Raw genomic sequence first — 61,273 nt, forward strand, 5'->3', positions numbered from 1 at the left:
TCTGTCTGGACACAGGATCAATAGAACCAGTTTAAAAGCTAAAATGAATGGTTATATGTCAGACATGGAAAACTGGGATGCCCTTCATGCCATGATGTTCAGGATTTAGGTCTCATGGCATCTCAAGGTGTCAACATTGCAGCCAGTGGAATGAGAGAAATACAGCTTTATTTTGTAGCAATTCGAGAGCTACCCAGCTTTTATCGCTTCGTAAAAAAATTAGTCAGCACAGAAACTTTTTGTCATAGTACCCCCAAGAATTTAAAACTACTTTCACCCCTGGATCTGAACAATATCCCTCAGTGCTGAGGCATCTTCTGCTGTTTTGGTTGAGCAAAGTAGGAGGGAGTACCGCTCCAAGATGGCCGCCGTATTTCCTGCGCCAGAGCAGCCAATGTGGGGTCTACTCTTATAGTATGTTTATGTCCACAACATGGAAGATTTCTTCTTCACCAACACATTGCACACCTGTTTGTGCACTGCTGCCTCTCACTGGTCGAGATGGGGTATTGCACTACTTAAAACAGCCTTAAATAATGTTTCAAATGCTAAGTTCATAAGTGCTTTGTAGACATCTTGCTGTAAAACTTTAGGATCAATTAAATTAATTGATCTTAGCCAAACCTGAATTTTAAGACGGGTCATGTGAAGAAATAGCTTTTATTTCTGAACTTTACATTACATTTTTAGACCCTTAGAGCTGCAGTGTGTAACTTGTATTAAGAAAATGTTTTTTGCATATTTATTTAAACTGTAAATCACGGTACTGATAATGTGTAATATTACCACATAAAGCTAATTTTTAAAGTTTAATCGGTAACACTTTTATAACAAATTTATGTCAGATCATGATTTCTTGAATTGTCAACTTTGTATTAAAAGTGTCATCATTTACCGAATGACACTTTATGACAACAGTCATAAATATTCATGAAGACTTACTGATGTTCATGACAGCTGTTATGTCATGTTTATGAGTGTCATGTCAGTCTTATTTACATCCCTTCAAATAAAGTGTTACCCATTTTGTTTTAGATGCAATTTAGAAATGTTAACTATAAACTGAGTCTGCTTTGATGGATTTGTAGTAAGTCTAGCTTGTTTTTTATCCAAATGTAATGTAATGAAACCAGGAGGCAGGATATGACTTAAAAGATTCAAGTCTGATGAGAGCTGGAGAAGGTGGACCCTCTCCTGTTGAGTATGGTGCATGTAGATTATAAAATAGGGTCCCCCAGTAGATTATATAGTAGCCTGCCCCAGTCATTGTTGACTCATGGTTGCTAAAAACTTTACAAGCCCGGCTGATTTTAGTGACATAGTGAATAATCCATCCATCCATCCATCCATTTTCTTACACCCTTGTCCCTCAGTGGGGTCAGGAGGGTTGCTGGTGCCTCTCCAGCTAACGTTTCGGGTGAGAGGCGGGGTCACCCTGGACAGGTCACCAGTCTGTCGCAGGGCAACACAGAGACACACAGGACAAACAACCATGCACACACACACACACACACACACACACTCACACACTCTCACATCTAGGGGCAATTTGCAGAGGCCAATTAACCTGACAGTCATGTTTTTGGACTGTGGGAGGAAACCGGAGTACCCGGAGAAAACCCACCATGCACAGGGAGAACCATGCAAACATAGTGAATAATATTGATAATAATATTATTATCAATAATATTTAATAAAATGTTGTGCGGCATGACTGGCTTTATTTTCATTCTTACATTTAACTTTATGACACAAATTTACAAGTTGATCGCTGATATTGTCTCCAAGTGTATTCTGGGTAAAACGCGTCAACCATCCACATCAATCAGATGATTAGGAACGGATTGTAAACTAGGTAGATTGGAGTATTTTTACTACAAATATGAGTGACTTTTATTAGTACTTTATAAAATTATGTTTTTATGAGCTTTGTTGTTTTGGGTATAAAGGGCCCGGTCATTAGCCCCGCCCCCCGGCCCGACGCCAACTTGTTCTGCCACTGCTCCCAGATCAAAAAACACACATCCATATTTGCCCTGAGTCCCCCTATCTGCGTTAAATAGTTCGTTCTTGCTTGGAGCGCTTCAGAGTGACGCTGTTCAGCAGCAGTCAGTGGAAGACACGAACGATTGTAGCAGTTATTATGCTGCTAAGATAAGTTATAAAATCAGGTTTTCAAAAAAAGAAAGCGAGACAGAGAAAAAGGCAAGAGTGTTAATTTATAACCCAGTTTTTCTCCAAGAGAGGTGAGTAGACTGTGTGAGATTATCAACTATTTTAGCATAATTAGCTTAGCTACAGACTACTGTTTGCCTCCATTTCACTAGCATTTAATGAATTAAGGAAAAAAATTACCAACATATTCATATATTTAACTTGTTCCCTGTACCTTTTACCACACTTAACAATAGATGAATCAGTCAGCAGCATCTCTGACTGACCCACGTCCCTCCTGACCCATCCTCTCCTGAGTGAAATTATAGCTGCAGTATGTAACTTTTATATAAATATTTTTTTCACATATTTTTTAAAAATGGAGTCTTGACAAAAGTTCAGTCTGGAAGACTCTAGTCGCACCTGCCTCATCAATCAGCGCCTCCCTCTCTGCAACCTGGACCTATCAGCGCCAGTGCAAGCCTCGCTCCAGCCAATCATCATTCAGGCTCCAGTTCAAAAGGACCTTCACCCATGGCCTCCTCTGCTCACCAGCTGATATTGACCCACCTCCGCCCCATCTCCACCTTCTGCTCCCGGCTCTCAGGCCTCATCTTCCTCTGACCGCCGCCACCAGTACAGGCCCACAGGGGTCTACATTCCTATGCTGCATCAGGAATGTTCATCGAGCTTATCAAAGTCCAGCTCAACGTCGCCGGCCGGGACCTGAACGGCAAATGACTGTTTACTTTTATGTTCATTTTGTCATTAAACTCTTTAATCGCTTTCTTTCTCCGTCTGAGTCTCTCCAGATTGAACTGTCTCCCAGTGCTAGAAACAACCAATCAGAGGCAGGAGAGTTTTAGTGCTGTCAATCACAATCTCATGTGGTGCTGCTTATCCTTCCTCCCCTTGATTTGTGCCATGCTGCAGCTAGCATAGAACAGAGCTGTGCAGATTCAAACTGTGAATGCTCAGTTTAGTTAGCATAGCTACCAATGATGGCAGATAAACGGTTTCCTGTAATGATAAGTTGTTTCTCCACCATTAGCACATTATGCAGTGAGTGAATGAGGATAATTGACAGCGCTAAGACCCTCCTACTGGTTCTGATTGGTTGTTCTGGTCAGAACGGTGCATTACTTTAACCAGTAATAGTAATTCAGGAAGGAGATGGAGGAGATTGATTGTTTTCACAGATTATCTGTCTGACATCGTGACAGCTTTAACAAATATAGAGAAAATATATTTTTTATTAAAGTTATATACTGCAGCTTGAATAAAATGCAACTACATAGCATGTTTGAGAAGTCTGGATTGCTTTATGTCTATGTTGCATGTTGCTTTTGACTGTTGCTCATGAGGAGAGACCCTGCATACTGTATGTGGACTGTTGGATGTAAAATTCATGATCTGTAAATATTGTGTTAGTACAGTGTTTCTCCACCCTGGTCCTCACCGCCCCCCTGCTCTGCATGTTTTAGATGTGCCTCTATTCCAGAACAGCTGATTCAAATGACTGCATGACCATCAAGTAATGCAGAAACCTGTTAATCACACAAAGATACAATTCAGGTGTGTGGCAGAAGCGAAACACCTAAAACATGCAGGACAGGGGGGCTTGAGGACCAGAGTGGAGAAACACTGTGTTAGCATCAATATTGGACCAATGAAAGCAAGGCAGTTGCTAGCCTTTAAAATTGTGACTCTTTTTAAGGGTCAAATCAACTAAAAAAATTGTAACAGCAGCTGCGCAGGGAGGCCCAAACAAATTTTCTGTCAGGGGACCCAAGATTCCTGGGTAACCTAACGATAAAAGGATGTAGATATAAAAAAATTAAAAAATTTAGCATTAACATACTGTACAGAACGGGAAAATTTACAATATATGCAATTATCAAAAGTATCATACAACAATCCAAAGGAATGTGCAATTGAGTGGCATTATTTTAAAAAATATAACATTTTCTTTTTTACTGTTTTGTGCGGCTGAAAACCTTTTGTTATTATAAAAATTTCACAAGTTCTAGTTTTGCCAACTGTCTGCAAATAAAAATGTATTTTTTAGGATAAATCTTACAAAGAGAAGACATGATTAACCACAGAAAATCTTGCCATGTCTCGCAACATTTTAAGTAATTTGGATCCTTGCTTAAGGCTGTATTGTCAGTGTTGTAAAAGATGGGAATTTGACGCCATCTAGTGGACACTCCGCATCTATTGATATTGACTAGATCAGTGTTTCTCAACCTTTTTTGACCCAGCTCCCCCCCCCTAAGCCTTTATCCAGGCCCCTCACCGCCCCCCACCAAAAAATTTGCAGGCTACTTTCCACTGACCATTATTTTATCATTAATATAACTATCACTGTTTTAGATGTTTTGATTTTTATGCTTGTTTCTGTATTTATCATCAAAAATAATTTCCCAGAGAACAAAAAAGTCATGGGAATAGAAATTATTTTCACAGGCGTCTAAGAAAAATGCAATGAACATTCAAGTTAAAATCTGTAGGTCTAACAGCAGCCAGTCAGAGAGGAAACAATATTCTTGTTAATTTCCATTTTCTAGTTGTTAAATATTCCACAAAATGACCAGATAAAAGATGTTCAACATGCCAGTTTAAACTTTGATCTATTTGCAAAACGACTGAGCTGCAACATTAAAACATGGATAGAACTGTAACTATATTAATCATAACTCTTCATCTCTTCAGTGTTTGTCAGTTTCTGGTGGTGCAGCTCTGTGCTGCCTTCAGGAGAATGGGACATCAGAGCATCATCCATAAAACTTCACCCACATGGCATTTATTGTGCAAACCAGAGCTTTCAGTGGAAAAACTAAAGTTCCAGATCCTTTTAATGCCATAGAAATATGAGACAGAAACATGGATTATATCTTTATATAGACCTGTCTATTGATTTATAGATTAATAGTTTTACTGGACAGAAATTACAAAGAACAAATCTGGTTCTTAATCAAATCCTAATGAGTCAAATTGAAAGTGTCATGGAGTCATCAGCCTCATGACATTAACACTGACATGAAAAATAATATTGAAGAAATAAATATATCAAATCTAATTAAAAACATAAATAAGTGATCAGTTCTTTACTGTTATGGTCTGTAAGATATATTTATTCTCAGTACTAGATGTGGTCTAAACAAACCCATGACACTTCAACAATATTATTTTACCTTTTATCTGGAAATAGTGTCTGTTTATTCTTGCCATACAGTCTCTGTATTAATTATTGCTCTAAAGGTCTTGCCATACAGGCTTATTCCTCTGTATTTACTTTAGTTTCTTAGTTTATTCTTGCATTTTGTTCTTCATTCATTTCCATTTAGTTTCCTTTGATTAGTTTTATCCTCTCTTGGTTTATTGCTATGTCCACTTTAGTTTCTGTCCTGTTGCTACATTTATTTGATCATTTATTGACCATCAGTAATCTTCACTCATCACCTGCTGCGCCGCCTAATCATCATGTTTCACATCATGTGTTGATTTTTCACTGTTCAGCGTCGGATTCTGTTTTTATGCCATAATTCACATCTAGTTCGTCGCTCCGTTTTATGTCCCGCTTCTCCTGTTTCAGAGTTTTGCGCAATGTGAGCATCTTTTTTTTTAAGCCCCTAAGGTGCAGGGCGGTCAGGAAGCGTATCGATGGGGAAAAGGCAGACTGACATAAACCTTTTAAAACAACGGAAACAATTTCTGCATTCTGATTATTGAAATTTAAAAGTGCTGTGTTGTTCTATCACACCCGTTTCATACCGGACCACTTACAGCACCGTGTTAACGCTATAAAATGAACGCTCTCTATCGTGGTATCACTCATGGAGGGATTTCTTGATTTTTTATTTATATGGGTTCAGTTTTCAGAGGGATACTCAGTGAGGGTGACGTGATTTTAGCTACCAGTAGCAGGAGAACGGAGCTGCGCCAAGAAGCTACCAGAAGCTACAAACACTGAATAGAAGAAGAGCTGCCATCGATACAGTTGCAGCCAAGCATGATTTAATGTTACACAATACAGTTTTACCAAGTTGCTCAAAGTCTAAACTGGTATTGTTGTGCATTTAAAGTGTAAAGTTTACCTTTGACCAAATGCCCCCCAAAGGCATCCCAGCGCCCCCTGAGGTCCTCTGAACGCCCCCTGGGGGGCGGTACCGCCCACGTTGAGAACCGCTAGTCTAGATCGTGCTGAGACATCAGTCCTCTAATCCTGGAGATGTTCTTCAGGTGATAGAAGGCCGACTTTGTGACTGTCTTAATGTGGCTCTGAAGGTTCAGGTCAGAGTCCATCACTACTCCCAGGTTTCAGGCTGATCGCTGGTTTTTAGTTGTAATAATTGAAGCTGTGCATTGACTCTAGATCTTTAGGTCCAAAGATAATAACTTCAGTTTTGTTTCTGTTCAGCTGGATAAAGTTTTGGCACATCCACACATTGATCTGTTCTAAGCATCTATTCAGTGATTGGATGGGTTCAGAGTCACCTGGTGACATCGTGATGTAGAGCTGTGTATCATCCGTGTAGTTATGGTAGCTGATCTTATTTTTGAACCTTGGGGTACCCCACATGTGACCTTTGACCTCTCTGATGAGAAGTTTCCGATTGAAACAAAGAAATCCCTGTTCTTTATGTAGGATTCAAACCAGTTGAGCACTGGACCGGAGAGTCCGACCCAACTCTCCAGCCGGTTCAGTAAAATGTCGTGGTCAACAGTGTCAAAAGCTGCACTGAGGTCCAACAGAACCAGCACTGTGTTTCTCCCACAGTCCGTATTTATATGGATGTCATTGAACACTTTTACAAGGACCGTCTCCGTGCTGTGGTGAGCACGAAAACCAGACTGGAAGGAGTCAAAGCAGTTTGTTATTGTTAGGAAGTTATTTAATTGTTTAAAAACTGCTTTTTCAATAATTTTGCTGATGAATGGGAGGTTGGAGATCGGCCTGTAATTCTGCAGTAGGGATTTGTCCAGATTGTTCTTTTTTATCAGTGGTTTGATAACTGCTGTTTTCAAAGCCTGGGGGAAAAAAACACCTGAAGAGAGCGATGAGTTACTATTTGAATCAGATCATTAGCAACGACAGGCAGGACTTTCTTAAAGAAATGTGTGGGTAGGACATCCAGACAGCAGGAACTGGAGCTTAATTGACTTATAATTTCTTCTAGGGTTTTATAATTAAGTAGTTGAAAACTTAGTCAGGGTCATGACAGATGTTATGTTGTGTTTATGACACTGTTATGTCAGTTTTATGCACATCCCATCAAATAAAGTGTTACTAAGAAAGGTTAATAACTTGCATTAGAGTTGTCACCTTTCAGAAATGAAAATAAGGAACGTCCACCTCAACGGTGAGCCACAGAAGTGGTACATTTTATTTAAAAACAAAAAAGTCAACAGTGCAATCGTTCATACACATGGGTGGGTTAGAGGACCCAAAAAATTGTATTCCAGTGTAACGTCAACATGTCAATTAAAAGTAGATTAAGTTTATTTTTAATGTCGTGATCAACAGTGTCGATCACGACATTAAATTAAGTGCAATGTTTTCTTACACTTAATTTAGTAAGTGTAAGAAGTATTTGTTAAAAAGTCTACTTAAGTACTGAGTAGCTTATCATAACACATGATTTAATATTTTAAATGTATGTCATCAGACAGCCAAAAGTAAGTTCTGTAAAAATCGTGGGTATTTTTTTAAAGATTAATACCATAGTACTTATACACATAATAGTTTCAGAGGCTGGTTCTAGACCAAATTTACCATGGGGGGCCTGAAGTGTTGTTGGGATCTGGGGTTGTCAGTTTTATCCACCAGAGGGCGCCAGAGGCTGTTTCCCACCTGAGGGCGTGTGTCTGCGGCCCTGCGCACCAGGAAGTCATTCCGTCATCATGTATAACTGGAGGAGGCTGCTGACAGTGTTAGCCAGTTATGGTGTTTTTCCTGTGACGCCCTGGTGAATTCTGATTTTGCCAAAAGTTTGGCTACCTGACCCACTCCTCGAGACGTCGAGGGTGTTACCCATCTGATGCCCGAGTTACCCTACCTCATCTGTTGCAAGACCCTCCTGGACCTTCTAGTTGGCAGCTCACCTTCAAGTAAGAACAACTCAAGCGCCCAGACCTACCTGTCCGCCCTCCAACACCGCCGCAGCCCTCAGTCCACATCTCCACTGACAAACCCCGGATCCCGCAAGATTTCCCCCCCCAGTCCAGTTCCTTCCCAACCGGAGGTAAGCTCACCTCCATCTCAAATTCCAAAACTCCCAACGACCCTGAACTCACCGTCTCTGTCTTCCATAGCTGACCTGAGTTCCAGCCAGACGCACCCAGACCGTTATTATGCATATTCTGTGTTTGTTGTAAATAAACCTCTTAAATCATTTCCTGTCTCTGGAGTTGTTCTGCATGCAGGTTAGAAAGTTAGACACCAACATGACAAATGCAGTCAGTATTTTTTTCATGGGGGTAACTTAAAAAAGGATGAAACAAAAACAGGGCAATATTTCATCATTTACTCTGTAAGTGAGCCAAAGAGACATTTCTGTCAGCTCCTGTCTAGAACCACCCATGGACTGCAGGTCAGTGTCAGGTGCTTAATCTACATATTTTTTAAAGACCAATGTTTTCCAATGTGTAAGGGAAAATACTAATGACACAATGTCATGGTCTCATGACTGTCACAGTTACGACTAACAACAAATTAACCATAGGGTAATGTAATAAAACACAAAGATTCATAACTAACTTTGTTAATTAATGCTTGTAATAACCTATTTGATGATTATTAACTTTTTTTACTTGTGAAGTTGTTGAACATTTGACCTCTCAGTTGAGAAGTAAGAAATGTTAGTCAGAATAGAGTAACAAAAATACCCAAAACTCTATTTCTAGCATTGTGAAAGAAAGAGTTTGTTTCTAAAGGTTGTCAGCTGACCATTTCCCCAAAACTGGAGTTTGCAGCATTGTAGTACTAATATTTGTGTTGTGTGAAAGAGACAATTAAACATGGACATAAAACACATTAATTTGAACTAGAGTTTAAGAAAAAAACTAATAAGGCCAAAATAACTTCACACAAATGATTCATGTTTCCCCATTTTCAGTCAGTCTTTGATCAGATCATCCATGTTTGGCTTTTCTGATATCTTGAGTCATATTTCTACTGTTTACCGTCAGATATTTTTCCTGATGGTTTTTTCACAAACCTTGAAAGAAAACTGCAAAGGAAACTCAACTGCAAGTGAAACCGTCTATTTTTGATCTAGTGACGCCACTTAATTTTACAGTACAGGGGCTTTTTCACATCCAGCTATCTAGAGTACAATTCAGGGTGTAGCAGCATCTATTTTCTTTGAGGTCTTGATCTCTATTGATATATATATATGTGTGTGTGTGTGTGTGTGTGTGTGTGTGTGTGTGTGTGTGTGTGTGTGTGTGTGTGTGTGTGTGTGTGTGTGTGTGTGTGTGTGTGTGTATTATGTATAATCTTACATGTGTATTATGGTGCAGAAAAACAAGATTGAACATGTGGGTTTGTTTTTGTTTTTGCAATGTTTTGTTCCTCTTTCTGTTGCAGAAATTGTGGAAAACACAAGTTTAGTTTAGAGCCCACACAAGTGGCACCGACAACCAGAGGATGCTGTGAAAGAAATGTGTTAAAGGGTTCATGACAAATGACAACTTTTATTGTAAAATGCCCCACTTGCAGCATTCTTTGCATTATTGCTTAAAAAAAAGGTTCAGGTCAAGTCATCATAACACTAGCATTTTTATCAGCTTTTTTTTTTTTTACTTGGAAAAAGCAAAATGAACTTGGTTACATTGTTGCCTTACAGGAAGGTCCTACATTTAAATCCCAGCCTGGAGTCTTTCTATTGGGTTTGGATATGAACAGATTGTTTTCTTTTTTTTTGTACATTCTCTGGCTGCCTTTTATAATCCAAAACGACTATTAAATTGAGTTTAATTTCTCCTAGGAATGAGTGTGTGCATGCCTGGGCGCTCGCTCTCTAACTAGCCAGTAGTTCGTTTTTTTTCTGAGGAATATTAAGTTATACCACGTCCAAACACAGACAAAGAGGAAATGATATTTTGTGGTGTGACGACACACAGACTATTTAAGCAAAGTTCCTGCAACTCTTTTGACTTCCGTTTTCAGCCCTTCAGCATGGAGGAGATCTACGTCAGGCATGTGGAGCTGCTCGGCTTTGAGAAACGCTTCTTTCCAAGTCAGCACTACGTGAGTCAATCTAAAACACAAAATGTGCCTAAAAAGTCTTTTTTTATATCTTGAAGTCAGGGTTTAAGAAAAAAAATGTTTGTTGATCTTTAACAAACATTCTTCTAAGGCATTCAGTGTCCATGTGTTTAAAATGTCGTGCAGGTTTACAGGCTGATGGTGAAATGGAGCGATGAGTCAGAGAAGCTGATCTACAGGACGTATCCTGAGATCCACACTTTTCATGTTAGTTCCCCTGTAGTTTGTTGCTAAAGTTCTGCCAAATTTAAAACATGCACAGCTTCTCAAATGTTCCCTTTGGTTTTTCCTTGCAGAAATCTCTGAAGGAAATGTTTCCCATTGAAGCTGGACAAATAGACAAGAGGGACAGAATGATCCCATCGCTTCCAGGTAAAAAACAAACAAAACATAGTTTAAGCATTTAAAGTAGTAAATTATAACCTTATTATAAATTATACATCTTCTGGTGTAGCCACTATTAGAGAATATCAAAAAAATTCACTGTATGTAAAACCCCTTCATATTCTGCAATCCTCCTCCAGGAAGCACCTGCGATTAACAAACGTGGCTGAATTCACTTCCCTTTTTCTTTCATGTAAAGCTGAGATGAACCAGATGAGCTGCAACTAATGTTTAAATTCACCCAGAGATGATTCAAAATTATTCAGAATTTAGCTCATGGGAGTTTTAATGTCTACATGAGTTGTTCATGTATAAAGCTGAACTTTTCTGAGGTCAGGGTGTTACAATAAACTGAATACTTCATATATCTTCAATATGTTTCAGTCTTGATTTTGTTTTAGGGGCCAGTAGGTGTGAACTTTTTCTTCTGAAGGAATGTGAGATTCTAGTTTCACCATCTGCAGCGGACTATAACAACATCACCATACAAATAAAAAATAATATTTAGTATCATTTAAAGGGCCCGTTTATCTTAGAAATGAGCAGCAGGTGATTTTTATTTGTTTTATTCAGAGAACTGAAATTTTACTGTTTTCCTTCCCATTTTTTGTTTTTGCAACTGTAACTGTCCTACAGATCAGGCCTTCATGAGTTCCTCTGTCTCTAATCGTTCTGTTTAACATGACTCACAGAGACTCATATAATCTTCTCATAAGGCCATTTGTGTCGACAAATGTCTACTTTGATTAATGACTAATTTAGAATAGAATAGAATAAACCTTTATATCATCTGTGGGAAAATTCTTGCATACCAGCAACAAAGTGACATAACCGAGATGAAGCATGTAAATTTACACAAAACTAACAATATAAAAATCAAAGCAGAACATAATCTATAAAGATGGCAAATGGACAGCATAGGAAAATACTGTTTCGATATTAAAATATATCTGACAATATTGTTCGTTTTGGGTTTTTCAAACATGAATTGGAATTTACCATTGCTAGAAATACGACATTTTTCACAATAATGATACATATTATGATAAATGCCCATCCCTCTGCTTTGCTGCAGTTATCCTCATTAATAATCCTCACCTTTGATGAAAATGCTGAACTAAATGAGTTTCAAATGTGTTGTTCAAAATTTATTCGGCATTAGAACTAAACTAGACCATCACTCAGCAAGTCTTGTGAAACCAGACCTCCTTTTTATGAATTACAAAAAGGATACAAGCTCAATGAACATCTGGGTGTGTTTTTTTAGTAATATTTCCTGTATTTGATTCAGACTAAACATTGATGCCTCTGATGTTTGGTGAATTGATCTATTTCATACTGGAAGCTCTTCATAGCTGCAGGCAACTATAATGGCATAAGCTCAGGACTTCTGCTTTCCATTCGTATCTGAACTGTCCTTAAAAATCATTTGGGACATAGTGAAACCAGATTTATGTCATTATCTACTCAGAAATGCATATCTTTGGCTCCTTTCTTCCTCCATCTTGTGTTACTTTATAAAAAGAGATCAAAGCTGCCAATTTCCTTAAAATATCAAACTTGCTGTTTGTGTATTCCATAATTATCAAGAGCATTGACCATATTTGCAGTTATGTTAAAATGTATAACTGCTGCATCTAATCTTAAACGACAAGAAAAGCAAATAGGTTATTCAGTTATATAAACCATTAAGATTTAGGTCAAAATGTCTCGTCAACATGTTTAAATCCCACTTTTAATGCATTTTACTGAAGCAGTTTAATGTCATTCTGAGTCTATTGCAAAGGCTCAGAACCGGTCAGAATTAGATTGACAATGAATATTAAAGGCAACATTTGTATATATTAGAAAGAAAATTAGAAGTTAAATGTTACATGTACAAAATATATTGCTCTGCTAAAATAGGGTAAAATCAGAGTATAGTGAGTCTTGACAACCATGTGGAGAAAACTGCTCCTGTACTGCTGCTCTCTTTTGAAATCACATTTCTTCTTTTGATACATTTTAATTTAAAGACATGAAAGAAAGGAGAAAGAATTAAATGCAGGGATGATACTAGATTTGATAGGACAGAGATCTCATGCTGTGGAAGTTAAATTGTAATTTTTCCCCATCTGTCTTTTTTACAGCAGACAGAAATGAACTGCTGAGCACTAAGAAAATATGCAGACTGTATTTGAGGGCATTTCCCATGTTTCAGGTGTTGTAGTTTCAGTTTTTGGCCACTTTAGGAACGTGCAGGTTATCACTGTTGTCTTGGTTTTGAGTTCCTGTTTAAACATTCAGCTTTAGTTCTGATTTAAAAAACAGAACTAAAGCTTTACACATTCCCCTTGTGAAATGTTACCAAACTTGTGGTTGCAGAGTGGAAAAGAAGAAGCAGAAAGAAAACTCAGTCCTGGTGCAAACTGCAGCTTGCTGCTAAGTATTCATCACTCAGAGCCTAAAGCAGCTGGAGAGCAATGTTTCAAATGGCTCTTTGTTTCTTTTGTTGCAACAGCCCATTTTTTTAGATTTAAATATGATTTTTTTTTTTGCTAATAGAAAACGCTGCTCAGGCTTTTGCAAGGTTCTGGTCATAAAAAGCATAGTTTTAGGTATTATTTTGTCTCATTTTTCCAGCAAACGTGTGTTCACTTAAAGTAATCTCTAAAGTTTTCTCATTAAAGCAGTCATCACAGAAGTGTAATGGTGCTATGTTACTGAAAAAGCTTCATACCCTCCTATCCCAATCCAAATTGCTTTGGGACTCTTTGCTTCAAATTATTCAAGAAATATCTGCAACATTGATTTGTCTGAACTCATACCAGATTTGAACTGTGTGGCTGTCTAACTCGGATGTCCCTGAGCTTCTTGCAAAGCTTATAATAAGAAGGCAAATATGACAAATCTTAATTTAGGTCTGTCTTATGAAGATAGCTTGCCCAAAATTTCTCAAGATTCCTTGTCTGGCTTAAAGTGCAACTCATTCCAGTATTTTTTTGAGGAATATTGTTAAATATGTTCAATTACAATTGGACAACTCTGATCATCTTTAAACCTCACCAAACAGTGGTCTGTTTGTCTCCTCAGCCCCACGGTGGGTGGAAAGCCAGAAGTCCAGAGAAATCAGGAAGATCACCCTGGCTGAGTATTGTGAGTCTCTCATCAGTTTGCCGGCTCACATCTCCCGCTGCAAACATCTGTCCTCCTTCTTCAAGGTCCGACCTGAGGACGAAAACCCACCTGCACCAAACACGTCAGTATATATCACTCACAGACACACCATAAAATGTTGATTTTTTTGTTGTTTTTTAATTTTGGGAAAAAACATGAAAATGGAGTATTCTTCCTACAGAATGAAAAGAAATGACATGTTTGTGGAGTCCAGGGAACTCGGCAGAGCCACTGCTTCAGGTAGGTTTGGATTCAGCTGATTTAACAGAAAATCTTTATGTTTCTTAACTACAACTTTTATTCACTTTTATTACTGACAAAGGAATCTGTTATTTTTAAAGGGTGAATCTGACCATTTTTGCACGTATGAAGTCAAATCACATGAAAACAAGCTTAACAGTATTTATGACCAATATCTTGATGACAACAGTTTTTTGGTTTAATGATATAGGCTTATCATTAAAGCCTATATCATTTTTATTGTCTTTTAGTTTGAAAGACAATAAAAAAAACACATGGGACTAAATGTTTTTTGGTCTCTCAAGTCAATCAGATTTTGCAAGTGTTAGCTAAGTAATAAGGGGAGCCATATATTTTCACCCTGCAGAAATTTCTGGACCCATCATCCTGGACACCTACAGAGTCATTGCAGACTTTGAAAAGACGTCCAAACATGAGCTCAACCTTTACACCGGAGACTTTGTGGAAATCGTGGAGAAAAATCAGAATGGTGAGAGAAGCATCAAAGTGTTGGAATAGGAATATAGGAATATGCCTAAAAGTCACAGAACATTGGAGGACTGGAGTATGACATTCCTGACATAGAAAATGTGAAAAAAAATAAAAATAAAGAAATATATATATATATATATATATATATATATATATATATATATATATATATATATATATATATATAAAACAGGGAAATGCATTTTAATGCTCAATATTACCCATCAGATTCCGTTGCCCTTGTTTTACAGTGGGGGAACGGAATCTGATGGGCGAAATATGGCCATATATATATATACATTTATAATAATTATAATATATGTGACATATATGTATTTATCATTACTATTATTTTTTTTATTATTATTGTTATTAGTATTATTACTATTGGTTTCCCGCAAAAACGTGAAGAAAGTGACAACTTTGCCGAAACATGTTGTTTGAGCTTTCACGGTGTCCGTAGTTCCCTACGCGCTGCTTTCTCGGTGCTCATCACGAGCACGCGCGTATTTTGCCGCGTGGGCGGAGCGGCTAGAAGAAGACACAAGGGGAACCGTATCTGATGGGGAAACGCGGATTGACGTAACACCGGCAGTAAGTTGGGCTCGTTTCCGGTGAGAGTTGGACTCCGCCAAGGCTGCCCTTTGTCACCGATTCTGTTCATTACTTTTATGGACAGAATTTCTAGGCGCAGCCGAGGTGTTGAGGGGATCCGTTTTGGTGGCCTTAGGATCTCATCTCTGCTTTTTGTGGATGATGTGGTCCTGTTGGCTTCATCGGAACGTGATCTGCAGCTCTCACTGGAGCGGTTCGCAGCCGAGTGTGAAGCGGCCGGGTTGAGGCTCAGTGCCTCCAAATCCGAGGCCATGGTCTTGAGCCGGAAAACGGTAGAGTGCCTTCTCCGGGTCAGGGGGGTCGTCCTGCCTCAAGTGGAGGAGTTTAAGTATCTGGGGATCTTGTTCACGAATGAGGGAAGAAGGGAGCAGGAGATCGACAGGCAGATTGGGGCAGCGTCTGCCGTGAAGCGGGCGCTGTACCGGTCCGTCGTGGTGAAGAGAGAGCTGAGCCAAAAAGCGAAGCTCTCGATTTACCGGTTGATCTACGTTCCCACCCTCATCTATGGTCATGAGCTTTGGGTCATGACCGAAAGAACGAGATCACGGGTACAAGCGGCCGAAATGGGTTTCCTCCGCAGGGTGGCTGGGCTCTCCCTTAGAGATAGGGTGAGAAGCTCGGTCATCCGGGAGGGACTCAGAGTAGAGCCGCTGCTCCTCCACGTCGAGAGGAGCCAGTTGAGGCTCGGGCATCTGGTCAGGATGCCTCCTGGACGCCTCCCTGGTGAGGTGTTCTGATCACGTCCCACCGGGAGGAGGCCTCGGGGAAGACCCAGGACATGCTGGAGGGATTACGTCTCTCGGCTGGCCTGGGAACGCCTTGGGATTCCCCTGGAGGAGCTGGAAGAAGTGGCTGGGGAGAGGGAAGTCTGGGCCTCCCTTCTGAAGCTGCTGCCCTGCGACCCGACCCCGGATAAGAGGAAGAAAATGGATGGATGGATTTTTATGTGATAAACACGTGTATATTTACGAAGCTTTGCCATGACAACCAAGTCAATTTGCTTTTTTCAGCCAAAACAAAAACACCAAGTTATTTTGGTAATGCACGGCCAAAATAACTTACTTAATTTACTCAAATATTAAATTGACATGTTATGTTCTTTTACCACATTTTACAAGTTACAAAGAATATATTTGCAACTTCATTTCAATGAGGTGTTACTTAAGGTAGTTTCAATGTGTTTTTGAGTTGTTATGAAGTTGCTGCTGGTGGTTTCAGGTTGGTGGTTCTGTCAGTGTGAATCCAAACGAGGCTGGGTCCCTGCTTCCTACCTGGAACCCCTCGATGGACCGGAGGAGGCGGAGGAACCTGAACCGGACTACGAAGGTGCAGAGATGTGTTATTTACTGCCACGAATAGCATGGAGGACATTCAGAGTGCCTGTTTGCTGAGAGAGATGTTCGTCTGTACAGGAGAACTGCATGTCGTCATCCAGGCATACCAGGTGGAGCAGGAGGATGAGATTTCTCTGGAGGTGGGAGACACCGTGGAGGTCATTCACAAACTGCTGGATGGGTGGTGGGTCGTCAGGTAAAATCTGAGCAAGCATTTTTTGTAAACTGTTCAAGTTGTCTCGTTTAGTTTTTTCGTTCAGTTTTAGCCCAGACCTCACCATCTTCTCTCTACTGTTGTGCTAAGAAACTTTTTGATATAGTTCTGAAGTTTTCCTTTCAACATTAGGCATGGTTTCTTCAATAAACCAGTCAGGATGTTGCTGATTTGTATATCAAACATCTTTTAGCTTCATGTAATCAGCTGCAGATGCAGAAAAACGTTTTTACAACTGATTGATTAAATACCACTTTTACTCCTTAGGAACAGACAGTTTATGCATTTGAGTGGGCAGAGATTCTTGCATAAAATATTTTGTTTGTTTACCCATTTTAAAATGGTTTGTTTGTTGTTTATTTGCCAGAAAAGGAGAAGAGACTGGTCATTACCCTTCGATGTTCCTGCAGAAGTCTGACAAGAAAAATGAAACAGGCAGGACAAACCTGCGAGGACAGAGACCTCCACCTCGCAGGTATGCAGATGGACATGAGTTTTTAAAATGAACTTTGTGGTGTAAGATTAGAATAATCTCTTAGAAATCCTTTCTGAGAAATAAATGAATCAAGCTGCAACTCATTAAAATAGGAAGTGGAAGGTTTGTTCATAATTCGTCTGTTGTCATTTGTGGCTTTTCTTGTCCACTTCTGAATAAAGGGAGTTGCTTCCCTTTTTCACTTCTCCACACACAACTTTTCATCCATTGATCTTATAAAGACATTAGACTGCAATAAATCTGCCCAAGTTTTATTACTTGTTTGCTAAATGTCTAGGTGCCTGGGTAAATGTTTGCATTAATTAACCTTTACCTGAAATCAAATGATCTAGATCAGGGGTGGTGAACCAGTTCAGCATTAAAAGCTCATCATCAATATAAAGAGTAACACAACAAATTCAAGATTAGCTTTACAGCACGTTTCCAGCTGAAACAGATTTTTTTCTTAGTCCTTAACGCTTTAGTGGGACACCTGACAGGGTTCACTTTTTTACAAGTGTCCTTAGATTTGATTAGTAATCTGTTATAGCTACTCGAAGCAACTCTTTCACATCATCAGTGAAAACAAGACAATGATTAGACTTGTTTAAGTGTAGTAAAAAATAATTCAGACATACAGAAAACTTTAGAACAATTTACTCTCATGGCTCAGATTTGTACCTATTTGAGGGTATTGTGGTGACCTCTCCCATTTGCATATTTTACAGTTTAATCATTATTTTTGGTGTAACAACCCAAGTACATCACTGCCCCCCCCTCCCCCCCCTTTTAGCCCTCTTTAAAAACTTCCTGGATTCATCCCTGCTCAATAGTTTTAAGGGGACATTTAATAAACATTAATATTCAAGCATTAATACAAATTAAGCCTTACTTAAAGGTTAAACACAGCGGGTCTGACGCACCATAATAAATATCGTTATTAATTTAATCTCTCTTAGGAGTCTGTTTCTTTCTGATTTTTATCACTTTTGTTCTGTTTTTTTTCTGCAGTAGAAAAATCACTTAATATCTCGAATCCACAAATGTGCCACTCTGAGCGTCACCGCGATGCACAGCATTGATTGTGTTCATGTGATCAGAATTTGCTTTTGAAAGTGAGGCAACAAAATATAGTTGAGGTGAGTTTATTTGGGTTCTTCAGGTCACCATCACACCGACACGCTTCAGCTGACATTTATACCTGAGGCAAGTTCCACTTACACCAGGTAGAGGGGGGATCAAAAAAGACAAACAAGAAACAAACACTACTTACACAAACCTAACAAACAATAAATGATCCAACCAATATTTACATGCATGGAAATTATTCAAACTAAACTAATCTAAGGTCAGTCAAAAAGTAAATGTAACTAAATATAGATCCTCAGAGAGTCACCCCTCTCAATGGAAGATGGTACGATCCAGGAGCATTTGTCTCCCTCTCTGCTCCATCTGGCTGAGAAACACCCAGAAAGGCAAGAACTCAAACAATTAACTCAAATTGAACCAATCAGAAACAAACTGACATTTTCCCCCACATTCTCTGAACAGGACAGATGACCAGTCTCCCTACCAACAAGAATGTTGACTAAATGTCACAATGTAACTGAAATAAAGAACTGATACAAAACACATTTGAACTGTAAATAAATAACATAATATAAATAATCAATATGGGACGGAACCCCTGGTCTCCATCACAGTGAGCCAAACACATAATCAAAACTAGTATAACATTAATTAGAAAATGTCTTGAACGAATGTGTTTATATTGAACATACTAATTCTACAAGTGATCTAAAGAGGATGCAGAAGTTCTGATCCACTTTGCGTACCAGGCTTCATGTCAATTTAAAATGACTGCACAGATCTGTGTATTTGTAGGAATTAGCTTTTGGTTGAACCCTGGTAAAAAATAGAGGCTTAGTTCCAACAGGAATTAGGAGTAACATCACAATTCAAACTGGCATGAGAAGAGCGTAGCCCTGAAATAAACAAGTCTGAAATAAACAAGTCTGAAATAAACAAGTCTCAGAAAGCAAGAAAATTGCTTCAGAAGTCCTAACTTAGTAATTTGATAGCTGTACAAAGGAAACAACACGCATTAATCGCATAACTGCATAAATTAAAACAAAGAAAACATCCTTTTGAATAAAAGTAAGGACCCCAGAGGAACGAATCAGATTTGCTATTTGCAGCCGCATGGCAATCTCCAAAAAACGCGTTTTTTGCCTTTTTCCCTGTTTTTCTATTTCCTACTTTTCTACTTGTCTCAGGTCAATGAATCTCTGTTTTAGTGTGTTTTAAGTGTCTGTGTTGTCGATGTGACTTTATACTTTTAAATGTTGGAATAAACTCTGAAAATGTATGACGTGGAGCTTTGACTGTCATCTGTGTGGCTTTTGTTACATGGAATCATCGAATCCGGGAGGAAAGTTAATGATTTTATTCTCTTCCAGCTGCTACCATGGAAACAGATTTTATTCCTTAATGATTCAAATCCATCTCACCTAAAGTCTCTCCGCCTCTTGTAGGGTAACGTTACGCTGCTTTTGTCAGCACTCACTCACACTCATTGCTGCCTTCAATGAGTGTGGGAAATTTCGGTATCAAACTGCCTCACATGATCCGTCGAAGAGCTGCTTGCGGCTGGAGAGTCCCAGGTTCACCACCCTGATCTAGACTTACCTTCTATCTTCTGTATCTATCTTAGGTCCACCATCAGAAATGCCAAAAGCATTCACAGCAAATCCCGGCAGAAGCTAAGTCAAGACGCCTATCGCAGAAACAGTCGGCGTTACCTGCAGCAGAAAGGTGCCGCCCCTCCAAAACGGAACTCTGGGAAGGTGCCACTGAAGGAGAGGAAGAATGAGGGTAATACAGCACAAGCTTTGATATTTGAAGCTGGTTCAATCTGAATGGCACCACATAATCTCCGTCTTCTGTATTCATTCAACAGACAACATTCCCGAAGTGTCTGAATCCGGTTCAGAGAGTGAGCTGAAGAAGGAAGCTCCAGTCGTCCCACCGCGGCCCAGTCCGGAGCTCATCCTGGAGCGCTGCACCGACAACACTCGCAAGAAAATGAGCATTAAGTCGCGCTGCGGCTCTAACAGCTAGATGATCAGGGAGGAGACGATGTGGTGATCTGTTTGCTTCTCATCACAGCACTTCTGATGTTTTGGACTTTTCATTTGTAGCTTCTAGCAAACACATTTTTAGAGGCAAACTTTTAGAGAAACTAGAGCTTCGCACTGACTGCTCTGTACTGTTTTAGTTTTTTTCTCACCCAAAACTTGTATATTTAGTTCTGCATCACAGACCTCATTCTAATTTCAAGTGGCCTAAATATATTTTTAGATTGCATGATTTAATTTGACCTGCTCTCATTTTGACACAGAAACGAGCTCAGTTTTTTTTTCAGATATACTTTTAACTCCATTTTTCTTTTATTTGCTTTTATTCAAGGCTAAAATAAAATCCGCTAAGAAAACACGTGGGCCAGTAAATGTTACTTCATCTTGTGTTCTTGTAAGCTCTGCTTTTATTTATTTGCTCAATAAATTTCTGAAACAATGAAACAAATGAACATTTGTAAAGTTGGGGGAAAATATTGTGTTCAGTTCCTTCAGTTTTCTTTTTTTTATTTCAAAAACCAAATGAATGTTGAAATTCATTTGGTCAACATTCATGTTGACCAAATGACCATTCATTTGTTGGTCATTATGTAGTTTCTTTATAGTTTCTGCTATAAAGAAACTATAAAGTTTATAGTAGAAACTTTATAATTAACAGAACAAAGGCATTTGAACTTTTGCTTAAAAACTTAATAGAGCTTGTCGTAATTTTGGTTGTTTATTTTTGTGGTTTATAGCCTAAATTGGCAAAAGGATATGGAAAATCATTCTAGAATTCTAGAATTGCTGCTGCTCAAAAGACACATGTTGGAGTAGCTCTGTTATGTTGGTTCTTATTTTTTCTGTTTCTAGATTTTTGTTAATTTTTCTTTTGTTAATTTTTTGGCCAAGGAATTTCATGCTTGGACCATTATTCCCTCTGCTGGATGCTATCAAGCTGGAAGAATATTTACTCTTACTTTTTTATTTTTGGACAGCTACGATATTTAAACGTGGCCGCAAGTGATTGTTTTTACAACTGGGAGCAGCCGAGTTGCCTTTCAAATTCTCAAATACCTGAACTATGACCATAAATCCCAGATGAAGTGAAAAGAAGTCATCATGGATGTGAGATATCTAAACATACAGCCAGCAAAGATTTAAAGAGGACCAGCAAAAGCAAATGAAGTGGATTGGAAGTGCTTGCCAACAACTTGTGGTGTCAACCAGGACATGTTAATGAGGAATATTGTCTGCAGTTTGAAAAGCGAGTTGTTAGCAAGACTGGAGCCTCTATTAGAGCAGAGACTCAAGATTCATTGCATTTACTGGAGATCCTACCTGCTCAGAACCCTAATCTGTTGTGCTTGGCTTTTCAGCATTTATCATAAAGTATACTAATGTAATATTTATCATTGTATTATACATTTCTTAGTGTTTTTCAAAATATCAAAGGAGAAAAGATCCCGATCACAAGAAAAGCGATGACCCCGACGTGATTTGAACACGCAACCTTCTGATCTGGAGTCAGACGCGCTACCGTTGCGCCACGAGGTCCTGTCCATATATTTGTAATATATCTATAAATGAAGTAAACCAGGTCCTGTGATCTCTATTTGAAACGCTGGAACATAGCATTTGACTTAACCGTGCACTGGTTTAGGCATCTTAAAACTATCATCAGCATTGGCAAGTCAAAGAAACTAGTTATTTTAAGGAAAGCTGAATTCTAACTGTTCGAGTATTATTGAATAAAGGTTTACAGACAAGTGACAACAAATGCCTACTAGTGTTACTTTTTACTTAAACGGAAAAAATACCAGGTACATTTTGTCGTGAATACATGCGCAGCCATGTTACGTGTTAACATTTTAGGACATCCTCAGGTCTAAGGAAAACATCCTTACTCAGTAGAACAGAAAACCCCAGAAATCAGATAAATCGACAGACATCATTCAGATCTATACACCTAAATCAGAAGGCGTCGGAAAGTCCCTGGTGGTCTAGTGGTTAGGATTCGGCGCTCTCACCGCCGCGGCCCGGGTTCGATTCCCGGTCAGGGAACTAATTTTCACAACTCGATTGACCTTGACTAGAATGTAATCTACAAATATAACGTTTCAAACTCTGTATTTGCATAACTACTTTTTGTATAACTGCATTTTATGCTTAATTTCACTGACCGTCAAACAATAGCTATGAAACTGCTGATGAATGGTCCACAGCTACATCAGAATCTGCTATTTAAATCCCAAAATATTAAAAGTTTTGAGGGAATTTATTCAAGCAAAATCATCTGTGCATCGATAACAAACATGCCAAATGTGAGAAGACCGATGTTTCTGCGTGTATCTCCATTCTCATCCCTGTTCTGCAGATTGCTTGTCTTGATTTACAGCATGGAAGACCGACAAGCTGGGAGATTTAGAATGAGCCGGATATAAATTGATTGCTGAATGCCTTCAAAATAAAATTAAATCGGGTGTATTGGTAAAAAATTATTTATGGTATAAATTTGCAAGACTGTCACCTCTAATTTCAGTCCAGTTTTTGCATTCATGTGCAGAAGCATAAATATTTTGTAATTTAATTTTAATTGGCTGAACCTAAGCTAAGCTACAAAAATATAGCAGATACATGACTGGAATGTATCCTTAATTAAATGTATTTCCCCTCACAGTGTTGTGTTCAGAATCAGAATCCTTAGCATTTTTCTTTCAAAGAAAATGTAGACGTGGATAGCGGGAGAGACAAACTTCACAAAGACACCAGTAGATGTTCAAAAGCAGGTGCTTCCTGCTGCAAACTGCAGCACTCCACAGCCAAGGACAAGATTAAGTTAGCTGAGTTTGATTTATAGTTACTGGACTCAATCTTAAAAATCCTTTAATCTGGATGTCACCACTTATTGGAAGTCTTCTGGGGACTTTTGTCATGTTATCATGGATTTTCCTGATCCACATACAGAATCAGTGCAGGACATAAAAGAAAGATTTAAAGGAGCTTATTTACAATAAAATAAGAAAACATGCACAGTGAAGGAAGGCTTCATAGTACATTCACCCATTCATGCAAACATTCACATGCTGATTGCAGCAAGCTCTCCAGTGAGAGCTACTGGTCAGCGAGGCACAGTTGCCTTGCGGTGGTCAGATGGATCAATGCCATGCACCGGCAACACTGGGCCCACTGGCCACCACCAGCAAAGACACAACAATGGAGGCAGATGGAGCAGGCGTCCTGATAGCTGTCCCTGCTGTTACACAGTGATGCTTAATGGTAACTGTTTTTCTGTTCATCCTTAAAATGAATGATATTAATGATTGTTTAGATTTTAATTTTTTTATTAGTAAAAGTTTCGTTTGGAGCTGCTGCTGGAGGGTCACACAGACGAGCTCCAGCTGCTTTTCCCTGTGTGGCTGGCAAACCTCCAGGGGGAGTTTGGTTATTTTTTTGTTTCATTTCTATTTCTTTAGTTTTCTTCTTTTTGGCAATTCGGTTCTAATAGTTTTGTTTAATTTAACAATTACTTAGTTTTGTTTAGACCAATATTTGTTTGCTAATTAGGTTTTTTGTGTTTATTTAATTACCCTTGTGTATCAGCAGTGGTCTGATTTAAGTTCCCCCATGTCTTGTTTGTTAGGTCAGTTTTTGTTTGGGTTGTTTGTGTTACTGTCTGAGTTGCAGCTTCGTTTACGTTTGTCTTTGACGGCCAGCAATGGTTTTTCTGTCACTCTCAAAATCCAATGTTGCATCAAGAGATGATGGATGGATGGATGGATGGATGGATGGATGGATGGATGGATGGATGGATGGATGGATGGATGGAGAACAAATACATTCTATGCCTAAAAACATGGATGAGGAAGAAGAGGGATCGGGGTGCCAACAGAGTAATTGCTCAAAAATAATTTTATTCTGAAAATCCCCTGGAAAACAGATTCACTCCTTGCTCCTGCTTGCCATTCTGTCCTGCAGTAGCTGTAGGCAGTGCGGTAATACAGAAAGCTTGGAGGATAAGGACCCGAAGTTCCCTCGGCCTCGTTCCTCCAAATGCCAACACCGGACACCGAGGGAGAACTCGGATAGGAGGCCCGGACAGCGGGGCGGCAGGTCGGGACACTCAGCGGAAACATGGCGGCGGCGACAACAAGAACAACGACCTGCTCGGTCCCGTGGCGTCAATAAATCAAAGGAACCGCACGACGTGACGGACGAGCATCATTTAGTTCAGGTCAGCGAAAAATAACACAACCTCTAATAGAATGATAGATTTGGTACTCATTATTTGTCTGTCTCCCTGTGCATTAGATTTCATATCTAAAGCTTATTTTACAGCATGTAAAAATTGTCCTAATTATTACCGTATCAGTTACTATATATATTTTTTTTTATGTATTTATTTTTTCTTATCCATCCTACTTCCTCAGTAAATCCTTCATTGTGTCCTCATCTTAACATCTTTGTGGATGAAATTGCCGCAAGAACCTTTAACCTTGAAGTAGATTTTGCATAGAAAAAATTGATGAAAGGAAACAACCTACTCTGAATATATTATTATGAATCCCAATAATAAGATAGTATTTTCCTTTACCTCCAGGTTTGTGAAACATAAACTGAACAGTGGGCAGTTATCTGATTGGCTGGCTTTCCTAATTTAATCTGAACGGTGGTGAACCTTCCTTTTTTTATGCATTAGCTCCATCATTAGTATTGTTGACAACTTATAATTATACATTGATGCCCAGTTTTCACTCTCTGGAGAAAATGGACATTAAAACTTCATATGCATTCTTGTAGATACTTCAGCAATCATATCAAACTGAAATATTTTAGAGGAATCTTTATTGCATCACTGCTTGTCGGGGATTTATGTCTCTACAGTGGTTTGCATAACTAGTTATTATTGTTGTTTTGAACCTTTTCTCCTTTCGTTTTGTTTCAACCACAAACCTGAATATTTTTCTTTTCAGTAAACTGCACACAGTAACTACATGTAATTATGTTTTCGGATTTACTGAAATTTATTGATCTTGTGGAAAAAAAAATAACGGAGAAAACAGTAAAAATAAAATGTATTTAATTTTAATACAGTCAGTTTTATTTTGTATTTAACATCATTAAATATTGTTGTCTCAAAATTCATCTAGACAACAATAAATCAAAATTCTCATCATAGTAAGACATTTTTCACAATAAATCTTGAACCATACAATAAATACTATTGACTATTATCAACTTTCAAGTTTAGCTATAGACTCTCAATTAGACTTCGATTTAAACAAAGTCCTGGACTATTCCAATAAATGAATGGTCTTCCATCTAAATCCTTTCATTGCAGTTCTGGCTGGATGTTTAAAGATAAAGGTAATTGTATTTAGCACATTTTCAGCAACAAGGCAATACAAAATGCTTTACATGAATTAAATTATAGAAAACTAAAAACTAAACTATTTTAAATTCAACTTATTGTGTTATATTTAATATAAACATCCTACAAATGAAATGCCGATTGGACCTTGGAGACAATTTGGAACCAAATTTTCTTATTTTAAAACGCTGTTAATTTTATATAATATTGTACAAGTGGTTAAGTTGTACCACTTGTACAACACTGGAGGGTGTGCACCAATTACAGGGGGGTCACACTCTTAAGCCTCCCTGGTAAGGTCTATTCAGGGGTCCTGGAGAGGAGGGTCCGTCGGATAGTCGAACCTTGGATGCAGGAAGAGCAGTGTGGTTTTTGTCCTGGTCGTGGAACACTGGACCAGCTCTACACCCTCAGCAGGGTCCTGGAGGGTTCTGGGAGTTCACCCAACCAGTTTACATGTGTTTTGTGGTCTTGGAGAAGGCGTTCGACCGTGTCCCTCGGGGGGCCCTGTGGGGGGTACTCCGGGAGTATGGGGTACCGGGCCCTTTGATACGGGCTGTCAGGTCCCTGTATGACCGGTGTCAGAGTCTGGTCCGCATTGCCGGCAGTAAGTCGGACTCGTTTCCAGTGAGAGTTGGACTCCGCCAAGGCTGCCCTTTGTCACCGATTCTGTTCATTACTTTTATGGACAGAATTTCTAGGCGCAGCCGAGGTGTTGAGGGGATCCGTTTTGGTGGCCTTAGGATCACATCTCTGCTTTTTGTGGATGATGTGGTCCTGTTGGCTTCATCGGAACGTGATCTGCAGCTCTCACTGGAGCGGTTCGCGGCCGAGTGTGAAGCGGCCGGGATGAGGCTCAGTGCCTCCAAATCCGAGGCCATGGTCTTGGGGCGGAAAAGGGTAGAGTGCCTTCTCCGGGTCAGGGGGGTCGTCCTGCCTCAAGTGGAGGAGTTTAAGTATCTGGGGATCTTGTTCACACGAATGAGGGAAGAAGGGAGCGGGAGATCGACACCCTATCTCTCCCTTAGAGATAGGGTGAGAAGCTCGGTCATCCGGGAGGGACTCAGAGTAGAGCCACTGCTCCTCAGTTGAGGCTCGGGCATCTGGTCAGGATGCCTCCTGGACGCCTCCCTGGTGAGGTGTTCCAGGCACGTCCCACCGGGAGGAGGCCTCGGGGAAGACCCAGGACACGCTGGAGGGACTTTGTCTCTCGGCTGGCCTGGGAACGCCTTGGGGTTCCCCTGGAGGAGCTGGAAGAAGTGGCTGGGGAGAGGGAAGTCTGGGCCTCCCTTCTGAAGCTGCTGCCCCCGCGACCCGACCCCGGATAAGAGGAAGAAAATGGATGGATGGATGGTTAAGTTTTAAAACTAGCATGTTTAAATGTATTTTCCTAACAACATTCTCTGGACTTCTGAGTTGCTAGATAAGTTTAAGTAAGTATTCTCTGGACTTTCTAAGTATGCTCTTAATTTGCAAAAGTAATGAGTACTCCACAGTTTCTAAATAATAATTAAAAACTAAATGTTTCTGTTCTGGAAAAAAAAAATTTTGGGGGGGGGGTTAAGTTAGTTATTGTTCTGGGTTGCAGTAATAGGAGTCTCTGCATAATAATCTAAAAATTAATCTAAGAAGTATAATATTGGTCTAAATGGTGGGTACGCTACATTTTCTAAAAAAAAAAAACAAGCTAGAGTAACTAATCAAATTCCTTTTCTGGGTTAAAAGTGAGTACCCCACAGATTCCAAATATTTAAAGGGAAATGAAATAAAAATAGGAAAAGACACATTAGGGCATAAAGCAACATTCAGACAAACCAAATCCATGAGTGGAGGTGGTGATGTCACAGGGCCATGAAACCACGTTGCTCACCCTCCCGGGAGAAGTCTGATAAGATGTTATTATCAAGGCATGTCCTTGGAAACACTCAGCTGCACAGCCGCATGGATAACAGGAGGGGTTGAGGTGGGAAGGAGCGTCATGTTTACATATCTTCAAGGAGATTGGGAGTATGCAGCCCTTCCAAGGCAACACGGGAAAGCCAATTCAGATACAAAATGTCTTAGGTTGGGTAGATTATAAATTTCAATCTCCCATAAAGTCTCTCTGGTACATCTCAGTTCCTAATTATCCAAATTAATTTGGTCGTTCCTCTGAACTGAAACTAGCAACTTCTCCAAGATCAATTCCATTCCGTTAGTGAGTTTTGAGTCCTCAGCTGGGCTGTGAGTTTCAGCAAGACTCACATCCAACTTGCATCTCTGTCCACACCAACAGTCTGAGTGTTCGCTAGTTGGGCCAAGTCCGTCACAAATATCTGTAAGCTCCAAACAGCATATGCATAGAGTTAGGCTCATATTAAATAATGTTAACTCAAACGGCCTTTGTGACAGTTTTATTGTTCGTTTAACCACAGACACCCCGTGCTACACCTGCTTGGCTAGTTTTAGCTGCTAATAAAAATAATAAACCAAGGGTGCTCACGTCCAGTCCTCGAGAGATACCGTCCTGCAACTTTTCGATGAATCTCTACTCCAACAGACCTGCTAACCAGCCTTTCATTTGATTAATGGTGTGTTAATTGGAGCAGGGAAGCATCTGAAAGTTGCAGGATAGCAGCTCTAAAGGTCTGGACTTCAGCACCTCTGTACTGAACAGTCGTATCGCGACATCCAAACAAATAAACTTACGTTAAGCATAAGTTGATACTCTTGCGCAAACAGAAAGTTAATGCATTCATAAAAAATAATCAAAATCAAAAACATGACGATCTTAACATGAAACTTACTTTTTTAAATAGATCTTTATTGAGATACAGAATACATAACAGTAAAACGCAGCAGACATTGTGGTATAATGTCTGCCAGGGAGTTACAAACATTGAGACAATACATCACCATTACATTACATAAATACATTAAAGAAAGAACAAAAAGAGCATGTTTTAATAGCTTTAGGGAACTTACCGTCTTATGATTAGATCCAGACAAGACGCCATACTGCCGTCTCCAGGGCAACACGTGACGTCACAGATACGTTGCGATTGTGGGAGCAACTCTTTATCAAACACCATCTTTTTAGGGAAACTGACAAACCTATCTTTAAATTTGACTAAACAAGTGTTTAATTAACATTGTATTTTTAACATACAACACCAACACCTTTTTGATTATGCTCTGTAGATTTTGATTCTTTCCCTAAAAGATTTATTATGGAAAGTATTTTTTTTCTTTCAGTTTAATATTGTCTTTAAATTCTGGTTCTCTAAGATGCAAATACAAGTAAAATGTCTTGCCTAGGAAAAAAACTGTATTGTACAATTATTTAGCGGTAGTTTGCTGCCAGTCGTCAGTCTTGATTTTGACAAGAGAAGAAGACATCAAATTGACAATATCCTACCGTATTTTGGAATAACAGTATGTTACTGATGGAATTCCACCGTAAATTTACAGCCATTTCTAAGAGTGTAGGTCTGAGTGCCTGATAGGGAAAAAGGAAGAGCCAAGTATGGTGAGGAGTTGAGATAATGCAAAGTACAGGTTAATATGAGGAAAGGTGGTTTACTGGTTCCAAAACAAGAGTCTTATTTGGAGGAAGTGGATTGATTTTGGTGTAGAGTTCGGAACAGAGGTCCCAGCGGAAGTATTGATTAGTGAGAGGGAATCTGGAATTTTGAATGAAGACAGTGGCATCATGTCACAGAAATTACTTTTGGAACTTGCTTAAATGGAACCTATTATTCATATCTTGCCCATTTTTGCACTTCCATTTGGGTTTCTACTGCTTCTGAAAACAACCACAGGTCTTACAAATAAAAAAAAATATACAGCCTGTTTTTGGCAATAAGTTTATGTTTTTTGGTGTCTGGATAATGAGCAGTATCAAAAGCCGCCCAAATGTAACGTCACAAATCAGTAGGCAATGCCGTTCACCTAGGAACCCCAGTTAACTTCAGTCCATCACCTAGTAACTCGTCATCTAGCAACTGTATTGTTGTTGTAAGCAACAACAATGCAGCGTTCGCTTAGCTAATATCGTTGGCTAATATATTATAAACTTGTATTTTATGTGCTAGTGTACCATTTAGATGGACAGAGTCTCACAACAGCAGATGCTCACAATGGACACAAATGTCTTTGCCCAAAATTATAAAGGTCACAGAGTGACCGAAACATGGAAGAGAAGAAAAACGTAAATAGGGATTTATTGCACCAAATATCACCATCACAAGATTTTCTTTCAATATCCTGCAATCCTAAGTAAAACTTTAATTTACTTTTAGGAAGTTGATCAATCCCATTTTCTCTGCATAAATAGCCTTGTTATTTACAAAAAATCCCAAAACATTTGTATGACAAAACTGATGTTTTGTGCTTTTCTCCATCTGCAGAGAAGATGAGACGAGACCTGAAGGCTGCAGTGTGTTTCTAAGCAACAACAATACAGCATTCGCTCAAACGCACCATGGGCTACAAGGTAAAGCTTTACCTCTTTGAACATTTAAAAATAATCACACTAGTGTTTAAGATGAAGACACTTTTCATTCATGGATTGTGTGGAAGTTTAGCTGGCTTAGTGTGGATGAAGATCTGGCTGATTTACTGCAGTAGCAGATGCTACAGATGTCACGCTTGTTTCTTTGTTATGCATATCTGAGGTTGTATGAATAACTCAGGTTTAACCAGAATAATCTGGAAGAGTGCAGAACATAGAGGAATTATTTCAATTTATGTACAGTATATTACAAAAGTCAAGAGGTGCTGAAGAATAGACCCTTTATTTTGTTTGCTTACTTTATTATCATGTCAAGGTCTGGATCAACAAGGCTTTTAATGTTCCTTTCTAAGGGTAAAAGTTTCAGGCTTTTGTTTCTGAATAAAGTAAATTTTAAATTTTATTTGGAAATCAAAGTTCCAGAGTCTGGAGGAAGAGTGGAGAGGCACAGAATCTATTTTGGTAGAACTCTATTGGGAACTTTCCTCACACATTGACAATTTGTGCGTCTCAGTCCTCTGGGTTTTATCAGGTCAGGAACAAGGCAGCTTCTGAACACTTGATGCTTCCGCCTGTTGATAAGTTTATGGAAATGAAAGTGATATTTTCCAGCGGGACTTGGTACCTGGCCATACTGTTGTGACAGTGGTGTCAATGTGACTGAATGACCAGCAAATGGGTCTGACTTAAATCTAATAAAGACTCTATGGAGTATTGTTAATAGGAACATGAGCAACACTCGAGCCAATAATTCTGCAATGATTCAGCCATTTCCTACATTTTATTGGTCTTAACCCTTGTGTTTAGAAATGGGGTCCAACCGACCCCACACACGTAAAACCTGTATCATTTGCCTCAGTCCTCGCAACAGAGCTAAGCAATATTGTCATTTTCCAAGAAACTGATTTCTAATTTTTCTCTTGCTGTAAGCCACAATCAACATTTTAATTTAATCTTTTTAAAACCAGATGAGTTAAAGAGATTATTTGTAATGATGAGATTACAAAAGGGGAAGAAAACTTTATAAAATGTAAATGCAACAATGCGTGGTATTTCAAAATATTTTGAAATGCAGGCATTGGGGGGAATTGGCTGTGGGTTTACACCTGTGTGGCAGTGAAGGAGACCTGCTGCTGCTGTGCAGAGCTGTGCAGGTGTGTTAGAATCATGGCAGCAAATCAGAAAAACACTAAGAAATTTGCACAGTTTTTCCACCAAACTAACCGACTGAGTTGAGTAAAGCTGTTGGATGCAGGTGATGATAACTAAAAGATGACTAGCTAATATCAATATATCAGATTAAATTTCTTAACAAGTAGCCTGTAGACTACTGATGTTATTGCCATGTTCAAGTAGTACTGGTTACATTCACTTGAGATCATAGTTAAAGTAACAGTTGAAATATTTAACTTAATGAAATCCTGTGTTGGAAATGTTCACAGGAAACCAGCACAAACGTTTGACACCAATTTTGTCTGATTTGAAGAAGGTGGGGGGGCCAACTTCACTCAGGTACAAAACATCTGCAGGATTTCTTTAGGCCTCATCTTTCAGACGTGTTAAAGAAGGCTACATAGGGCTGAAACGATTAATCATAATCAATCTTGATCAATCGATTATTGAATTAATCCTCAACTAGTTTAGTAGTTGATTAATTGCTAATTGGAGTACACAGACTCAAAAGAAGACAATTTGCTGAAAAACCCCTGACTCAGAGCAGTAATTACATTTTGCATTTAAGATAAAAACACCTTTGTCTGTAAATATGTTTGAGCCAAAACTCCTCAAGTGGCATATGGTTAGCTTCAGATTTACTACTTATTTGGTTAAATGAGAATGTGCCATTTTAAATATCCAATTCATCAATTTATTGTCAGAATAATCAATAGATTAATTGTTTGATTAAGTAATCATTAGTTGCAGCCCTACATAAATGTTTGCTTTAGTGATGTCCTCTGTGGGGACGTTCTGTATTTTCCCTCTGAATAAAAACAGATAATCCATTCAGTCACCTCAAAGACTCAAACTCCAGAATAACCTCTGGGAGATGAATGTGAGTGTCCTCTGTAGAGAGAAAAATACAAATGTTAGTGAAGTCAGGGACTTAGAGTGAGATCTGTTGGTAGATACCAGTTGAAATCACCACCTGTCTCTGACATTGTTCCAGATCTTACACACAGTCTTTTGTTTCACAGCAGCTGTGATTTACACCTATAGTGAGTCCAATATGAAAAGTAGACTGAAAGCTGACAAAATACAGTCAGTTTCCTCTCTTCAGTGCTACTTAGGAAGTTACTTAAATTGCAATTTAATTTCCTAGCTTAGATGTATTACAACCAAATAAAGAATGTATTACTTACAATTTCCCTGAGAGAAAATCCCAAAAGGATTCATAGAGAGCCTGTTTTGGGTCTCAGTGAGTATATTGCTATTGTTTAAAGAATAAAACAAACATCAGCACCACTAACAGCATTTCACCATGGGAGAAGGGGCCTAGTATAATTGACAAACTAGTCAAATGTAATTTAAGTTTACTAAGATACATTAATGAACAGCTAAAACTCAAAGATTAAACTGAGAGCATCAGATTGTAGCTATGGTAACAAAACAATCTAGCAATGAAGATTGTTCAATGAACTTTTACAAAGTAAATTTACCAGCTCCTTAATTTCTTAAATGTAAATGTTAAACAATTTATAATCTTTTAATTGAGCTGTGCTGAAACCATTAAATCAAATTAAACAGCATTCATATTCTCAGTTAATTTATGCCTTGGGCCGGTTCTAAATGTGATCAGCATTACATCATGTTTTTAGATCCACTAACTAAAGACTTGATTTGGATTTAACAGAAATTAAAATAATTGATATATATATATATATATATATATATATATATATATATATATATATATATATATATATATATATATATATATTTTACCTTTTAAAACTAAAATTGTGGGTGTAAATATTGTTGGTAATGTCTTCCAGTAACATAATTACCCAGTAGTATTTTATGTTTCCTGTCAACTTAACATTGTTTAATACAAAAACATGGCGCTTGACCACCCACCTGGCTCAGCAGGTTTTCTGGAGGAATCCCTGCATTATCCACCATTGTGGAGTGACTTTCTGCCATAGCTGTTGGTCTCAGAGCAAAGCTTCATAATTCTTTTCTTTCCTGAGTGACTGCAGTTCACTATCCTATTTTGTCTGTTTACAATTTGAACACGGCCCATGCAACCAACCGCTCCATTCCTTGACCCTGTTCAGTTCTAAGCCCATATAGCAATGGTATGGTACAGTTAGGCTGAACTACTGGCGTCATACAACACAGTCCATTGATTGGGGACAGAAGAACGTCACTGCTTGCCACAAGCACAAGACATAAACACCAGAGGGCTTTTGTTTCACATCATCTCATTTTACACAGACATGTGAAAGAAAAAAAGAAGATGCAAGCAAGTAGTAGTAAGGTTTGGTAGACTGTAGAACTTCAAACATTCCTCACTATTGTTGACAAAAGTGCTATTCAGAGTGAGCCCAATGGATCTGTGATCAATTTAAAAGTTTTGTGTTAGTGAGTCAATACCGATTTGCCAAGAGACCAAGTTTCATGCATCCCGGCGTTGACACTCTGGTAAGATTCACCTAGTTGACATTTTCCCAAAATTTGGTTTTGTGTTTTCAGGTCTCAAAAGGTATCTGAAGACACCAACATGGATCTTGGAAAATAACTGTTATTATTACGTTGTACAAGCTGCTACATCACTAAAGCTTAGTTACAGACAATGTTTCAAAATAAAAGTGGGGGGGTGACTCTTGGTTTCATAATTTGACCATGTTTTGCATCGTTTTTGTAGAAGAACCCATTTGATTTTATATGTTGTGTGTCCTAGCTGTTGCCTGATGATCTGAAATCTGTATATATCCAAACTAATCCACAATAAACAAATACATTTTCATGTTGTTTGATTAATTGTGGAAGATTTTATTTTATTTTTTCTATACTTATTTTCCTCAGTACCTCTCATGGCATTTAGGGTGTTTTCAGGTCAGATGAGTTATGTAATACCTTCAGCATGTTGTTCCTGTGTCCCATGGTTCCCTCCCTAATGGGCATTACTGGAGAGTCTGTATGGGGAGGTGTCGCTATAACAGTAGCCTGATTGTGTTTTCAGTGAATAGTGTTCTGAATAGAAAACAATTAATTATGAGGCAGCTCAGTCAAAGACGAGACTAAGAGTGGCTAACCAAATCTTTGTAGTATAGCCAAGAACCAACAGTGTAACCACGGAAACGGAGAATAGAGTTGAACAGCCAAGAGGAACAAGTCGAGTCTTTCTTGTTTTAAATGCTGTCCACAAGCCAGCAAGATTCCCTGTGAGACTTTGGATACTGCACAGCATATAAACCACATTTTCCACTTTCAAACTGACCCTTCACTGGAATAACATGCAAAAGAAACTTCTGAATAGGTTGGCATGGTGGTCTGTTATCAACCTCTTTTTAAATCAGGATGTCAGACAAATAATGAGGGTTTTTACATGTTTATATGTATATATTATGTATGTATTTATGGAGAATATATCAAAATTGACATCTGTTTCAGCACATTTTCATAATTTTTTTAATAGAGATCTACCAATCCGATATTAATATCTGTATTGGTCCCAATATTGAAAAAAATTATACATCAGGTATCAGTGAATAGACATGTCTATTCATGCCCTAATGCCCTAATACAGGGGTGTCTAAAGTCGGTCCTCGAGGGCCGGCATCCTGCACAGGACGAAAAGTGGGATTTTCAACAGCTATTGACACCTAGTTCTGCCGTGCGCATGGAGATTGATGGCTTTCGGCAAGAGGTTTTTGTCAGAGTGGAAAATGGTAGAACACTGCCAAAAATGTTGAAAAACGCTGTGTGTCCGTGTTCCCCCATCACCCCCCCCCCCTCGTGCCTAGCAGAGGTTTTCGTATTTAAATGAAGTTGCTGGGAGCCATGCAAATGCAAATCAACTGTTGAGCACCACCTTTTGACTTTAGCTAACCCTTTTTACCTTCTGTTCACCATAAAGAAGTATGTTTGGAGAAAGAATATTAAAACAATAATCTATCTTATCCATTAAAATATATATTACATGTGTGTTAGGAGTACTGAAAAACTTTGTTTTGGTTGAATTGATGATATAAAAGAAGAATATGAATGATTACGCATGATGGATGGATGGAAACGTGATCTTACTTTGCTATTCCTCCCATCTGAAGATTTATCTTGTGATGGGAGGAATTGCACAACTTAATCAATGATAATAATAACAACCATGTTCCAGAGTGGTTCATTGTACATAAAGTATTTTTGTGAATAATATTCAAACTAATATTAATGTTCACTGATTGCTTTAAAGACCCAGAGTCATTCTATGTTGGAGTGGTAGTGGTCATTCCACATCACAATACTGGACTTAACAAACTACAGATTATTCAGTATTCAGTTGCTTAACTCTCAAGTTTAAATTGAAGAACAAAATGGTTGAAAGTTTGTGATACCTTCTGATAGAGTATAAACATTTGTATTCTTTTTTTAAAAGTTTTGTTAGTTGAGCACTAAATATAACTCACAGATTATGAATCATATTCTGTATAAACTAAAAAGGAGACAGCTCAAAGTAGAATTGAGTAAATAAACATATATACATCTAAAAACATTTTAGCAATTAATTATAATAAAAATAAAATATACTGTCACGTAACTTTTGAAAAAATAACTTTTAGAATGTATTTCTTTCAACTTTCAGTTGGTGGCAGTAATGAGCTTTCATAGTCGGTCAAGCAGCCGCCATTAAACTCCAGAGGAAGATTTGCACTGGTGGTAACAAGAGCTAACTGCCTACACCCAACATGAACGAAAATACCAGGGAGAACCATGCAAACTCCATGCAGAAAGACCCCAGGGCAGGAATTGAACCCAGAACCTTCTTGCTGCAAGGCAACAGCTCTACCTTCAGCTGTACTTTCTGAACTATTTAAAAAAAAAGGTTTGTTACAGTTTATTTTTACATATTTGACCAAGATAGTCATCCTATTGCTTTTGCCAGTTTCAGTTTCTTTTTATTTTTACATTGGCTGTTATACTCCTGTTTGCACTGACTGAACAAATTAAAGTTGTTGTTTTTACATATTTGATCAGGCTTGTGAAGCTATTGGTGTATAAGTGTGCTGTAGTGGTGCAGAGTTATCAAATAAATTTGTAATTCACTACATTTTTATATGTATCCAAATAAAGAAACATTTTCAGTCAATTCAGCACTGTTTTACCTATCAGCCCGTACGGAACCTCAGATATTGGTGTTGAAAGTGGGGGAACAGTGGATCGGTGAATCTCTATGTTTTCGGCCCTGAAATGAAACTGGCCCGAAATTATTATTCAGGTTTATTTGTGTGTTGTGCTGCCTGTGCTAGTGTTTTTTGGGGGAGACAGAGTCGGCTTTGTCGTATTTGTTTGGGCATGTGACTTGTTGCAATAAACAATAAATCAATTAATAAAATGATAAATGAAAATTATCAACCTCATTTTAATTTTGCGTTTCTTCCTGCCTTTTTCTCTTTCTATTGATGACACTGGATGAAAAAAGGCTCAACTCCGGTGCTCTCCACTGACCCCTTGCTACCTCAGTTCCCTAGCATAAGGGAAGAGTGAACTATTGCATCAGGTAGTCGGATGTGCCCGTCTTCTCTATCTAAATCTAATGATTATTGAAGGGCAGTATAGTCAGTGTCAGAAAAACTCGGTTGCTGTACCAGTAGCTCACAGATATTTGAAGTTTTGCGTCTTTTTCATGGTACAGATCTTGCAGCTTTGGGTAAAATCAATAGGAGCAAGCAGGACCCGGAACCAATCTATGTGGCATAAATTCAAACGGAAATACGTCACCACCTCTCGTGGCATATACCCCAGTAAGTGTAGTGCGCATGCACTAACGTGTATGCAACCTGTTGCGGTTACTCCTACTTTTAATATTTTTTGATTATTTTATTGCACCACTTTAATTATTTTACTTTTGCCAGAAGAGTATCTTCAACGATGTTGACTAAGAAAGTCATAATTTTTTTCTTTGTTGTCGAGATACTTTTTATACTCTGCCGGCACAACAACTTGGCCGCATTGTTTACACCAGGGATCAGCTGATTGCGCTGAAACCGGCCGACATGGAGTCCAGATCCACTGAAATCCCCGAGGAGATCTGGAGAAGGACACATCGGGGTTGCAGAGGAGGAAACAAACAGCGCAGAAGAGCAAAAAAGAAGAAACAACAGGCTTATGGAGAAGAGAAGTTATAAGCCGTTTCTCCCCTCTGTTACCATGGGCAACGTTAGACCGATGGCTATCAAGATGGATGAATTAAGATCACTGTCCAGGAGCCAGAAGGAATACCCGGAATGTAGTTTAATGTGTTTTATGGAGACATGGCTGCACCCGGACATTCCTGATACCAATGTTACCATCGAGGGACACCGACTGTTCGGGCTGATGGAGATTGCACCGGGAGCGGTAAGAGGACAGGAGGCGGGCTTGCCGTTCTAGTAAACAACTTTATTAATGTAATCCTGCGCATATAACGGTGAAGGAGATAATCTGCTGCCCGGACATTGAACTGCTGGCGGTTGGTCTTCGTCCGTTTTACCTGCCCCGTGAATATTTCCATGTTGTCGTGGTGACTGTTTACATTCCTCCCTCTGCTGACCCCACGGTGACCTATGACGTCATCCACTCCGCTGTAGCTCGCATGCAGACTGAACCTTTAAACAATATAAATTTAAAAAGAGAAATAGAAGCAAAGCACTAAGTAAATCTGCCGTTTATCTAAGAATTTATTTTAGTGTGCTGGGGCAGAAGGCTGAAGGTGGAGGACACCAACAGACTGAACAAACTGATCCGGAAGGCCAGTAATGTTGTTGGAGTGGAGCTGGACTCTCTTGACAGTGGTGTCAGAAGAATCCTGTCCAAGATGCAGGCCATCTTTTACAACGAGTCTCATCCAATCCATGATGTTCTGGCCGGACACAGAAGCCCCTTCAGCCAGAGACTCATTTTGCCAAAGTGCACCACAGAAAGTCATTTCTGCCTGTTGCCATTAGGCTTTACAATGCCCAAGTCTGTGCTAATTGATTAAAAAAATAAATAAATTCTGCGCTCATTTATGGTTATTTATTAATATATGTGATTGCTTGTTATTTATTTGTTATTTGTTATATCTAGTCATTTTGAATTATGACTCTTAGGTATGTATATATTTTACAAACTTTTTATTTGTTACCTGAGATGGAGTGTCTTTCAACAAATAAGCAATTTCCCCTTGGGGATCAAGTCTATTCTATTCTATTCTTTACGTATTAGGGCCATAACATTGCATAGAAATGCATGAAAGAGACCTATTATTCTTCACCTCAAATAAGTGCCCCTGCCTTTCACCGTTAGTGCAACCCAAACCACAGTGTGCACCCCCACAATATACATATATCAAAATGTGCGGCTTGATCCTGTGAGGGATGCTATTACTTTTATTGGTATTTCGAGTAACCATGGCGACATAATTAGCAAAAAATGAGCCAAATTCAAATCAAAACATATTCTGACACTGTTTTGCATCAGTTAGGTTGTGTTCACACTGCAGCTTGAAGTGACCCAATTCCAATTATTTTGCCTTTTATCTGACTTGTATCTGATTTTTTTCATGACAGTCTGAACAACATAGGTCAGATTTTTTTCAAATGTGACCCAGGCCCCTTAGATATCCGACACATATCTGATTCAATGTGACTTAACGTCCAGGTCGCATTCATCATACCTTAACATCATTGATACTCAACAAATGTCCCTATTCTGTGCCCTGATACATGCAAGTGGGAAGTAAAACAGCAACCATGGCAGACTATAGTAAGGATTAAGTTGTTAATGTGCTGGCTTAGGTCGGACAACTTTAAAATCGTAATATATGCTCCACCGTTAGCATCCACGTTTACCTCCGCAAACATTGATCACTACTTCCTTTTTATGGCAGATGGCAAAAGACTCAGAAAGCTTACTAGACGTTTCACCATATGCTGTAATCTGTTTAAAAGAATTTGGTGATCCACTTTATCAAAGGTGGCACTCAGACCCAGGTTGTCTCTGTACTGTGGTTTGTCCTGAAACCAGATTGATACTTTTCTAAAACGCAAGTGTCCATCCATCCATCCATCCATCCATCCATCCATCCATCCATCCATCCATCCATCCATCCATCCATCCATCCATCCATCCATCCATCCATCCATCCATCCATCCATCCATCCATCCATCCATTTTCTGTCGGGTCGCAAGTGTCATTTAAAAAAATTATGTAATTGGATAAAAACAAGCTTTTCTAAAATTTTACTTAAAAATGTTAAACTGGATACAGGTTTGTAATTATTAAAAACACTACAATCCAGATTACTCGTCTTCAGAAGGGGCTTTACCACTGACATTTTAAAGGACATGGTGAAGACACCCATCTGAAGAGAGCAATTTACAATACTTAAAAATTTCATGCTGAAAACATCTATAAAATGAAAGACAAAGTAATGAGGGAATTGGGTCCAAGACGCAGGTGGTTGGTTTGATTTGAGAAAAAACTTTGCTGAGCATCTCTTGCATCAACCACAGCAAAATTGTCCAGTAAAAAACATTCAGTAGATTTAAAACCAGTATTTTGCTCAGATAAAATGCTAGCTCTAATTCACTCAATCTTTCCTCTGAAGTGATTTGCAAACTGTTCACAAAGAGAGTCGGTTGTAGTCTGTGAATAGTCAGTAAATTTAGGATTAATCAGATTACCAATGGTGGAAAACAAAACTTTATTATTTTTTTTACTGTTAATTATTTTTGGCAAAATATTCATTTCTTGAATTTCGGACAGCAGAGTTGTATATGTTAAGCTGTTCACGCTGTTCGTCAGTACGTTGCTGAGTGTATTTTTTTTCTGTTTGGTTTGTACCTTGGAGCATTGAAATTTCATAATGCATTAAGATGTTATCTAAAAAGCCATTGCTGTTTATTTGTTTTCACTAGACTGACAGGTGGAAAACAGAATTAAGCAGACTGTTGTTGTGGTCAGCCATGTTGAAACTGTTGGTTAGCGTTCCGTCACTACAATACAACGGCAGCTGAAGATTACTCAAGTGTGAATAAACCATGAAGATCACATCAGGAGGGCCGCTGAATTGAAACTGAGCAGAAAGAAGGCAGTTTATCAGTGTCTGTATTTGTAGCGTCCTGGTTGAAAAGATGGTCTCTTTAACTGATGGTTCACGTTTCTTTATTCAACAGCCTTTGTACATGAACACACCGTAAGAGCTACAAACATACAAATAAAATACCATTAGGAACTCTTAGTGGTTCTAACCTTTTACCTTAACCTATAAACCTTACTTTATGCAATATCATGAAACCTACAATACATGTATTTAATTAACTATAACATTTCTATATTACAAATGAACCAAAACGTTTTCCAACTGCCCCAACTGTTCGATAGTTAATCAAATATTAACACCATTTCATGACATCACATAAACATCATGCACAATAAATACAGTTCACTCATCAAAACACCCACCTTGTTCCCTCATCAACCGAGTGCTAACTAATTGATTGTCTGGACCTTAATTGGACTATTCCTTAGTTATCTCCTCTCAACTGTAACTTCTACGCTCGCTCACTCTGCACTATGTCCAAAACAGCCAACCGTCAGTTACCGTCGGAAGTTTGTATAGATCACCTAGCAACCTATCAATAAAGTCATTTACAGTTTTTGCTGTCCGATGATCATTCTTGATTACCCACCTTGACAGCAAGGTGGGTAAAACTAGCTTCTAGTGATACAGTTAAATGTGCTGTTGGACATTTCTGCAGTGTTAACCGTTTTTATTGATGTGTTAATTACTGAAAATAAAACCTTGCTTTGCATGCTTACATTTATTTCCATGTCAGACTTACGCTTTGTGTATTAAAAGTAAGACCAGTTCCATTTAACACTCAAATGAGTTGCTTTTAAAATATACTTTAGATTTAAGGCATTTGGAATGTTTTATCTTTTCCACTTCAGCTTTAAAATTGATGTTTGCTTCTGGATTTCTTAGGTTTCTTAGACATTCATTTAAGTTTTCATTTTCAAATGGATTTATTTATTTATTTATTTATTTATTTATTTATTTATTTTAAACCAGTTTTCTTATTGAGCAATAAACCATCAAGCAAAACAAAATGAAAAGTTAGTTGGAACTTTTCAGGACTCTGTTTTTGGGCTTGGTTTTGCTCTTCATCTTTTTAGCACCAGTTCACTTTAGGTGAGCCCTTCATGGTCATTTTAGTTTTATTATTTGAGGTTATTTATTGTGGTTAGAATTGTCTTGTCTTGTTATTGCTTTCCTCATTTGCAGTCCTTCATAGTGTTTGTTTCTTAGTTACTCTATTATTCTTATATGTCTGTGTATACCTTCCTTTAGTGGTTCCAGTTAAGTTATTTCTTAGTCAGTCCTTGTAGCTTCCCCCATAATGGTTCAAGCATTTCTTATCTGGTTACTTTAGGTTTAGTTCTGTTATGTCTGCTTCCATCTTCCTTCAGCATCCTAGTTGGGTTATTTCTTAAGTCCTTCTAGCTCCCCCCATGGTGTTTCTAGTTTTCTTATTTTGTCACTTTAGGTTTAGTTAGTACTTTGACTGAATCTATGTCAATCTTTCTTTAGTGATTCTAGTTAGGTTATTTCTTTGTTTAGTCCTTGTAGTTACTCTAGCTCTACGTTCCTTAGTTCTTATTGTTAGATCAGCCTTGTTTCTGTTTATTTTTTCACTCAGGTCTTTTTCTCTTGCAGTTTATCAGGTTTTCTTTAGTCTTAGTGTTTCTTTAGTATTAGAAGTATTTTCAGCTCCGTGGTGTTTCCTCCCCTTTGTCTTCCCCAGTATATTTTTTTAGCTTCCCTGTGGCGCCTTCTCCCCACCCCTCAGCTAGCTCCTGTGCCACAATTTGCAATTTTTAATGGTTATTCAAAACTGCAAGATTAATTTTATTTATGTAATGATTCAATTTTGTTTTTGAAGTCTCTAAAGTCTTTATAACCATTTTCTAGAACAATTGGAATTGGGAAAGAATTACCTAAAACAAGAGATGTTGTCAGTTAGTGTTGATGTTATTCAAATGTGATGTAAAATAGATTTCTTTGTTGTTTTTATGGGCATATCTTTTATGAAACATTCTCTTACCAAAAAAATGTAGTTTGTCTTCATGCAATTTACTTTCTGTTATGTGATATTTGCTGTTTAGATTCCCGGAGCAGCGATAGACAGGGTCAGCCTGCTGTGGCGTCTGAGGCGTCGCGCTCGCCGTGGAGCCATCTGCATGACCTTCTTCTGCATCTCCATGGCTCTTCTTTATGCCCTGTGTGCTGAAAACAGTGTGCCTGTTACAGACGCCATCTTTGGTGTGAGGGCACGTACCAGGGCTCAGCCTCGTACTCACTCAGTCATCAAGGTTTGTTTCCATTCTTCATTCTCGCTGATATTAAAGCTCCATGTCTCCATGTCAGTACAGCATGTGTGCTGTACTGATTCAGGACAAACTAATAAAAACTCAGATAAAAACATACAAATAATGAGATATTATTAGATAAACTACCTTTATTTTCTCTGAACAATAAAGAAACATGCTTGAAGTATGTCCTCATTACTGTGACCTGCTCAGGTGCTGCGAGGGGGAGCAAAATCAATCTACGCAGACCCTCAGAAGCACCCGGGTATAATTGCAGGTGACCCTCACCGCCCAATTCCCGTCTTGTCTTCACCCAACCGCACCAACGAGGACTGGGAGTCTCCACCAAAACGAGCAACAAAAGCAAAAGAGTCCTCAGGCTTTTTTTCTCACCTGCTGCCAGGCCCTTTCACACGGGCACTGGAGACTCTATTTGTAGGCCGTCGTAAAGGAGAGCTAAGCGGCAAATCGGGCGACTCTGAGTTCTTCGGGTCTAAAGGGATTTTAGGAGATGTGTGGAATGACGAGATGTCCAGCAGCATGCTGGGAAACAGGCTGAAGAAGGTGGTGCAGAACTATCAGGTGAGTTAATGCTGCCTCTTCACACATCAAATAAACTTATTTCTTTGCGATTGCTTGCAATAATTCGTGGACGTTCTACCAGGCGATGAATAAATACGGCGTAAAGGTGTCTGGACCTGGTGGCACCTCCAACCGGCCGAAACTGAGCGGCAGGGAGCTGCTCTGCCAGCTCAAGGAGAGGGTAGAGGTCACCACTTTGACTTCTGATCATCAGCCTTTCTCTGCGTTGACCCGGGCTCCCCTGCTGCTACCACCACAACAGCTGACCTCTGACCTCGGGCCATACAAAAGCTGTGCAGTGGTGTCGTCTGCAGGGTCACTCCGCAATTCTGGACTAGGCAAGGAAATTGGTGAGCTGTCTCATTGTAACAAAATGAAAATTCTAACCTGAATTCAGGATTCTCAACATGTCTAGGCAGCAGCTGAACCAGGTGTTCCACTGGTGAAAGAAGAAAGAATCCAGTGCATTTAAAACTATTGAGCCACAAAATTACACTGAGTAGAGTTCTGGTCCATTTTCTAAGGCTTGAATATTCAGACCTATAAAGCCTACTGAGAAAAATCTCTACATTATGTCCAGTGTATACATTGACATGGTTTCCAGTTGGTCTCTGTTGGGATTCTTGAAGCATGTTTTGAGTTTTTGTCTTATTTCAGGGGTCCCCAAACTACGGCCCGCGGGCCGGATCCGGCCCGCCTCCACATTTGGTCCGGCCCCCTGAACAATACCAGAGAGCATTTAGTTTTTTTTTCATATACCGTATTTTCCGAACTACAAGCCGTTTATATGTGGATTTTTCTTCAACCACCAGAGGGGTCTTTAGCAGGAAGTGAATCATTGGAAGTCTGGTTACTTGCGCGCCAACATTGAGCCCACAAGCAGCAAAATGAGTAAGAAACAGATCAGATGTCTTTGGAAAGTTTCTTTGCAAAGGGGAAAAGGCCCAGAGAAGAGACAGGAGAATGGATTTATCCTGGACCGGTAGGTGAGTCCCACATTACAAGCCGCTCTGCGTAACATGCGGCGACCGGCTGATAATGAGGCAATGAAGCTTCAAGCTGCTTCGCCACGTAGAGACCAAGCAGGCTGTGGATATAAGCAACACTTCAGGTGTTATTGTCTCTCATCACTCCCAGATGGGACCGTCTGGTTGCAGAGAAACAAGCTCAGGGCTCCGTTTGTCATTATCGTGAGTTAAAATTTTTACGAAAGTAAAATGTTCGTTTTTGTGGCGCATCTGTATCTTATTTTGAAGGGAGATATAAACGTTACCATAGCGACCAGAGTCAGAGCGTTTGGGCAGTGGTTAAGAGGAGATGAGTAGAGCTTGTGAGTCTTAAGTCTGGTTTAGACGGAAAGATTTAAGAATGTCGGCCGATTCTCCAAACCTCTGTGACCACAGAGCTGATAAAAGTCCAACAGGTTCGATTGGTTCGTGTGTCCAAGGCAGGAGCAACACGAACCGATTCCAGTCACGAACATCCCGATTCCAGAGGATAATCCAGTAAAACCCCCAACATAGCATACAGGAATTTAGAATAACCAAACACGGATGACGATGTAGAAACAATAGTGATAGTTTGTGGAGTCATTTTAAGAGATAAAAGACGTAACAAAAAGAAAAGGCAGTGGATAAAAGACGACGGGAGCAGCCGCTCTATTTGCTGCACTATGATTTGGAGGTGAATGTTTTTTCATAGTTAACATTTTTAACTGAATAAACAATAATGACCTTTAGATTTAATAATAAACATTTCCACATATCATCTCCGATATCTACCTGACTCTCAGTTGCGCGATATGTCAGCTGTTTAGGATTCCCCTCTGTTCTGACGTCACCGCGCTTTCTGATTGGCTACCTGTCACATTCAGCAGGTTGTATTCTCGTTCCCAGGCAGGGAAAACCCCACAGGCTGCGATAAAAAGGCCAAGACAACCCAAATAGGGCATATTATTCAGTATTTAGTGGGAACACCAACATGCAGAAGCTTTATCTGACTGTACGTCCCCCCAGGCCCTCTCCCGGGCCGCAACAAAACAAAAGTCTTGACGGTCCGCGGTAATAAACAGGTTGGCACCACTGACTGATTTAGCACGTGCTAGTGGCAGAGATGAAGGATCAGCACTTTTACTGTTACCATTACCGTTCGGAAACTACCGTAATCAGTTCTGTTAAATCTTGCCAACTTTTTCTTTTTCAACCATAATAAATGTGATATTAATTGACTCACATTTTGGGTGTCAGCCCCTCTGCTGCTGCTGCATCGTTGTGGAAAACCTGGAGCGGCAGAGATATCTGAGGCTTAGATGTATGGAAGCCCGTTTCCGCCACTCTGTTAAAAAAATAAAATAAATTATCTCAAAATAATGAGATAATTATTATTTATTTTTTTAACAGAGTGACGGAAATGGGCTTCCATATATGTTTACTGGTTTTAAAAAAAACAACTTTGGGGTTGTGGTTTATAGTCCAGTGCGGATCATAGTTGGGAAAATACGGACTATAATCCTTCCTGGATTTTTTTCTGTGAAGAACCCAGAGAGGGCTATTTGATTGCATTTTCTGGAAAACAATATATTTTTACATTTAGGCACTCCTGCAATCGTCTCACTTTTTCTGTTACAAACTGACTCCGGCCCCCAGCAGAGAAGGAAAAAGTGATGTGGCCCTCACAGGAAAAAGTTTGGGGACCCCTGACTTATTTGATGAACCGTTGAGTCAAAGTTAAAACCACCCTGCCCAAACAGTTTTGCTCAGATGAACAAAGTTTGTGTTGTTGAGCAACTCAGAAACCACCAAGGATTGAATCTGAACGAGAAACTATATGATCACCATTGTTGCAGTTTTCATTAAAGTGAATTTAGAATGGGACTGTTATGCTAAACCTACTTTAAGGTATATATTATGTTATATTATTATCTCATCAAAAGTATTGCTTTGATTCTTTCATGCATGTTTTAAGAATCCTTGAATTTCATCTGCGATAACTCTGAAGAATCTTTAATGAGTTACAACAATTAAATTCTATTAATAAAGTATTATTGAATTGAAAGGGTCTGAAAGGGTAGGAGGTTCTTAAAGAGACGGAGGCCAATTTCAAGGAGCCGGATATGGCTATGATGCAAAGTCAAATGTCTTTTAAGCTGTTTTTGATATATACAGCATTTTCATTACTGCAGGTAACATAGTTGATTGTGCTATAAAACATCACTCTGTTTGGAAAATACCGCCCATTAAAATCAACTTTCCCAGAGGAAAAAATCATTTTTCCAGAGCATACATGATCAAGACCGACTGAAACCAGTTGATTCACATTATTCTGAAAACTTTATTAATCCGTATGGACAACTTGCTTAAATATATAAATTGTATATTATATATTTGCCTGCATTTTTAAATTTGGACCTTGTGTTGAGATCAAATCCACAATAGGTTATGTTGTGCTATGAAAAACAACTCAAATTTATCATTATAACCCCAAAGTTAATGACCTTCACTCCAGTAAATGTTGATGGGAAAACATTTTGGTCCAAGCTAAAAGCTACCTTTATAATTCTGTTAAAATGTTAACATAATTATAAATGTTATCTGCCTCCAAACTTAACAGGTTGCATATATTTAATTTTAAAACATTGCTTGTGTATGAAATCATGAACCTGCAGCTGTGAAATCCAAACCAGCTGCATAAATATGTTTGTCCAGACAAAATGGCTACATGTTGACTCTTTCTGAAGAATCACAAGACATTGTGTGACATGAAACCACATTGTGGTTCCTGTTTTTGCTATTTCTGAACACAAAATGAATGTGTTGCATCAGTAACTCCTGAAGTTTGCTTCCTCTGAAACTGTGTGTTTTGATTAAACCCCAGACACTCATGACGCGGTGCTACGGTTCAACGCCGCTCCAACCAGTGGCTTTGAGAAAGATGTTGGCTCCAAAACAACCGTTCGTCTCATTAACTCACAGGTAAACCTCCAAATGGTGGATTTTTCCATGCCCAGGTGGTAAACATGGGCACAGAAGATGTGCCCATGTTTACCACTTCATTACTTTCAGTCATAAAACATCTGCAGCTGAATGTATTCACACTCAATGCAAAAACTGGTCACAGCCAAAATATTTATGCAGACATGTTTCTACCTTTGTATCTTCGGTTTCAGATTAACTGCAGACTGAATGCAAATCATTTTTGTTTGAGTCATGAGGCAAGGTGAAGCTGTAAAAGACTCCACCTTAATTGATTGATTCATTTATCGTGATAAATTTATTAAAAGAATTTAGAGTTGTCATGATAAATTTCAATTGACATTTAAAACACCCCAAAAGTGTCTGGATTGTTAATTTTATTATTTTATGCACTTCTTGAGTATTAATACATGTGAAAATATGTGTGCAATTTAGTTAAACAGATCACATTTCTTTATATGATTGGTGCCCTAAAAAATTGTATTACAAATGGTTGTTTTTCAAGCGCAGTATTTGTTTGTGGAAATATTAATGCTCTGGCATAAAGTCACAGCCATACAATTACCTGAAAAAAGAAGCAATAAAATCCCTATTTTCCTAAAATGTAATCTGCAAAAACAAAAGTGTTGCCCTAATTGTTCCTCTTTCTGTATGTTAGTCACAGAAGGTGTCAGATAATATCACAACTCTAACTGGTTCCTATAGGAGCATTCAGATATTTTCTCAGTTTACTTGATCAGAAAAAAGATCCAACATTTTGAACATAAGAGCACAAAATGTGAACCTAACAGCAGAAATGAGCTGCTGTTGTTTTTATCAAACGTTTAGACTTTTGGGTTTGAAGAGACTCATGTAGGTGTTTGCGTGGTGGGTGTTAAACTGCACACATGATCTCGCCTTGAGTATTTTTAGCTGACACAAGAAAAAGCCTTGGTGCATGAATTTTATCAAACCGTAAAAGTTTATGGTTGCAGTGAAACAGCTGCAAGAATTACTTTATATATAAACGCATATGGGTTATGTGTTTCTGCATGCATGTAAATATTTGCATCTCCTGTTTTGTTCACTAAAGCACAAAAGCAATTTGTTTTGTCTTTAATATTTATTTTTTCATCACAGAAAATATTTTTTTTCATACAGATTATAGTAAACCGAAACAGATTTCTTTTTCATCTGATGACTTAAATAAAGAGGAACTCGAAATGAAATTCTAATTTATTTTTGTTGCACACCTTAAACATTTTGTCAAGTTACAACCAAACTTGAAGGTGTTTTATGAGAAATGTATATGTCACAATGTTTGACAATCATGACCCACAATTTGTGCTGAGTGTTTTTTGCCAACTTGTATTTGAGAAAGGACAGAAATTGTAAATGCACAACAAAAATAACCACAAGAACATTTTGATAATTGCACAAATAACCTTTCTTTAAAAACTGAGTAATTATAAAACAAACTTGCATAAACCAAAAAAAAAAATTGTCGACAGAGATTGCAAGCTATATAAAAGAAAAATTTATGTTGTACTCCTTACTGGGTAAAAAAGGAACAAAAAAAAAAATATATATATATAAGCACAGACAAGACATTGTCCAATCATCCAGTTCCTTTTTATAACAGTGTTTAGAGATAAAGGAGAAACTCATGTAGCTCCATAAGGAGTGGAAAGAAGAAGACTGACATTGTCGCCCTTCGACAAAAAAAACTATTAAATGCTTTCTGTTGGTCTATGAAATATATCCCAATGAAATAATTTACCTTTGTAGTTGCAACAAGAACTACAAAGGTAAATTGTAGAACTACAAATGCTACAATGTCAGTATTGAGGTTAACAATGTTATGAAATCTTAAAACACTCCAAATAAGCCAGTTTAATAAAAATATTTAATTCCTGATTTATCCCTCACTTTTTAATGTTTTTATTTAATTTCACAATTGTTTTCAGTGTAGTATGTGGATGTTTTTATAAAAAAAATTTAACTGAAAAGAGGTGAATCTTTTCTTACTCCTTTGGAAGTCTGAGTGTAGTTTGTAGTGTCATATTGCAACATGCTGCTATTACTCATTTAGGTGAAGTTTGTTATGCAAAGTGCAATCAAGTTGACTTATTTTGTGGTAGAAAAAGCATCTGCCCTCAGCAGGAAGTGAAGAGGATTTTACCAACGTTTTTGTCTTTCAGGTGATGGCATCTGATGACCATCGCTTCCTGTCCAGTTCTCTGTACAGCTCAGGTGTTCTGGTGGCCTGGGACCCCGCCCCCTTTTCCTCCAACCTCAGTCAGGTGATTTTTTTTTGTCAGCTTCCTCTTCATTCTACTTTTCATTTAACCCTTATTGACAACCTGCCTGTGGTTGTTTCTTCTGACAGTTTGACTTTTTATTATTTGTTTATTTCATGATTAACAGTTTAAATTAAACGTGTCACATGCTGGCATAAACAAAATTTTGAATAAAAAGGAGTGGTTTGAATAAGAAAATCTGGCATAATCTATCTGAAGCTTTTCTCCATGTGCTATTCCTCCCTCCTCCAGTGGTACAACCACACAGACTATCCCATCTTCAATCAGTATCAGAGATATAGGAGGCTTCATCCGCAGCAGCCCTTCTACATCCTGCATCCTCGCTGCGAGTGGCAGCTGTGGCAGCGGATTCAGGACAACATGGCTGAACCCATACAGAAGAACCCGCCCTCCTCTGGCCTGCTCGGTATGGGAACCGCCAGCTGTCTCACCACTTCCTGCTTATATTCTGTCCACTTTGATTCTGACATATTAGACAAAAATAACTTCCTCACCACAAATAAATTTGGTATTAAACCTCAACATAGGAACAGAATCTCCAGCTCTAAAAGTGACCATTTTTGATGGTCTAAGTCTGGGCCAATACCTTTTCAATATTTGTAACATTATTAAACTGGATACTATCGAGCAAACAATACTGGAATCTATTTAGTTTCATTTCTTGCAGTTTGTGTAAGGGCAAAAACAAGGTCAGGAATCATAATAGTTCAGTTCTGGTTTGGTTGTGATGGGTCAGTGGTTATGCTAATTGTCAACTTCTTAAAATAATGAATAATGGCCTCAGTCCTTTAGGAAGGTGATGTTATTGTTCTGTGTTAAAACACTGTAATAAACTATGACTACATTCTTAACTAAAAGGACTTTTTGCTACTAGATACCATAGGCTATTTTCACACAGCATGTCTTGATCCCCAAAATCTGTGATTTTTATTTATAAATATATATATTAGGGCTGAAACGATTCCTTGAGTGATTCGAGTACCTTGATTATTAAAATTCCTCGAGGAAAATTGACCTGCCTCGAAGCTTCGTTAATTTATGTTTTATCATTTAGCGCACCGTGTTTCAGCCGGAACATTATTTGCGTTGCGCGGAGCTCTGACTTCCGCCTCTGAGTTGTTGACGGAAGCTACGTGTTAGCGGCATAACGTCCAATCTTCAGGTTCGGCCCGCGGGGATTTTACTGATTGGTGATAATTCCGGGTTTTCATCGTTTTTGTGGGACCTATAAACATCCTTAAAATGACCGGCGCGATGCCGGGAGTTCGGCAGCCTTTCTGCTCCGGAGCTGCTGGTTGAACGGCGGGAAGAAGCTGAGGAGGATTTCTACAGGTGAGCGGAGAGACTGAACACGGCGGGCGGCTGAGGGTTGATGCTTACAGGGTAAGAGCAGCTTTACGGACGAACCGCACAATAAACTTATATCATCCCGGTCTGAACAAACGAGGGGCGGAACATGGCGGGTAGATGAGTTTCTGAACGGAGGAGCCGTAAATATCCCGTGTTGCTCCCCCGGTCTACAAAACAGTAACTGGTAGGGAAGCTCAAATGTGGAAAAAATAGACTGATGTTGATATCCGATAGTAACACTGGTGTTATGGAAGATTTACCAATATTTTATTTCATAATTGTTTTTATTCGATTACTCGATTAATCGTAAGAAAAATCTATAGATTACTCGATTACTAATATATATATATATATAAAAAAAAAATCCCTTCTCACCCTCCGCTGGTGGTCTGTTTCATCCTCTGAGCTCGGGTCCTCTACCAGAGGCCTGGGAGCTTGAGGGTTCTGCGCAGTATCTTGGCTGTGCCTAGAACTGCACATTTCTGGACTGAGATGTCTGATGTTGTTCCTGGGATCTGTTTGAGCCACTGCTCCAGTTTGGGGGTGACTGCCCCGAGGGCCCCGATGACCACAGGCACCACTGTGGTCTTCACCTTCCAGGTCTTTTCCAGTTCCTCCCTGAGGCCCTGGTACTTCTCCAATTTCTCATGCTCCTTTTTCCTGATGTTGTAGTCACTTGGTATTGCTACATCCACCACAACGGCTTTCCTCTGTTCTTTATCCACCACCACAATGTCCGGTTGGTTCTCCATCACCATCTTGTCTGTCTGGATCTGGAAGTCCCACAGGATCTTAGCTCGGTCATTCTCCACCACCTTTGGGGATGTTCCCCACTTTGATCTCGGGGCTTCCAGTCCATATTCTGCACAGATGTTCCTGTACACTATGCCCGCCACTTGGTTATGTCGTTCCATGTACGCTTTCCCTGCCAGCATCTTGCACCCTGCTGTTATGTGCTGGACTGTCTCAGGGGCCTCCTTGCACAACCTACACCTTGGGTCTTGTCTGGTGTGGTAGATCTGAGACACTATTGCTCTGGTGTTTAGGGCCTGTTCCTGGGCGGCCAGGATGAGAGCCTCTGTGCTGTCCTTGAGTCCAGCTTTCTCCAGCCATTGGTAGGTTTTCCTGACATCAGCCACTTCAGTTATTTGTTGGTGGTACATCCCATGTAGGGGCTTGTCCTCCCATGATGGTACTTCCAGCACCTTGTCTTCTGTTCCCCATTGCCTGAGACATTCGCTGAGCACATCGTCTGTTGAGGCTTTGTCCTTGATGTATTTATGGATCTTGGATGTTTCATCCTAGACAGTGGCTCTCACACTCACTAGCCCCATTCTTGAGTCGGTATCCGTAGCCAGTCTTGTTGATGATTTGGCTGAGAGGGTTCAGGCCTATGCAGTGGGGACAGAGCATCTCCTTGGTATAGGCCACATTTGATGGACAAGTGGTTTGCAGTTGGCTTCAAGGGTGGTTTTCCACAGCCCCATCGAGTTTGCAATGAAGGCTCTTAGAGTCCTACTGATGTTGTACATCTCTAAGCATTCAATGATCCAAGTGTGTGGCATTGAGTCATAGGCTTTCTTGTAATCAATCCAAGCGGTACACAGGTTGGTGTGTCGGGTTTTGCAGTCTCGGGTGACTGTGTGGTCTACAAGGAGTTGGTGTTTGGCTCCTCTGCTATTTATGCTGATGCCCTTCTGTGCCTTGCTCATGTATTTATCCATGTGTCCGCTTATCTTAGCCGCTATGATGCCCTACATGAGCTTCCATGTTGTAGAGAGACAGGTTATTGGCCGATAGTTGGATGGGACTGAACCCTTTGAGGATCCTTCTGTATCAGGATTGTGCGCCCTTCAGTTAACCATTCAGGGTGAGTCCCATTTTGTAGCAGCTGGTTCAGTTGAGCTGCCAGTCGCTCATGGAGGGCAGTGAGTTTCTTCAGCCAGTAGGCATGGATCATGTCAGGTCCTGGTGCTGTCCAGTTTTTCATACCCGAGACTCTGTCTTGGACATCTGCCACAGTGATGGTTACCGGGGTTGTTCAGGGAGGTTGCTGTGGTCCTCTCGTAGAGAGGTTAGCCACTGTGCATTGCTGTTGTGGGACGCCTCCCTTTCCCATATGCCTTTCCAGTATTGTTCAGTCTCCAGCCTGGGTGGGTCTGCTCTGTTGTTATTACCCTGCCATTGAGAGTACACTTTAGCTGGTTGGGTGGAGAAGAGCCGGTTAATCCTCCTGGCTTCATTCTCTCTCGTGTATCTCTTTAGGCGGCTGGCCATGGCTTGGAGCCTTTGTTTGGCAGTTTCGAGTGCTTCAGGTATGGGCATCTGGCTGTACTTTTTGGGTACTGATCTTTTCATTGCACCCCTTTGGAGCTCTGACAGTTGACTCACTTCCCTCCTTGTTATCTTGATCTTAGCCTCTAACCGTCTTTTCCATGGTGGGTATTGGGTCTCATGGTTGCTCTTATAACCAAGCATCTCAAGGATCACTGATGCTGAGTTGTATATCAGCTCATTGGTTTCTGTTATATATATATATATATATATATATATATATATATATATATATATATATATATATATATATATATATATGGGAGCCAACAGAATTGATGAGGGAAACTAATAAAAAGAGCACAACTAATGGCCTTGGTGTTTTGAGGAGCATCTTCTGTAAAGAGGTCTGTTGGGATGTGTAGTCAGAACCCAGAGTGGTGACATTGTCATGTCATGCACCTCAGTTGAACAGACCTCATTAATAATTTTACAACTGCTACTGTTTACTTCTGGTCTGGCTTCTTCTGGTGCAGAACTACGATGCATGTCTCATGGGGTGAAAAGGTCGGAAGTTGCCTTTGAGCAAAAAACAAAAATCTGATTTTGGTCACATTTGCTTGCGTTATAAACATTTACCAATCAATCATCACGTTAAGCTGTTATGGACCAACATGACCTGGAGATGTGAGGTGCATCTACTGTGGATCAAATTTGTTGAAGCTCTATTGGCTTGAGATTTGGGAAAGTTGGAAGTCAAATCAGCACTACAGTGATCAGCATTTCATCCCTCACAAACACCTTTGTCACCTAAGCCCCTTTGACCCATCCTTGCGCCACTTTTGATGTACATTTTCTCAAGTTGTAATAGAAATCTCCTTTTGTCTGTGCAGGCACCATCCTGATGATGTCACTGTGTGAGGTGGTGCATGTCTATGAGTTTCTGCCGTCTCGCCGAAAGACGCCACTCTGCCACTACTATCAGCGTTTCTATGACGCCGCCTGCACATTCGGGGCTTACCACCCGCTGCTGTACGAGAAGAACCTGGTCAAGCGCATGAACCAGGGCTCTGATCAGGACATCTACAACCATGGGCGCGTCACGCTGCCTGGGTTCAGTGCCATGAACTGCACAGTGGAAGTGGTGCAGGAGCACTGACTGAAACGTGCATGACGAGTGAGGATGGACGCATGTCAACCTCATATCTGATGCTTTTCTTTAAAGAGTGCCCTATGTTGATGTTAAATGACGATCCCGCAGAAAACACTGGCGTGAAATGACAAAAACTGGCACTAGCACTTATATGTAGGTAAGCTGCTCCAAACTAAGAATTATATACAATCAAAACCTAAACCTCTGCACGTTCCTTACTGCTGATTTACAAAAAATTGTAATTCTTTATAGTACTAAGAAACATCAGCTAAACATACAGAGATATCAAACGATTTTAAAAGGTAATTGCAAATTCTTTCACTCTAAAAACAGGAATTTTGTCTGTAAAATCATTGGACTCTGTGTCTTAAAAACTAAAATGATATACCTTGTAATAAGTCCATTTTTATGGAGAACATAAAACCTAACTCCAAAGAAGCAAAGGGACATGTATAACAAAAATCAAACTTGATCCTCTAAGCTCAACCTGGTTAAGTTTCTATTTTTTAATAGGTTTTTGACTAACCTGGGTTAAAACATTCTCAGAAATTAACAGGATAGTCTTCATTCGACTCTGTCGCTTTCAGCTAGAAGTTCATTTCCTGTACCTACCTGACCCTCTTTTCTCTGAAGTTGCTTATTTTCTATCAAACATAAACCTTAATGGAAAATAGATCAATTTAGGATAAAACTGAAATATGACTTGTCTCCTAAACAAAATGCTACACGTAAATATAAACTTCCAGGTTCTGTTTGTACCTATAAAATTATAATAGTTGTATCTGACCTTTCAGATTGCTTCTGTTTCAGTTGCTGTTGTTTAAAATGAAAGGACTAATTTTTGTTTTCCGGTTAATTTGAGAATTTCTGAAGTTAAAAAAGGCTAAGTTCTCCACTGCCAGCATCTGACTGGGTGCCATCACTCGGCTCATTTTACACATTTACATGTAACTGTCTTGAGGTTTATTTTTGTTTCATTGCTCATTTATCTCTTGGGCATTATTGTTTGGGGAGTTTAGCTGCCCTTCTTGCCAAGGCTCAGGAAGCCCCACTGTTGAGGTGACAGATGTAGAATGTGGCCTGTTAAATGACTGCAAATAAAAGTTCATTATCTCTGAAGTTCTGACACTGAAAAATCCTATTGCCCTCAGAATAGAGGTTAGTTTTGCTTTGATTTATTTTTTTTTCCATGCATGTTTGAGAAATCCTTGAATCTGCCTTGACAACTATTCAGCTGTGCAAAATGCTTGGGTGGGCTGAGGAAGAGGTTCCAGTTTCCCAGCTCCCGCCTCAGAGCAGCCCTCCCCTGTGACTCCTTCAGACTAGCCAGCAGCAACTTTAAAGCACCTGGTGGAACTGCACCATTATACAAGCTACTTCTTAGTGCAATGCCTGTAAAAATGCTGTTAAAGGCTTGATAGAGGAGCAGGGTTCCTTCTTCCTGAAAGCAGCGTGTCAGAGCAGCAGTTTGTAGAGACTGAGGCCCAATTTCAAGGAATTAAATTACAAACTGAAATTTATTTTAAATCATATTTGATATATACAGCATTGTTATAACGACTGAACTAAAGTCAACAATTACTCAAATGTGCTACAAAATGATCATGTCTGGCTATGAAACACAATACTGCCCCTTTAAGAGCACGTAGAAAAATTGCCACATTCCGTTTTGCCTAACCCCTAACTATCAACATAAATCCGAATAACCAATGTAAAGCTGAATGACTGATGTAAATTACATATTTTTAGGTGATGTGATGAATCATTGTTCAATTGGAAAAGGTAAAAATCACTAAGTATTAAAAATACTTGATTTCAAAAAAATTGGTAAACAATTGAAACTAATTTAACAAAAGCTAAGTTTGAGTCTAGCTGGATTTTTAATGGCTTTAGTCTTAAAGCTGTTTTAACACCTAAGTGATGTTGGCATACAGTCTCCAAAAAAGCAATTTAGAAAAAAACCTGTGGATCTCAGAAAGATGCTTCTGTTCTTGGAATCCCAGACTGTCAATGGTACCTTCTGCTTTAGGACCCCCTCCACTGTCTTATGAGTTCATATAATGCACTTACTATCTTACTTATATTGGACAGTGAGACAATTATGTTTTGCAGTAAAATGAATGGCAAAAAACTAACTTTCAACTTTCAACTAGCACAATCGACTTGGTGCACAACTCAGATGTGTGTGTGCTCCTGCCCAGAACTCAGATGTGTGTGTGCTCCTGCCCAGAACTCAGATGTGTGTGTGCTCCTGCCCAGAACTCAGATGTGTGTGTGCTCCTGCCCAGAACTCAGATGTGTGTGTGCTCCTGCCCAGATAAGACCACTAATCCAGGGGGAAGTGCAGAGCATGCAGATCTCTACTTTCTGCAGTAAATGCACAGTGTTCACACTGCTCTATCCAACACAACCATCTAATGACTGGTAAAAGACCAAACTTAAGTTATACTAAAATAGCATCTTTATCTGCGTCATGGTAGCATCCAGAACATACAGCAGCTACACCCCAAAATATCTTACTACACAAATCTCTTGTGGCATCAATCTCTTTGTTTCTTGGGATACATTTGTTGTCTAAACATGGAGTATGAGGTTGAGAGACTGGTCAGGAAGGAAGAGTCCTGCACAATGCATGTTTATATACATTTCAAATGTACCAGTTCTACAGCCCTGGTATTCTAGCAGCTTATATAGCTGCTAGAATACCAGGGAGGAAAGTAGCTGGTTCTTGGCTATTCAAAGAAAAAGGGAGTTTAAGTTTCAAAAAGGGTTGTTTTACAGAAAATGCACGAATTTCATTTATGCATACAAAGTGTATTACAATGATGGTATAAAAAAATTAAGTTAAAAGCCAAACAATGGCTCTAAATAACACAAGATTTTATTTAATGCTGAATAGACTTTTGGATGTCTGCAGATGTTCAGGCTTCCTGCTTGCTTTCTTTAAGCTTACTACAGCCATAGTAAGTTTAGCTTTTCATAAAAATTGGATTAGTATTTTATACATTCTTTAAGATCATTTTAGCCAGTAAGCCAGCACTGATTGGCACAGCGAATTGTGAGTTTAAGGTCACAGTTTCATCATTTGTAAGCTTATTAGACTGCCTAGAGATGAAGCTGTGATGGTGTGTAAATGTGAAAGTTCCCACTCCTTTAGTGAAAAGAACAGTGGAGTGTTGCATTTACAGCACGGGAACAAGATCTAAAAATGTCTGACCCTTAACTGTAGAGCAGTTTAAACTGTCCAGGTTTCTGTCTCAGATGTATTCCTAAGCATTTAGCAAATATGTTGTTCACACTTTTTTGTGCATGTGTGTGCATTCACAGAATGCCTCTGCTTTTGTTTGTAGAAATCACAATAACTATTGCAGCTTTTCGCTGGAAACTAAAACTTCTGTTAACCTATGCATGGCTATTTTTTACAGTGAAGAGCCACCCAGTTGTACTTTCACCTACTGTGTATGCATGTGGAATGTGTAAAACTTTTCTCGGAAGTTGCTTTGTTACAAGAGAAAGAACAAACCATTTATGTAACAGCATGGCAGCTAATGCAGCTCATTGTTTTCTTGTTGCCATGGAAACTGACAGTAAAAACCTGCGTGGAGCTCCTTGAACTTTAAACAGCATGTCTACTTAACCAGAGTGCAAAGTGAGGCTCAAACTCAAGGCAAGCACACAATTCTTCTGAGAAAGTAGCCATTTTTTGTGTAACTGCCATTTTATCCTAAAAATACATCTTTACATATCTCTGGTACAGATGAGTTTTACACTGAAATACAAAATGACTGAGTTTTTCACTGGAGTCCTTGAAACCCGCCCCCCAAAACTTTCACCAGAATCTGACTGGTACATCTCATAGTGCTTCAAAAAGCACTATGAGATGCTTTTTCAACCACTGAATCAACCACTGATGATTCTTTTGTTACTTAGTAGAAACAAGATGGTGGGTCAACCACCATATTATGAATAGAAACCAATAAAAGTATGGCTGGAAATGGTTTTCCTTTAATAAAGAGTCCATCATTATTGGACTAAGGAGATTAAAAGTAACAGTGGTAAAGATCTGTTGAGTCTGGCTGATATTTAATTTCTTTCCTGTATTATATTAAACAGATTAACTGTGCTGCTAATTTAAAGTATCATATCAGACCATGCAGCTGGCCATAACTTCCTTATTTATAACTTTTCATGCTGTTGTACAAACATGAACGTAGGACCCCCATCACTGATGTGCCATCTTTTATATTCAGACCCTGTAGCACAGTGGTTCCTAACAGGTCAGGTTACGAGTCTGCATTTCATTTAATGCTACATGTGTTAAAATGAAAAAATAAGTTAAATTAGAAATAATATTTATTGATCACATTTGCTTTGTGGTCCCTTTGTTTATTTCACCTACTTCGTGTTGATTCAATCAACAGTCTGGGCCTCTCCCATAAAATTCGGGTGTCATCAGTATAAGCATGTATAAGTTTAATAAATGACACTATGTATGGCCTATAAATGGTTTTCCAAATGCAAAAGAACAGCATGCAAATAGAGTGCATACCGTTAACCTCAGAAGTTTATAATTGGACCTGGGAATTATAACTGTCACCTTCAGTTACAAATGAAAGACCTGGGAGATTTTGCTAACTATTATACAATATATTTTCTTGTATTTTTTCCATTTAACCAATGTAGAAACACATTTACCTGCAGATCATCAAAAGTGCAAATACTGCTATGTTGAATATAAGCAGTCAACTTCGCTGGTGATTAACCACCAACTGTCCAAGTTAGTAGTATGACTTTAGAGAGTACTCCAGTTGATCTTTTTCTGTATTTATAACTTATAACTTGAGTCCAACTGGAATGCACTATTGATCGTAGCAAACCCTAACCCTCCCCAGTGAACTCTGCCCAGCCATGTAGCTGCTACTGCAGTTTGATTCACATGCTGCATTGTTGTTGGTTTACAAAACTGCTGATTTCTGCAACAAAATGTTACGTTTAAAAAAGCTATGTAGTTTTTTTTTTTTCATGGACATCATAGCATGTATGTAAGCTAAGAGAATGCTGGCTTATTTTTTTGTTTTATTTTTTGTTTTTACCCAATACATCGATTATTTTCGTTGTTTAAATTGAAAAACATTTCCTATGCAGTTGCACTAATGTCTTTAATTAGCATGTGTCAGAAGATTTTGTTGTTTTAACTAACCGATGTACATTCAATTCTGCTCTGACTTCATACTTTGAGTTTCTCAGAGACTTGGTTGGACATATTTAAGTATTTTTTATGTGTGCTTTTCCTCCATTGTGTCCCCTTGCTACTTAGGTGCAAGGTCAAATGTAAAATACGATTGATTTGTGTTTAGCATCGAAGAACACTGTCACAAACATTTTTAACCTCATTTTGCTGTTTTTGATGAAAGATCTGCAAAAAGTCATTTTCTGCACCTGAATCTGTTTTTTTTTCTGAAGTGTAAATATAGACTGCTTGAAAACAAAGCCTGAGTTCAGTTGTACATTTTTACTAGCATGTAATTATTAATGCATGTACATAGTTCTCCCTCAGCAGGCCAGAATATCATTAAACCAGTTGAGGAAAAAATTCTACTCACCTGCTGATGGATATAGATCAAGAATTTCTATGAGAATCTTGCTGCTTCAAGCCTTTGTGTGCAAACAAGAAGCCAAATGCTGACCACTGTCCAATTCTTTAGGTTCTGAGGCATGACAGATGGACATAGATGTAGTCAAATGAATGAGTATCCAGCATCTTTCAACAAAACTGAAGCTGGAAGGAAAGGAGGCAACAAAGTCATCAATGATTATTGATGGTGTTAGCAATGTCTTCTGCAAAGTTAACTTTCACTTCTGTGATGGTCCAGCAGAGATTTTTGTTTTGAGCAAGATATGAGTATCTTAATGACAACCTAACGAGAATATTTTGGAGCTTTTTGGATGTTTTTTAATTAGATTTTCATATTTACCATGTTATGGACTCATGCCACAAGAGGGCGTAAGTGATTTATCTATTCACATCGACACCAAATAGGACTGTTTCTTGGAGCTGGGTTTTATTCTTTTTCTCTATTTTTTTTTTTAGCATGAAGTAATTTTTGTATAAACAGTGTTAGTAACAGAACTTAAACACCTGCCTGAAAAGGTTTGCTTTTAAACTCGAGAACACTCTCAACTGCTTTCAGGTCTAAATGGGTTTTCAGGATTCAATAGTTTATTGTCATTGTCAAAAATAAAGGCAAAAAAAGCTGCTCCTCCAACACCTGGAGAATTTAGTATACTTCTGCCAACAAAAGCCAAACTAAAGGTGCTGCAAAAGGAGGGAAGCAAGCAAAAGATAAATTGAGCTGAAATAGAAAAGTGGGCCAAACATTCATGAAGCATAAAACCAGAATCTAGAAAAGAGGGGAGTAAAAATGCAGGTGCACAGAGAGAGAAGCTAAATCCGATTTAGCTTTAATGTTGAAAAACTGAACATTTAACAAGAAAACGTATTTCACATTTTCTTTTTTTCAGGATAGGGAGAAATATCTCCTGCCAAATAAAAGACTTGAATGGAAAAATAAATGAAGTGTAATTCAGTTGTAACAATAGTTATATTAGGGGCAGTATTATGTATTTTCCAGGCATGTAGCGCCATTTTAGGGCACAATCAAGCAACTATGTTTCCACCAATTATTATAAAAAAAGCTGCATATATCAGAAATGACTTTTAAAAAATTGGACTTTGTAAATTAATGTTTGAAATTGGGCCTCTATCTGTTTAAAA

At 38.9% G+C, this 61,273-nt stretch overlaps 2 protein-coding genes, 1 long non-coding RNA gene and 2 other non-coding genes across 6 annotated transcripts; 3 read left to right on the forward strand and 2 right to left on the reverse strand.

The window, feature by feature from the left end:
• The first annotated feature begins 8,054 nt into the window (after window positions 1-8,054).
• ncf1 (neutrophil cytosolic factor 1) lies at window positions 8,055-20,928 on the forward strand. The gene is made up of 12 exons (XM_008428696.3): window positions 8,055-8,402; window positions 10,331-10,411; window positions 10,556-10,636; window positions 10,726-10,801; window positions 13,886-14,051; window positions 14,151-14,209; window positions 14,577-14,699; window positions 16,535-16,642; window positions 16,729-16,846; window positions 17,232-17,339; window positions 20,053-20,213; window positions 20,299-20,928. Exons 1-12 carry the CDS (start codon window positions 8,199-8,201, stop codon window positions 20,457-20,459), a joined length of 1,446 nt encoding a protein of 481 aa, XP_008426918.2. The 5' UTR covers window positions 8,055-8,198; the 3' UTR covers window positions 20,460-20,928.
• A 1,012-nt stretch (window positions 20,929-21,940) lies between these two features.
• On the reverse strand, window positions 21,941-22,012 carry trnaw-cca (transfer RNA tryptophan (anticodon CCA)). The gene has a single exon. It is a non-coding gene; the product is annotated as a tRNA-Trp (tRNA).
• Window positions 22,013-22,447: 435 nt separating this feature from the next.
• Window positions 22,448-22,519, forward strand: trnae-cuc (transfer RNA glutamic acid (anticodon CUC)). Its single transcript has one exon. It is a non-coding gene; the product is annotated as a tRNA-Glu (tRNA).
• Window positions 22,520-23,636: 1,117 nt separating this feature from the next.
• On the forward strand, window positions 23,637-59,988 carry st6gal1 (ST6 beta-galactosamide alpha-2,6-sialyltranferase 1). Of its 2 annotated transcripts, XM_008428697.3 has the most exons (10): window positions 23,637-23,734; window positions 24,434-24,689; window positions 30,215-30,300; window positions 42,665-42,871; window positions 43,082-43,450; window positions 43,533-43,800; window positions 47,324-47,421; window positions 49,602-49,703; window positions 49,953-50,127; window positions 54,239-59,988. In XM_008428697.3, exons 3-10 carry the CDS (start codon window positions 30,289-30,291, stop codon window positions 54,502-54,504), a joined length of 1,497 nt encoding a protein of 498 aa, XP_008426919.1. In that variant the 5' UTR covers window positions 23,637-23,734; window positions 24,434-24,689; window positions 30,215-30,288; the 3' UTR covers window positions 54,505-59,988. The 2 variants fall into 2 exon arrangements, with proteins under 2 accessions (XP_008426919.1, XP_017164101.1); XM_017308612.2 differs by lacking the exon at window positions 23,637-23,734 and having other exon boundaries at window positions 24,349-24,689.
• On the reverse strand, window positions 40,186-42,669 carry LOC103476388 (uncharacterized). The gene is made up of 2 exons (XR_535456.3): window positions 40,961-42,669; window positions 40,186-40,698 (listed from the first exon to the last, which is right to left on the reverse strand). It is a non-coding gene; the product is annotated as an uncharacterized LOC103476388 (long non-coding RNA).
• Window positions 59,989-61,273: the final 1,285 nt, after the last annotated feature.

This window comes from Poecilia reticulata, chromosome 14, assembly GCF_904066995.2.
Source record: "Poecilia reticulata chromosome 14, P_reticulata-male-v2, whole genome shotgun sequence".
NCBI classification, from domain to species: domain Eukaryota; kingdom Metazoa; phylum Chordata; class Actinopteri; order Cyprinodontiformes; family Poeciliidae; genus Poecilia; species Poecilia reticulata.

Bases quoted from the DNA above. Each gene is read 5' to 3' on its own strand.
- ncf1 (XM_008428696.3), top strand. From the start codon at position 8,199: ATGCCCGAGTTACCCTACCTCATCTGTTGCAAGACCCTCCTGGACCTT. The intron at 10,637-10,725 runs GTTAGTTCCCCT...TTTTCCTTGCAG, and splicing joins CTGAGATCCACACTTTTCAT to AAATCTCTGAAGGAAATGTT. The intron at 10,802-13,885 runs GTAAAAAACAAA...TTGTCTCCTCAG, and splicing joins AATGATCCCATCGCTTCCAG to CCCCACGGTGGGTGGAAAGC.
- st6gal1 (XM_008428697.3), top strand. The intron at 42,872-43,081 runs GTTTGTTTCCAT...TGACCTGCTCAG, and splicing joins GTACTCACTCAGTCATCAAG to GTGCTGCGAGGGGGAGCAAA. The intron at 47,422-49,601 runs GTAAACCTCCAA...TTTGTCTTTCAG, and splicing joins TTCGTCTCATTAACTCACAG to GTGATGGCATCTGATGACCA.